At 38.7% G+C, this 60,948-nt stretch overlaps 2 protein-coding genes across 2 annotated transcripts; one reads left to right on the forward strand and one right to left on the reverse strand.

Moving 5' to 3' along the window:
• Positions 1-14,411: 14,411 nt before the first annotated feature.
• On the reverse strand, positions 14,412-41,028 carry LOC124146144 (lysine-specific demethylase 9-like). The gene is made up of 5 exons (XM_046516281.2): positions 40,394-41,028; positions 23,202-24,510; positions 18,997-19,164; positions 17,345-17,450; positions 14,412-16,264 (listed from the first exon to the last, which is right to left on the reverse strand). Exons 1-5 carry the CDS (start codon positions 41,022-41,024, stop codon positions 15,869-15,871), a joined length of 2,610 nt encoding a protein of 869 aa, XP_046372237.2. The 5' UTR covers positions 41,025-41,028; the 3' UTR covers positions 14,412-15,868.
• A 143-nt stretch (positions 41,029-41,171) lies between these two features.
• Positions 41,172-60,383, forward strand: LOC124146146 (protein SET-like). Its single transcript, XM_046516282.2, has 8 exons — positions 41,172-41,546; positions 46,497-46,568; positions 47,646-47,763; positions 48,503-48,672; positions 50,329-50,408; positions 52,048-52,100; positions 52,365-52,436; positions 53,267-60,383. The coding sequence occupies exons 1-8, from the start codon at positions 41,178-41,180 to the stop codon at positions 53,347-53,349; spliced, it is 1,017 nt and encodes a 338-aa protein (XP_046372238.1). The 5' UTR covers positions 41,172-41,177; the 3' UTR covers positions 53,350-60,383.
• Positions 60,384-60,948: the final 565 nt, after the last annotated feature.

A 60,948-nucleotide genomic window follows, 5' to 3' on the forward strand; every position in this document is an offset into this window, starting at 1 on the left:
CTCTCTCTGTATCTCACTGTGTATCTCTGTGTGTGTCTCTCTCTCCCTCTTTTGCTCTCTGTCTCTCTGTGTGTATCTCACTGTATATCTGTGTCTCTCTCCTTCTTTCGCTCTCTGCTCCCTCTCTCTCTCTCTCTCTCTCTTGCCACATGCACGCACAATTCAATTTGTTTCTTTGATCTATATGTGATTGTTTTCAAGGGAATCGATCTCGCGTTTATACTACATTGTGTCTATACCTAATAACTGACACGCTGTAGTATATGGAGCGAGCTGAATGTTGCGTGTTGCACGAGAGTAACTTTCTCCAGTCAACAATGGTAACTGAGTCACCATGCCAGTAATCACTCATTTATCTTTCAGACGGATACAGTTGCTATTGCGTGCTGTTACTGACTTAAAGCGTTATTTACAAGGTCACGCCCCGGACATCATTCGTGACCAACTCGTGTCATTCCGGGACAAGCCGAAAGGGGCGAGTGGTGATGAATGCAACTCGTCCAATTCCGGGACGGGCCGAAAGTCCTTGTTTTAGGTTACGGAAACATGCGATTGGGGACGAATGATCCGTACACTTGTACATGGGCCTCGCATCACACAATCTTGTGTTTCTGGTGTCCGACCAGTTCATTCTCTGCTCCGTGCATCCCGTCATTCCCACTGTTTTCACACCCTGCACAAGAAAACAACACGTCGCGTCATCGCATATTGCCCAAACCGAAGGACGGAAATATACCACTATGTGTTGGCCTGAAATATCCCGGCGTGTCAGCTTAATGTGGGAGGAAAGCCCGAAGTGATGCAGGTCTCAGACGTTTACCACTTCGGTGAAACCCACGAGCACGGGTATGGTGCTGACAAACCTAGAAACATAATCAGGGCGAACCAGGATTCGAGCCCACGGTAGGAAGTGAAAATTTACCATTACGCTGCCAAATAAAGTACAGATAAATATCAATAGAGCCACACAAAAAATACCTATAGAAAGCATAATCTCTTTCTCGTCTCTTTCTTTCTCTTTATCTCTCTCCTCTCTATATATCCCTCTCTCCATCTTTTTCTCTCCTCTTTCTTTCTCCTCTCTATCTTCCCTCTTTCTCTCTCCCTCTTTCTCTCTCGCTCCCCCCCCCCCCCCCCCCCCCTCTCACTTTCTCTCTGTTAATGCTTTGAAATTTCCAGATTCCTTTTTAAAGCCGTGCATGATTCTATTCAGTTGACTGAAAGATTTAAATAACTTATGCTTTCTGTCTCCAATTATGTTTGTTGTAAATAATACCATTGATTGCATGTGCAAGTGGGACTGTAATTTTGAAAAGGAAGGGACCTGATTGTCTTCAGTCAGTGGAATATGTTTGAACTAATGAAAGTGTGAGGGTGGTTGTGTTGTGACCTCATAAACTCGTTGAAAGGTATTTCAATGTTTCTCTTCCACATCGTCAAAACGAGCTCTTGTGTCTCTTCCCCACGCTCTTATGTAGCACAGGTCACACATTTAGGTTGGTTGGTTGGTTTGTTGTTTAACGCCGCACTCAGCAATATTCCAGCTATATGACGGCGGTCTGTAAATAATCGAGTCTGGACCAGACAATCCAGTGATTGATATCATGTGCATCGATCCACGCAATTGGGATCGACGACATGCATCAACCAAGTCAGCGGGCCTGACCACCCGATCCCGTTAGTCGCCTTTTACGACAAGCATAGTCGCCTTTTACGGCAAGCATGGGTTGCTGAAGACCTATTCTACCCCGGATCTTCACGGGTAACGCATTTAGGTGAAAATTGATATGCAACGTTGCTCGCGGAGAGTGGTTGGATGGGTGACCGTGAACGGCGGTTTGACTCCTCAGAGTTTCTAGGACTTCGGGTGAATGGGTACCCGGTAGGATACAATGGTGGTGTAACTGTTAACCTTCTTGCTCCTTACAGGCAGCTTGGGATGTATACTTCCCAGGAAGCTGAGAATGTAAATCAAGGTTAAGGGGTCAAATAGTCACACCAGCCAAACCATGTATATACACTCGCGCAAAGGAGAACGGCTGTGCAGAGTTGCGTCCCTTGGGTATGCCGCACTGGTCACAAATGATCAGGTGGTCAGGCTCGCTGACTTGGTTGATCGATGCTCATGATGTCAATCATTGTTATGTCTGGTCCAGACTCGATTACTTACAGACTGCCGTCATATAGCTGGAATATTACTGAGTGCGGCACACACACACACACGCACGTCGCAATATTAGCACAATTAAACCTCGTATCATATAGTTCGTCTTAACCACACATTCAAATCGCTCTGTGATCAGCAAGCCTGTAAGGTAATTACCGATCTTCAATGTCCCACAGAGATATCCGATATACCTAGATGATTGAAAACTATTCCACACGCGAGAGAATTGTGTACAGAATTACGTGTACACCACTGCCTAGAAGTTCATTCCCCTTATTACTCGCATGGGCAACGCGTGACGCAACCCGTGTGCAACCCGTCCGCCGCGGGGGGTGTATGTAGTTCTAGGAAGAGTTGAGTGAGTTGGGTTTAACGCCGCTTTTAACAGTATTAGTTATATCACGGTGTGTCAGCTTAATGTGGGAGGAAAGCCAGAAGTGATGCAGGTATCGGACGTTTACCACTTTGGTGAAACCCACGAGCACGGGTATGGTGCTGACAAACCTAGAAACATAATCGGGGCGAAACGGGATTCGAACCCACAATCATAGGTTTCTGGCGTGCCCAAGGGACGCAACTCTGCACAGCGAATCGCGGCGCCTTAGACGACTGGGCCACCCGTGCCCCCAGTTATAGGAAGACGTCACTGTCGTGGCTGTATGTTGGTTACAGATAAACAGAAAAGGACAGATCATGCATTTGGATATCTGAATGAAAAACCTTTTGTTTATTATTTAACGCGGCACTCATCAATATTTTAGCTATATGATTGAGGTTTGTAAATAATCGAGTCTGGACCAGACAATCCAGTGATTGACATCATGAGCATCGATCGACGCATTTGACATGCATCAACCAAATCTGGCGACATGACATTTATTTGGTATTTATTAGTCATGTAAATTTAGCACCCACTATGTTCTCTGTTAATAATCTTTTCCAAGTTTCCATAGGGCTTGGTGCTCTGACTAGTCTAGCTTCACTTAAGAGCTTTGAATATTGTTTTTAAGGGATTGTCATGGGTTTGTTTTTAGACAGAATATTCTTTCAATTGGTACCTCAAATTCAACGCCCGGTGTTGACTAGTCTAGCTTCACTTAAGAGCTTTGAATATTGTTTTTAAGGGATTGTCATGGGTTTGTTTTTAGACAGAATATCCTTCAGTTGGTACCTCAAATTCAACGCCCGGTGCTCTGACTAGTCTAGCTTTACTTAAGAGCTTTGAATATTGTTTTTAAGGGATTGACATGGGTTTGTTTTTAGACAGAATATCCTTCAGTTGGTACCTCAAATTCAACGCCCGGTGCTCTGACTAGTCTAGCTTCACTTAAGAGCTTTGTATATTGTTTTTAAGGGATTGTCATGGGTTTGTTTTTAGACAGAACAGTCTTTTAGTTGGTACCTCAATTTCAACGCCCGATGTTCTGACTAGTCTAGCTTCACTTAAGAGCTTTGTATGTTGTTTTTAAGGGATTGTCATGGGTTTGTTTTTAGGCAGAATATTCTTTTAGTTGGTACATCAATTTCGATCCCGATTGGAGGAGCCTAAGACAAAATGTAAGAAACTACTCCCAATTTGAACTTGTGCGTCAGCGCTGTCTGCTACCTGTGATTTGATCCGCGGGCACTGGCAGGGTAGACGGAATGGTGACTTAAAGCAAACAACCACAGGCAATATTCAGGCTATAATACACTCCTGGCTGATAGGAAATCGGTGCCTTTCCATTAATTTACTTGTTATTTATTACGTGTCAGATAAACATCACGTGTTAACTCCGGCATCAACTGTTGACTGTCCCAGGATAAGATATGGGACATGCAGGTCATAGAGTCCACATGCTCAGTATATCCATTGCTTAAGTCAAAGCTAAACATTAAAACCAGGGATTTCGGGAAAGGGACAAAAGAACAAAAGAACACTTGGCATAGATCTGCATGTGTTCTGGGCAGACAAACCTGTGGTTCAAAGCATGAGTAGTGACCTATGTCGTAAAGGTAAAATTGTTTGTTTGTTGTTTAACCCCGCTCGGCAATATTCCAGCTATATGAGGACGGTCTGTAAGTAATCGGATCTGGATCAGATAATCCAGAGATTGATATCATGAGCATCGATCCACGTCTGATTCAACTGGTAGTATGTTACCAGTAGCTATCCATGCTCCGCAATATTCCAGCCACATGACGGTGGCCTCTGAATAATAGTCTGGACCAGACAAAACTGTGATAGATATAATAAGCAACGATACATTCCGTCGGGGTGCAATGACACACACTCAAGCAAGACCCGAGCCGCATCATCTGATACATACCGTACTTCCTCTATTAGACACCCAGGCCCTATTTGTTTCGCGCAAGGAGTTGACCCATCGTCTATTCTGTAGCACCTGACTACCTTACCGAATGCCAAATTCTAAAGTCATACCAAGGGACTATTTGCAGGAAACGGCCTTTTTTAATCACCAACATATCACAGGAGCAGAGGCCCGGCTTCCATTTGCAGAACAGAGGGTACAACCGGATGCCAATTAAGAGGCCACCGTCAAGGAGAGGAAATACGGTAAATCGCCTCTTTTGACAGCAGATTCGGTCCTGGAGACATTGTAACCTGCAATCCACACTGAGTCGCTCACAAGGGCTGATTTCAGGACAGTCAACTCCCTGAGGTTCATGAATAGGAGTGAGTGAGTGAGTGAGTGAGCTAGCTAGCAATATTCCAGCAATATTAGGGGGACACCAGAAATGGGCTTCACACATTGTACCTATGTACCCATGGATCTTCACCCTTATGAGCGAACACTTTAGCCAGTAGGCTACCCCAATGCCGCTCATGAATTGGGAGAACTGGTCACATTGGTGTATTGGTATAAGAAATTTCAGTACGGGAATGTCTGCCTCCTAATTTCCAACCAACAAAACAACACAGTATCAGATAAGGATAGTTTAATATAGGCGAAATGTACATGCAGTAGTTGTGTTGATCACTATCTGTCAATGAACACAAACGCATCAAGTGTCTACACCTAGACGTATATATATGTACATACCATGTATTCACAGTGATTGATGCATGTCAGCTGCCTTCAGAATAGTCTTGCTTGTCACATGTACATGCAGGTGCACACAGACACAGTACATGGTGCAAGGTGTGGTATGATTGTGTGGAACACACCTAACGGCCACACATCACCCTGTATTACATGTCAATATATCCAGGAGCTGTGCTGCATGTCTACTAAAGTGAATACCAGGACAAGATCAGGGGAGATGTCAATATATTGAAAATATACTTTTGCTCCATAAAGGAAGGATAGAATTTCATAAAATCTTATGCTTAAACCTACTTTCTCCTCAGGTCGATGGTGTCTACAAATCTGGGTGCTTGTGTGCCAGATAAGGCCAGACATATTTTGGTTTTTGTGCCCCCAGATATAGGTACCCCGTAAACAAATAAGTGAGCGAGTGAGTGTGGTTTTACGCCGCTCTTAGCAATATCACGGCGGAGGACACCAAAAATGGGCTTCACATATTGTACCCATGTCGGGAAACGAACCCGGGTCTTCGGCGTGACGAGTGAACGCTTTAACCAAGAGGCTACCCAACCGCCCAGTAAACAAATAAGTAAACCCTTCTTTTTTCATAGACACCATCTATCAATCTGTTACATCCTCAAGATTCATTGTATGGAAGTTCTCAAGATACATTTTCAACAGTTATAAATATAACTTAAACAATAGATAGTGACAGTAAAAGAGTTTGTTTTTAACATTTATCTATTTCTTGTGGGTGGAATAAAAAAAAACGGAGCAGCTTCTAAACTGGGGAATGAGACATTTGATCCTTGCAAGATAAAAAAAATCGAAAAGAATTGTGGACTGAAGCATTTTCATGAGAAATCCATACAAGACCTGCTATTATCTTCAAACACCTAAACCCAGGCAGCAAACCCTTTAATGTTAATTGTAGTGATATAAGTTGAATAAGATATGTTACACAGCTGCAAAAGGAAACATATAAAATGTGTCATCTGAAATAAAATCAGGTTTTGACTGGAAACAAATCTGTCTTGTTATATTGTAATCTGGCCAGCAAGCCTACTACTGGTGGTACAACACGAACAAGCATCTACAAACCCATGCCTATGTAGCAGAAACCAGGGGTATTTCCCTCCTCCTGTCATTGTCTAAGTGCTGTACATATGGTGATGAGATTACAAGCTTCATCTGTGGCAGGAAGCTGGTGGAGACGGTGCAATGTAACTGAACACAATTCTAGACACCTATATGAACATGTGCCAGTCGATTCACAACATGAATATAAGGGATTCAAATTGTTTCACTGAATATCATGTACAAAATAACGTCTTGTCTGGCTCACACTGACCATTAACTCAGAGAAATATCCATACACTTTTAGTGACATATTTAAAAGTTAAATGATACTTTAATACTTCACATTCATAAAATGAAACTAAATTGGAAAGGAAGGCTGGTGAATCAAGTCACGTTCAGCTGCAAACATAAAAAAATATACGATTTATCAAGCTCCTATGTGCTTGTAAATAATTAAAAAATGTCCAGACTTCAAAGGCAAGTGCAGATAATGCACACATATTAAAAAAAAAGATCTCAAATCTGTTAGTCTTCTTAATCAGTACTGAAATAATATCAAGTGCTAAATTCTTCTTAATATGTGGCAATGACACAAAATGTCTGCTACAAACTAGTGAGAGAGTATGGTTTAACGCCGCTTTTAGCAATATTCCAGCAATATCACGGGGGAATCGAACCCGGGTCTTCGGCGTGACAAGCGAACACGTTAACCGCTAGGCTACCCGACCGCCCCGCAACAAGCACTGAAATATGTCTGGCAGTGAAACACAACATATGACCCATATTGTAATTAAAAAAACATCTTTGTTTGAGACGATCTGTGAATACAAAAGGAAAATTGTGAAGCTTTATGCGGAAGAAGTACATATCTTGTAGCACTGGTAAAGTAACATATTTGTCCATAAATTCAGAACTGAATTGTAACATAACTGTGTGTGGACTTCTCACTGATGACATCAACCTTGTCAGGTTTGTCTTTAAGTGGTGGAGTATCAGTACCATATATCTCCCACCCCAAATACAGTTAACAAACTTGCTAAATACAAACACATGTATTTGCGTTTATGACAAACAAAATTTCATTTTCTGAAACAATTTCAAGAAAAAGCAAACTTGAACGTTTGACAAATACAAGAAGTATATACAAATGGAAGAGTTTGTAAATTACAAAGCTGGGGGAAAGGAACATTGCCCTTTTCTTAAATGTTTGATATATACTACTCAAAAGAAGTCAAGGATCACCCACAATTGGAGTGAGTGAGTGAGTTGGGTTTTATGTCACTCTTAGCAATATTCCAGCAATATGCTGATAGGGGGGGTGGGGTGGGGGGGGGGGGGGGGGGGTGGGGGGCATGAGACTTCACACATTCTACCCATGTGGAGAATCAAACCAGGGCCTTTGGCGTGGCGAGCGGACGCTTAAACCACCAGACTGCACCCTAAGAATTGGAAGGCTGTGTGTTGGAAGATCCACAAGCCATGACAGATTATACTTATATAGTCATATGAAAACTTTGGGTGTTTTTAACTTCTTTTGAGTAGTATATTATGACCAAAGACAAAAACATATCACATGCATTTTTCTAGTTCAGTATAAGCTAACGGAACCAATCTCAGAATGGGTCTTCAATTGCAACTTTAATTTGTGTTGCAAAATAGTAGTTCATGGATGTAGTCGAATAGTGAAGACAGCTGTATGAAGATATTTGTTTCTTATGAGTTTAATGGTATGAAAGAAGCATATATCTTGCCTAATAATTTGTTTTGAGAATTTACAAAATGAATTTAGTGGCAAAATATAACAATGCAGGAATGTGACAATTGTTTGGGATTTCAGACTCCTAAGAGCAAATCAGAAAACGAGTGAGGCATGACTGACATTATGTACATATGTTAAGCTAATAAATACGGCAAGTACTTTTAATCAACTCGCACAAAAATTTAACAGACAAATTACATTATGGAGTTGCTTCACACAGGAACATAGGACGTTTGCACAAAATATCCAAAAAAATGTGCAAATGATAAAACAAGTTCATGTTTGCACAGCAAATCTTTGAGTAGAAAAATATATCAACAACAAACACAGACTATAATACAAACTATAAAGTTCTATTGTGTTACCATGGATACAGGTGCCAATGACAGCAAACAAACAACAAACTGCAAGTATTCTATTAATCCAATCTAAATTGATCAATTTTCAATTTTTCTTATAATGCAAGAATTACTCACTGTACGAAAGACTAAATATGATGTCTAGAATACTTCAGCAGGAATAGAAAGGATCTTGGTTTATGATGTTTGCCTTGTTTCTCATCACTTCCTACTCCCCAAAAATATACAACTCATCTTCAATGAGGCTAATCTGATATGTCAATCTTTTTAAATATACCGTATTTGACGTAATAAGCGCCCACGGCGATATTTGCTAATATATTGGCTATTGAACAATCACAATTAGCACCCCTCCCGACTGATCAATGTGCATAAGACTTATTGATTTGTGTATAATACGCACTCATGTGTTAGATGCACCCTTAATTGTTGGCAATTAAATTCTGAAAAATATATCTGTCGTGTATGATACGCACATACTTTTCTTTTGTATCATTTCAGGCTGTCAGCATAAACCATGAAATTTACAATTTTTTAACTCTGTCTTTGTTCTCACCAAAGTTATATTTTAATAAGAGCCCAGTATTTCCAATTTTGAGAGCGCCCCGGGTGCTTTTTACGTCGAAAACGGTACTTGATTTATGATATTGTGAGAATTAGTTTTGTGCTTCATGGAAAAATAAAGATGTCCTTATCAAAAGTGGAGTAGCATACTTGGTCCTGATTGTCAATATTTAGTACCATGTACGTCCACAGTCTCTTGACTTCATGTTGCAACTAAAATCTTACTTCGGTTCAAAATGTTTCAGAAATAAATGTATTTACTGTAAGCTCTAGAAGCCCTCTTTTTGTCCACTTAATGTAAATTAATATGTAATATTTTCAGAGAGGGTGTCTACAGTTGTACAAGATATTTTCAATATTAGTATGCATGTTTAAACAAAATAAGCATAAACATACAAATATTTCAGGTTTTTTTCAGTTTAGACATGAGCAATGAAATTAGAACACCCTTGTACGATCATACAGAGGATTGTGCAAACAAAATAACAGATCAACTGTATCCATGTTTAATGCTGTACAATTAGATTCAATATTATCCAAAGGGAGATAACAAAGGTTTCAATTGACTAGCAATTGTATCAACAGAATACAAGCAGGATCTACCCCATGAAGGAACATACACTTTCTTCCCCACTTTAAGTACTGATTGTCATCTTCTCTATGGGAATGAATAGAAAAACAGAGATATGCCATTTTCAGTCAACTATGAGCTAAGGTTACTACCATATTCAACATAATAAACATCCTGAATTTTGTAAGAAAATTGACAAAAGGGTCGCTTATTAACACTATGCATCAGATTAATTTAAGACCAAATGGTAGAGAACAAACATGTTCCAATGTCGATGAAACTAGAACTTTTGTGATAATATTTACTTGACAAGGGGATTAGTAATTCTAATTCCTGTATTTTTCTAATACTAATCAATATTTTTGCGTGTGCTTTTCTTGAATGATAACCTGGAAATAGCAATCACTATGACAACGTTTAACCTCTCTTGCACTAAGGGTGGTTCAGTAAACAATGCTTTGAATCATAACTTTGATGAATTTTCCTGCAGCCATTACTGAACCACGAATAAAGCTCTTAAAACTGTAGTTACCCCACGTCTTTTTTGCAATATGTATCTAAACTTAAACAGAACATTCCCAAACTTGACATACCGTATTCGATGTAATAAGCGCCCCGCTCTAATAAGCGCCCACGGCGATATTTGCTAATATATTGGCTAGTTAACAATCCCAATTAGCACCCCTTCCAATTGATCAATGTACACAAGACGTATTTATTCACGTATAATACACACTCATGTGTTATATGCACCCTTAATTATGGGCAATTAAATTCTAGAAAAATACATCTGTCGTAAATAAACATTTCAGGCTGTCAGCATAAATCACGAAATTTATCTTTCAACTGTTTTTTTTTCAACAAAATAATATTTTAATAAGGGCCCCCTATTTCTAATTTGAAAGCGTCCTGGGCGCTTATTACGTCGAATACGGTAGTAGAATGTGGAAAATAAACAGCTGCATTTTTTCGAACAAAATCACGAGAAATAGGGACTGTCGTGTACATTTTCGGGCTTAGTAAGGGGCAGTCATACAGTGAGGGGGTGAGTGAGAATGGTTTTACACCGCTTTTAGCAATATTCTAGCAATGTCTAGTAGTCGACACCAAAAATGATTACCGGTACTTACATATTGGTCAAAAGTTGGTCAAGGGCGCAAATTTGAGCAGGGTGCGTAATACAGCGAATATGGTAGAACACTTTTTTAAAGAAAGAAGAAGACTATGTAATGCTATCATATTTGTGTAATATTGAAGATACACAGGGGGACTTTCTGGTATCTATTCTGTGCCAAACCAAACAAGCATCTAGCTTCATCCAATGTCCCACTTAATTTACTGGTACTAATAACAAATTAACTGTTTTAACACTGTGAAAAAAATAGTTAGAAATTTTCAACTGCATAGAGAGAGAAAACATTCAGTTTATATAAAAGGCACAAACATCATATCCGTTTGCTTATAATATCAATGAAATACTACAATTAACTACCGGTAGCTAAAGTGTAAAACAGCACACAATATCAACAACATCCTTCTTGAACAGTTAACAAAGTCAAAATGAATTGTAAAATATATGTAAACTATCACACTGTTCAGATAAAACAAGTCCTTTGCAATCAACTAAAACACTCATTTGAGAAATCTAGGTCCGAATAGTAGAGACAAATGGTAGACAGGGCTGAAATGATGGTAGAGCGTAGTTGTGGCTGAAATTCTTTATGGAAATGACATGACCAAAGTAACATGCATTTCTTGTCCACATCTATATTTCCACTCAAATAATGTTGTTCAGTATCAAAATCTTAGGACTATGTACACGTCACATTCCTTTACACGCCTTAAATGTTTGATAGCCATATGCCATGTAAAATATGTCCTGATGTGTGAGAGATGGGTTTAACACCGTTTTATATAGTTATTAAACTGTTTCAGTCATATCACAGCGTGTCAGCTTAATGTGTAGGGAAAGCCGGAAGTGATGCAGGTCTCAGACGTTTACCACTTTGGTGAAACCCACGAGCACGTGTATGGTGCTCTTAGCACATATTCTGGTTCAAGGTGAATCTGAGATTCAAACCCAAGATCATATTATCCTGGCATGCCTAAGGGAAGTAAATCTGATCAGCATGGATTACTGTGATGACCGAGACACTTGTTTCTTATTTCATGTACGCAGACAGAACAAGCATACATCAGAAAGGTTTGATAAATGTAGAATTTCAGAAGCATGACCTCTGTCTGACTCAGATTTACAGACCAACATGATAATGCAGAGATACAGCTAACAGAGTGAGTGAGTGAGTTTGACACCGCTTTTAGCAATATTCCAGCAATATCACGGCAAGGGACACCAGAAATGGGCTTCACACATTGTACCCATGTCGGGAATCAAACCCAGGTCTTCGGCGTGACAAGCGAATGCTTTAACCACTAGGCTACCCGACCGTCCTACAGCTAACTGATGTAAAACAACAAGACATCAGCGCCTACTTGCACAAAGCGATCTAAGCCTATGTTAAAGTATGGGAGTAACAATCATCTTAGCGCTAAGATCGCTTTGTGCAAGTGGGCCCAGAACCATGAGTCTTTCAACAAACCCCAAAAAGAGCCAGTGTTGATTCTTTTTCGTTCATCACATCCGAGAATGGGATTCAAAACTAAAACACAGCACTAGCATATCCTGTTTGAGCAGCACATACACTACTCAAAAGAGTTAGATACACCAGATTCTTTCACATGGCATGACAGATTAACTTCAGTAATATGAAAAAATTGTGTGTTCTATAATTTCTTTTGAGTAGTTAATTTTAAACTTATGAACAAAATATTCAGAATAAAACTTGGAATTCTTGTTATTTTCAGAATATATTCTCCATCTATGTCATGTGTACACCAAACCTTTTCCTCTGTCGCTGCTTCAAACGTAAGCTATAACATGAATAGTGGAGTTGGATGAGGTAGTGACAATTGTTTGCTTGGTATGATTGATCCATTTAACTAACATGTGAACCACATTTACACAGCAAATGGCTTCAAAACATTAAAAGGTATATTAAGATCTGACATTATTATAGTACTTTGAAGAATTGAGAATAATCAATTTCCAGGGCCCTGGTCGATAAAGCGATCTTAGCGCTAAGGTAATCGTAACTCTCATACGTAGGCTTATGAATGGCGTAGTTCTAAGGTAATCGTAAGTCCAATATTTAAATTTATGAATGGCGTAGCGCTAAGGCAATCGTAACTCCCATACATAGGCTTATGGATGGCGTATCTCTAAGGTAATCTTAACTCCCATACATAGGCTTATGAAAGGCGTAGCTCTAAGGTAATTGCAAGTCCCATACATAGGCTTATGGATGGCGTATCTCTAAGGTAATCTTAACTCCCATACATAGGCTTATGAAAGGCATAGCTCTAAGGTAATTGCAAGTCCCATACATAGGCTTATGAAAGGCGTAGCTCTAAGGCAATCGTAACTCCCATACATAGGCTTATGAATGGCGTAGCTCTAAGGTAATTGCAAGTCCCATACATAGGCTTATGAAAGGCGAAGCTCTAAGGCAATCGTAACTCCCATACATAGGCTTATGAATGGCGTAGTTCTAAGGCAATCGTAACTCCCATACATAGGCTTATGAAAGGCGTAGCTCTAAGGTAATCTTAACTCCCATACATAGGCTTATGAATGGCGTAGCTCTAAGGAAATCGTAACTCCCATACATAGGCTTTTGAATGGCGTGGCTCTAAGGCAATCGTAACTCCCATACATAGGCTTATGAATGGCGTAGCTCTAAGGTAATTGCAAGTCCCATACAAAGGCTTATGAATGTCGTGGCGCTAAGGTGATTGTAACACCCATAAATAGGTTTGCGAATGTCGTAGCGCTAAGGTCGCTTTGTGGAACGAGGCTCTGGTCGCTTGTCATTTGGATGGTCAACCAGTTTGGCTGACCAAAACAATTAGGTCAATTTTATCAAACACATTTGACTTTATGCAAATGATTCGCCTCAATGTCAATCTAAAGGAATGGTCCATAAAAGAAGAAAATCCATAAATTTAACCATTACTGTCATTATTTTAGCCCTGATATATTATCAACTACAAATACGTATTTGAAATGTTGTATCTGTTTTACCGCTATTGTACAAAAACATTACTTGATCAGAGTGCATGATACATATATCAAGGTAGGTCATTTCAGGTTTTATTGCTTTTAACATGGCATGAAGTCTACATTACAACTCTACTCTACAACTTCAAACAGGGTGATAAAATATAAAATTCAACACGTTTTCACAACATCAATAATGTTTAAAACTAGACGGCACCTGAGGTTGTAAACACATATTCACTTCAGTGTACACTACAGTCTATGAACTGCTCAGGGGGGACATTTCATACTAAGAACAACTTATTCACAAAACCTGTGAAAGAAAAGTTTCCATTTTTTCATCCAATAGAAAACAAGAGAGGTAACTTATAGAGGACTTTGGATGGTTTTGTAGCAGAATATTTATCTTTTCTTCCTTCTCAATATCTGATCTAATGAATTGTTATATTCAAAACATCCCTAATTGTGTTGACTTTACACAACTCTGATAGATGATTGTGAGTTGTGCATTTTATGATGTTGAGGGCAAAATGTCTTGTAAAAGTCTCCCAAAACAAAACTGAGCAGTTTGTACAGAAAAAGGTTTCAATTTTTCACAAGAGCATACATGACAAAATGACACCTATTTGGCAAGGTGCTATGCATAAAATCATATATCAATTTTTTTTACATCTAATTGACCTTATGCAAAACAACCATACCACTAACATATTTCAGAGACAACGAAAAACCGAAACGTCCACTTTCTGCTATTCAGTCATTGTGAATGGCATGTCGAGGAAAAACAAAATTCACCATGTTGTTATCGAGATTCGATCTACTGGCAAAGGGGAGACAATATAAGCAAGGGTTACGTCCCTTAGATCACTATTCAATGAATTACTTCCCTTGAATAGGTCCAGGTAGGTGTCAATTCATTAAATCTCTCTTTGAAAACAACCACAAACATACAATAATATTTGTACAACAATAACTTAGCGTGTGAAATGAATAACTTAATGGATTTGACCTGTTATAATGGTGAAAACCATGAATTCTGGATGAGTTATTGATGATTGAAGCTTTGTTTATAATAGGCTGATTCAAGGAAATATATAATTACATATGCATATGTGTTCACAGGCATAACATTAGTTCATTGTTTCCATACAAAAATTAATTGTGAAATTATTTCTATGGGTGAAAGATGACTCTGGATAATCATCTATTTCATCTGTTTCATAATGATGTGGATTCATGAAGCTAGTATTCCGTCAAACAACAGTGTCTGCTTAATGTCAGAGGAAATGCCACACTGACATGGTCAAAATGTAAACCACTTTGGTGAAAGCCACAAGCAAGCATATGGTGCTGACACCAAGGATTGGGATGGAGATGAATTTTAGAGTCAAATCCATCATCAGCATTTCCAGACAGCAAAGGGACACAACTCTGCATAGTGTATTCCTAAACCCACTAGAGCTCACTTGCACAACTGATCTTAGAGCAATGATTATTGTAAGTCGAAGTATTGGAGTTACGATCAGCGTAGCTGTAAGATCACGTTGTGCAAGATGATCCTGGGCGATGGAGATGAATTTTAGAGTCAAATCCATCATCATCACATCCAGACAGCAAAGGGACACAACTCTGCATAGTGTATCCCTAAACCCACCAGGGCCCAGTAGCACAAAGTGTTCTCAGCGCAATGATTATTGTAAGTCAAAGTATTGGAGTTACGATCAGCGTAGCTCTAAGATCACTTTGTGCAAGTGCATCCTGGGCTTCCCAAATGCTTGTCTGTCTACATCGTAAGGTTGACAAATAGTGAACAAAAACAACAGAAGCGTTTGGACGGATCTATTCGACGAAGATCATGTGATAGTGTTGAAACAATGTGTGACCCAGACACAGGTACGAGACATTATTCATCAAGGGCATGTTCGGGGAAATCAAGATACGACACAGCGGGATAAAACTGGCATGTACAAAGCCACCACCATAGATTCAGTATTGACCATGGCACTTGTGTTTCAAGTCACAGGAAACACTGTATCAACAAACCTCTGTTTGGTAGCACTTTTCTCAATGATGCACTTCACAAAAATAATGCCAAATCTACAAGAAACGTGGGCAAAATATCTGTAATATCATCCTGTCCCTTCTAAAACGTGTGAACATGTACAAAATAACCACTGTATGAGTTTGTCCTTACAATGTGATGATGGACACTGCAATCTTGATCATGAGGTCTCGGGGCTCAGGGTCTCCACCTTGACTGGGGTCACCGGGGTCACGGGGGGCGTGACCTCTGAGGGCGGTAGAACCTTCTCTGGCTCGGGCACATGGCTGACTATTCCTGATTTCAACTCGGACTCACTAAAGGATCTTTCTTCAGTGACACTGCTCTCTGACAACACATTTTCCTCAGAGTCTGTTGCAGAGTTTTGTGAATCAGGATGGTACTGTTTTAGTCGGACATGCCAAGCGATGCTGGTGACTGAAGACACTGTCTTGAACTGGTGGATGACATTGCGCGGGATGAAGTAGATGTCGTCGTCACAAAGCTGAATGCGAGCGTAGCGAATACCTTCCCTGTGGAGCTGATTCAACTTGGCGTCTTCAACCCAGGTGACACACTGGTGATTAGAAACAAGATTGCGACAATTACTCATTGGATGATATTTTCCGTTGCATTCTTGGTAAGTCAGCTTTTTATAGCCATGTTACCTTCAACACCAGCATGAGTAGTCCATTCCTTCACCTTGGGTGCTAACTACCTATCAGCGCTAACTTCCTATCATTGCTATTACCCCAAGCCTCCCGTTTGCCCAGCGCCCTTTACTTATCCATATTACTTATCTATTGACTTAAGCACTGGCTTCCATACCATCAGCGCTAACTGAGTGAGTTGGGTTTAACGCCGCTTTTAACAGTATTCCAGTTATATCGCTGCGTGTCAGCTTAATGTGGGAGGAAAGCCCCAAGTGATGCAGGTCTCAGACTTTACCACTTCGGTGAAACCCACAAGCATGGGTATGGTGTTGACAAACCTAGAAACATAATTGTGGCGTCAGCGCTAATTACTGTGAAGTGTTGGCTTCCATTGCTAATCACCAGTCAGCACCAATCATCTGTTGGCTCCCCTTGTTAGTTTCTACCCTTTGTTATTTTCCACCTATTGTTATCTTATTAATTGTGTTGTTCTTACATGTACATATATTATGCTCTCTGCCTCATGGCATTCATGCACCTGATGAAGGTGAGGTGAAATTGGGTTTTACTTATATAGCGATGTGCATGCAAGTGTGTGTGTTTTTGGCTGCTTGTACTAGTCCGGACTGATGCCGATTTATAGTACTAGCTCACTGAGATACCATGCCGCAGTTTAACATGAATACCCCACTCAGACATCATAGTATACATTCTCTGAGCCGACCAGTCCTTGTTTTAGCCCCTTTGTGCCGAGCACCAGATAGGGTAACAACAAGTACCATCTTTTATCGTCTTTTGGTATGACGTGGCCGGGGATCGAACCTGGACCTCCGCTCTCCGGGCGGACTCTCTACCACAATATATTAAACTGCATAAAATAAGAGAGAAGTACCCCTCTTGATCCAAGAAATATAACCCATGAAATTGATTGTTCTGGATTCTGTGCAATGTTTACACATTTTCTCATGACATATGGACTGCCAATGCACTGTGTGTGAACTCACCTGCGACACAGGGGGCTCGTGCAAATCTAGGTGCAACTTGGTCGTCAAATCAAAGAAGTCTTTTGCATCAAAACAGATTACATCTTTGACAACCCTTGACTGATCTCTAAAATAAAAGGCATCATATTTAGCAGGTTTAGTATTTAGATTCAACCAACCAGAGCATAAATAAGAAAATGAAAACACATAATAAAAGTTTTGGCCTTAACAAATTAATTGCTAGATTTGACCTCGGGCCACATTTCATCACATTATTATTGAGTTCCCATAGACGTTGCGTTTTTAATTTTGACAATTTCAGAGATTTATCTTTGAATATTTCTAAAACACCTAGTATAAGATAAATGCAAACTACTTATATTATATAAAAGATTGAAGTTTTGGCTCCAGTCAGTCAATCCATAAACAGAAAGACCAAGCTCACTGGACTAGTATGATTACTAATATTTAAAATTGCTAATACATGATTACACTACCAGCATCATGAAAAGAAACAATGTTGACACCAATTACATGTCTACAATAAGTGAGTGAGTGAGTGAGGTTTTATGCCGCTTTTAGCAATATTCCGGCAATATAACAGCAGGGAACACCAGAAATGGGCTTCACACATTGTACCCATGTCGGAAATCAAACCCGGGTCTTTGGCGTAACAATCAAACGCTTTAACCACTAGGCTACCCGAATGCCCCCGTCTACAAAAAGGATAATGTTTGTAATGTGCAAAAATTCATAGAAGCATAACACTCTTTTCACCTGTCGTCAAATAAAATGAGCATACACATTCAGGTTATCATGATGAGCCAATGTATTGTAGAGCATACATTCAGCAGTAGTGTCATGACACCTCTACCTTATCTCCAAGTGTCTCTTGGACTTTGATTGGATGGCTATTTTTAACATCACACCACAGGGAGTATGCTCAAAAGAAAACATTGGTGACAAAAGGGCCATTATCACAACAAAATTGACATATACACAATACACTGATTAAAAGAGGATAGATTTGTGTATGGATTGGTTGGTTTGTTGTTTAATGCCACACTCAGCAATATTCCAGCTACCGTATTCGACGTAATAAGCGACCCGCTCTTATAAGCACCCACGGCAATAATTGCTTATATATTGGCTGGTGAACTATCCCAATTAGCACCCCTTCCGATTGATCAATGTACAAAAGACTTATTTATTCGTGTATAATACGCACTCCTGTGTTATATACACCCTTAATTATGGGCAATTAAATTCTGGAAAAATATATCTGTTGCATATAAACATTTCAGGCTGTCAGCATAAACCACGTAATTTATCCTTCAACTCTCTTTTTTCCCCCAAAATTATATTCTAATCAGAGCCCCCTATTTCTAACTTTGAGGGCCCCTGGGCGCTTATTACGTCGAATACAGTATATGACGGCGGTCTGTTAAATAATCGAGTCTGGACCAGACAATCCAGTGATTGATATCATGAGCATCGATCCACACAATTGGGATCAATGACATGTTTCAACCAAGTCAGCGAGCCTGACCACCCGATCCCATTAGTCGCCTCTTACGACAAGCCCAGTTGCCTTTTTGTATGGGGATATTTATACGACTAATCCACAGTTTCCATCTTTCTTTTCTGACAGAAATATGCGACTCCTAGCTTACTTTACTCCACCGTTGACAGCCTTGAGGACACCAACTGCTGCTGTGGTCAGGCGGTCAAACCCCTGCCCGATATGGTCAGCGTGACAACGGGTACGGTCTTCCACCAGGACTTCTCTTGGCTCCGTGGCTCGGGGAAGGTAATGTAGATTCTTCAGCTCATTCAAACCTCTGTGTAAACAAACAAACAAAAATCAGCTTCCATGTCTTCAATGTTTCATCAGAAAAGAAAAATCAACTCATCCTGCAAAACATTTGATGCGCCAACCTTCTGAACAATTTTCATATTGACAATTAACCCTCCTTCACCTTCGTAATTGTAATGACTTGTGCCGAAAGTATTTCTTTTGGACGATACTAACATCGTATAGGCTAGACAGAACCCACTCAAATCTCCCCCCATCTGAGTTTGTTCATTCGTTTGTTGTTTAACATGTTTAACGCCGCACACAGCAATATTATGATGGCGGTTTGTAAATAATCAAGTCTTGACCAGATAATCCAGTGATTGACATCATGAGCATCAACCTACGCAATTGGGATACAATGACATGCATCAACCAAGTCAGAGAGCCTGACAACCCGATCCTGTTAGTCGCCTCTTACGACAAGCATAGTCGTGAAACCTAATGTTTGCAAACAAGGCCTGGCTAATACTCAAATAATGAACGTGTCCAGCAGGGATCGCATGTTTTTTTAGGTGTGCTCAAAAAAGTGTTTTGGCATGCTCTTTGGAAATGTAGTGTGCCAACAGACAGAATACTATTGATCCATCGACGATCTCTGTGAATGTCATGTCACAGTAAGCATTAGTGGCAAGATCATAAGCAGTTGTACATTAGGTTTGCCCAGAGCTCCAGATAAGCTTTTGGTGTTGTGGGTATTTTACCCATGCATTTTAAAATCATTGGGTATCAGTAATTCTATCTGGGTATTCAAATTTCTGTTACCCACTAGTTTTTACACATGTGGGTATTTAAGTTAAATATTTAAAAACACTATTCATCTAGTCCTTGCAAACTTGTGTCGTGTGGGTTCGAGAGCTTTATAGGACTAAAAAATACCATGATACTTCCACAAGAAAGTGTGATGGCAAATGATCATGATGTAACTGTCATCGTGGAGTTTGGCAAGGTTGACGGAATGCCTGTTTATAATTTTAAATACGCGAATACGCAGGGTTACTTCACAATATTTTGATGATACGCACAAGTTTTATTTTTGTAGCGTATCTGTAATGTTCGTTGCGTATTTGATACTCTTGGATTTTATCTTATTGCGTATTTCTGCATTTCTGATGCGTATTTTACGCAGATACGCAGCTTATCTGGAGCTCTGTTTGCCCCTTCATTTTCTTGAGATGGGTAATCCTAAGGTTTATTTTCGGGAAATGATCCTGTTCCTATGGTCATCAATGTGTTTGTCTAGTAACTTGCGCAAAATTACGCCGAGCACTGGCTTCATGTAATAAGCAATGTTACTTGGTATTTATGTAAGAAATAAGATTTCTTAGTGTTGGCAACTCATGTACAGGGAATATGAATCCTGAAAAGTGAAAACACTGTCATTTAAACAAAATATTGAAATGCTGGTTTGCACTTGCCACTGTCTTGTTTATGGATAATAATTTGTTTATCCTGTCAAAATAAGGATTGTCTTGTCAGGGTAAGAAAGTGCCGATGGCATGGTTAGAATTGTAACACACTGTTAAAATAATTTTTTGGTGCCTGAAACCCTTTTTTACCAAAAAAAAATGAGGTGATGAAGTCGAAAATCACAGTGTTAGAAATTATATTTTTTAAACAAAAATATTTATTATATGAAGCCAGGGACACGTGAATTTCAGCACAATTAACCTGGAGAAACACATGCATATTTATATATGTACATGCTTAATGAACAGAATTATTCACAGAATCATTCACAAAATTAATAAAACTTTTAAAATTACAATGGCGTATTATCAAGCTCATGGTGAAATGACATTCAAGATTGATCAAAAGTGTTCTTCATGTTTGTTGGTTGGTTGGTTGGTTGGTTTGGTTGTTTAACACCACACTCAGCAATATTCCAGCTATATGACAGCGGTCTGTAAGTAATCCAGTCTGGACCAGACAATCCAGTGATTAATTTCATAAGCATCGATCGAAGCAACTGGGATATGATGGTGTGCATCAACAAAGTCAGCGACCCTGACCACCCGATCCCGTTCATCGCCTCTAACGACAAGCAGAGTCACCTTTTACAACAAGCATGGGTTGTTCTTCATGGGGACACACTTCAATACCAAAGAGGGGCATGGGTGGCCCAGGCTATCTGGTCTATGGGAAACTGTTTACAAAAAGTCTAGAAATAAGGAAACAATGCGGTTATCCACAGTGCTAGCAGAGATATGTCAAAAAACTAATAATGAGGAAGTCTACACAGATGACAATTCACCAGGAAAACATTAGACATAAACATGATAAATCCATAGATAAAAAAAGAATTTATGTAAATTTTCAGTAGGTCATGAATTTAAATGTCATCATCAGGTCAGATCATGTCACACTGATATGAACATTTTTCTTATATTCACAACCCCCATTACTACAAGGGGTGGCTGAAAAGATCTGAGCCGAAATACGAAGGGTGTATTGTACACCCTTAACAGTTTCCATGTATCAAGTAGAATACTTCACATGCTTACAGACTGCATTTGAATCAAATACACAGCCAGGTAGAACTTTTCTGCAGGCTTGAAAGTAACTAGGTAATCTCTGTTGCAATCTCATTAAAATCAGACCTTAGTTCTGGCTACCGCTAAACAAAGATCTGAGGACATCCCATTAGGGGTCACGTTAGAACCACCTTTCATCCGACCAAACAGAGCGTCGCTTACCAGATCATGAAAGTGACAGTCGAATGTGATTTATAATCTTGCAGCCCCGGGTATTCTGAGAAAGCTGCCTTCTGATTGGCTAATGTCAACTTCTTGTCAGTCATTCCATTGGTCGGTCAAAGTTTGTGCAAGGTCGGTCTGACGTGATCCTTAATGGGATGTCCTCAGATCTTTGTTTAGCGGTAGCAAGAACTAAGATCTGATTTTAATGAGATTGTCTGTTGATAAAATTGGACACAATTGGCCACCATGGTACAGTCATCCATGCGGACATGGGGTCAACTTTATGGGATGATACTCCTTCTTTTGCCACTGTTATGAACTGGGCAGGCAGTGGATTTCACGAAGAGACGATACAGCCTTGAAGATGATTCAACATCAGGAAGACCCCCAACTGACACCACTAAGGAAAATGTTTAAAAAATATGTGATATGCTTATGGATGATTGACGACTCATAACACATCACATAGCCGATAATGTAGGCATCCATCGTGACAGAGTTTAGGCCATTATGAGCAATGAACTGGGCATGACAAAGGTTTCAGCATACTGGGCTCCAAGGCTCCAAGGCTCGTAGGCTTCTGATTCCTGATCAGGTTCATCATGTCTCGTGAGAATTTAGGCAGATTTGAAGGAGCCCCAGCTGATTTCGTTGAGAGATTTGTAACCATGGGTGAGTCTTGAGAGTTGGGTTCGCCACTATCAGCCAGAGACCAAACAACAGTCCAGGCAGTTGAAACATCTCATGTCTCCTCCAGATAAGAAGGCAAAGTCTGTTTCCTCAGCGGGCAAGGTGATGGCTTCGGTTTCAGAGATTACAAAGGAAACAGACCATTAATGGCCAATATTTTGCAAATCTTGTGGCTAAATGTGGAAAACTTACTAAAGGTGTGTGGTTCCACTAGGTCAATGCACCTGTGCAAAAAGGTCTGTTGTCGCCATGGCTGCAATGCCTGACTGACTTTGAACCCGTTGAACATCGTCATGATTGATGGATGATAACAGACACCCACAACTGCTCCTAATATGCTGAAGGTAAAGTTAATATTATTGTGCGTCCGTCGAAATGCAGTGTATTCTTTCTCTGTGTCCAATCTTAACATTTGAGCGTACTGGACGGACATTTGTCTGTCACATAAAACCATGATTTACAGATATTAGCCGTTTACCACTTTGGTGAAACCAGCAAGCACAGGTAGGGCACTGACGAACCTAGAAACACAATCAGGGCCTTACAAATTTGGGCCACATGTGCCCCCCCCCCCCCATTACACATGGGAGACAGATCACAAACAACAATAGTTTATCAACAAATGCGAACTCACCTTTTTCTTTTAAAAGGAGATTTTGGCATGTCAGCTGTTGGTACCAGTTGTTCACCAGGTCGGGCCCATAATATAGGACCATCATTGCTTTCAGTCCGGGAATTCAGTTTGATAGCTGCCAGTTTCCCCCAAGGCATCACAACATTAAGGAAAGGATTTTCTTCCAATAAATCGAGGAACTCTGGGAAATAATCTCCCACTTCTTCGTGAACTGTTCCAACGAGACTGATCTGCAAGAGTGGACCTGACCTGTACGTTCCATTTTGATACGTTTTTATAACCTGTTCCCTGTACTTAGCTATTGTCATAGTTTCAATGTCTGACTTTCCCAGAACACCTGCTTTAACGGTGAGATTGGGATACAAGTCACCAAAATAGTCAATAAAGTCGGGCAAGTTTTCAGCCGCCCGATGGACAATACCCATCACGAAATTGGCAGAACCATTCGTTTCTCCATACACAAGGTCAAAATACTCGGACACAAACTCTTTCATTTCTTCCTTGCTGAGTTCTGACAATTCATCTTGGTACGTGTGCACGACATGCGCCCCTCCGTTGGCATACTTTTCAACATGGATGTACTTGCTAAATTTTGACTGAATGAGACCAGGTACCTGAGTCTGGGTTTTGTTCATATGGACTTTAGCATCAAAGCTTGCAGTAGGAGCTACATAGTTCGATGAAGGAGGTAAAGTGGTAACTGGAGGAGGTGCAACTGCTTCATAAGTCTGAGTTCCTTGTGAGATCTTGATTCTTTGCTTTTGGTGACCGACAAGATGTTCTTTAGGAGCATGATGTCTGTCTCCATTAGTGACCCGATGAACTGAACCACTTGGATTGCCAAGTGACACCTGAACTGACTTTGTATCAGTTCGCCGTCTCAGGTTAACCTGGACACCACAATTGCTAACAATTCGTTTCTTTGTTGGCGTTCTCGGCTGATTGTTGGTAGGTTTGGATTGGCCAACAGTTCGATTCAAAGAAGCTGTGTGTTCGACCTTGGCAATTACTTCTGTTTTGACGGCGTCAACTTTAAAAGAACGTTTGTTGATGGTGTCAGAACCATAACGATCATTTGACACGGATCCATTTACATTTTTTTGTTTATCGTTGTGACGGTCCAGGGCATGGTCTTTGTAAGCTGACTTGTGTGAGTGTGAGTGGTGATGGTGGTGCCGACTATGATGGTGGGATGTGTCGGGATGCTGACTAGAATCCTTCTTATCTTGACTGTGTGAATAATGGCCCCTGTGCCTGTCCTTGTGTGGGGATCTACTTTCATGACTGTCTGTCTTTATTTTGCCATCACCTAAAAACACAAAGTTAAAGACTTTTGAAAACATTTATCACTTGATCTAAAAAAAAGAATTATAGTAAGGCATTAATCTGTCTCATTGGTATAAACAACTTTGCAGAATTGAATAGATCGTAATATCGTTAATGCAAATATAATATTCAAAACATTGAAAGCATCACGTAAACAAGGTTTACTAGCAATCTAGTCCTGTCTATTTATTTCAAAGGCTGAAAGTAAAATACAGCGGAGGAGGCTCCATATATGGCCAAGTTGGGGGTGATTTCCTCCAAAATTACATGCTTGATCGCACAACTAGCCCGCCCCTCTGTTGGCACCAAATCAAGCAAGCCTCTGTTTCCTGCAATGATTGGCAGCACACGTTCTTGGCAAAGTAAACCTTTTCTTCACACTTTGAAACCTTTGGATATTCTCCCATCCACAATTAAACAATGACCATTTGTGCACAGCACTATCCTTGTATGAGTGAGATAAAAGGATTAAAATATACTACTGTTTCTTTCAACAACGGAAATGTGACAAAGGCCATTTATGTCACAAAATGAGTACACGATTTGGTGAGAAAACCATGTGCGAAACATGCTGTTTCAATGACGTTTATTGTTCGCGTTTCGGTACTTTCATATATTTTGTTGCGAGATTTTTCTTTGTTTAAAATATTTGCTGATCTGTGCATTAAGTGATGAAGCATCGATCGTAGAACTTTACTTCATTCCTTTTTGCAGTATCGTGAGCTCAAATCTATCATAACTTGCCAACTCTGACAGTGACAATAGTTTCGAGTTATCATCATGATCATGGAACGTGATTCTTTCTCGGAAGATAAATTGGTGATTTCTAGGGAAGAAGCACAAGTGAACCCTACATGTTTTGAACCTGTGACCGACAATAGGGACGAAGATAAGCAGGATGATCATCATCTTGAAAGAATGGACCACAAAAGGTTGCTAAACACAGATTGGTTAAGTTTGTTTTGAAATAGCACTGAAAAGATGAATCGACACTTCAAAGACTCCATGTCACTTGTGTTACACTACACTATACACATAGCTGAGTGTTTTATGATACCTGGACTGGGACAAACACTCACCAGCTCACTGTTCTGGTTAATTGGCTCTAATTGGGCACAAAGATCAAATGATGTTTAACTTTAAAATCATTAATTCAAGGGTACATAAAACTAGGGCTACAACGAATACACTATGAGGTGAATATGATACGTATCATGAATATAGGGTAACAAATATGAATAATTATTTCCTAAAGTAATAACAAGTCATAAGTTGCTGTATTAGTAATTATATAAATTATTTGACACAGTTTGACCATGTTTATTTATTATCATTATGTTGGTTTGTTGGTTGTTTTGTTGTTTAACGCCGCACTCAGCAATATTCCAGCTATATGACGGCGGTCTGTAAATAATCGAGTCTGGACCAGACAATCCAGTGTTTGAGCTCTTTATGTTTTGTTCTGGTTCTATTGATATTTTATCTTATTTTGTTTGGCTTTGTAATAGTAAATGTTCACTTCCTACCTAGATTTAGTGCAGGTACAAAGACATCTAAGCACTACATTTATCTCCGTGGGTTGTATGGACCTTGGTCAGTTGTAGATTCATATACATGCACTTTCATACAGTTGTCCTCCATCACATCTGCCAGGCAACTGGCTCCATGTAGTTGAACGTGTATTGCCATGTGTCTTTCATTCACCCAGAATCAAGTGGGACATGTGGCACGCTTTGATCTGTACAAAGCGCTACAGAATATTACCTCAGTATCTTTGTATTGCACACCGTGATATCTCATATTTGCTGATTTGTGGAGCGTCATTAAAAAACAGTTTGACCCCACAGCACTGAACAGTGATTCCATACCTCCCAGCGGGGCAACACGTGTTCAGACTGTCAGATTGAAGAGACGGGGTTAGTTTGTCTCGTCGACTTTACCAAGGATTGAAGTCAAATTGTGTTATTAACAGTTGATTAAGTTCAGATTTTTTACTGGTACTTCCAGTGTTCTGTGCTCACGGTAATCAGCTTGTGATGTCTTTTCATTGGGAGAAAAAAAGTATAATAAGGTGCCTTAGCAAAGACACTTTGCATATCTCGCTTTGATAAATAACAGACAGGTTCAAATAAAAAATACTCCTTTTTTTGTTAATATTCGAACCTAGTGCCACGAAGATAAATTAATATGGTTCAATTTACCAAATTTGCGAGTGAATCGTAACAGCCCTACTTGACACTCCCCCATAAGCTATACCGGTACTCTTGACATGAAATCCATACTGGTATTAAATATTTCAACACAGGTCTCCCCACAACTAAAGAGTGAGTGAGTGAGTATGGTTTTACGCCGCTTTTAGCAATATTCCAGCAATATCACGGCGGGGGACACCAGAAATGGGCTTCACACATTGTACCCATGTCGGGAATCGAACCCGGGTCTTCAGCGTGACGAGCGAACGCTTTAACCACTAGGCTACCCGACCGCCCCCCACAACTAAAGAAATGATCGCGAATCTTTTCTACCCAATTCGTGGTATTACCCAATCAGCTTGCAGGCCTAGCAGGCCGTGCTTATCAAGCAACACCTCCTCATTAGCACTTTTAACATTCGTTGTTACCAATACAAAATCAAAACACATACTTTGAATAAACTGAGCACAACAGCGCTAAATTTACATTTTCACACTGTCTTACTCGGCCATCGCATTGTACATCATACCGGCTACATAATAATGTATTAAACCCCATGAAGATCCGGGATAGAATAGGTCTTCAGCAACCCATGATTGCTGTAGAAAGTGACTATGCTTGTCGTAAGAGGTGACTAACGGGATTGGGTGGTCAGGGTCGCTGACTTGGTTCATGCATGTCATCATATTCCAATTGCGTGGACTGTCTGGTGCAGACTCGATTTTTTACAGACCGCCGTCATATAGCTGGAATATTGCTGAGTGTGGCGTTAAACAACAAAGAAAACAAACAAAACTTTTCTTTTCAAGATACTTGCGCTAAAAAAAGAATATACGATGCTCCACACTTTCGAGCCATTTCCAGTAGGGTTGGGTCAACCAATGCATCACTTTCTTTATGATATATCAAATTAGCTCAGATAGTGGCATACTATCAAAAAAATATATGAAAATTCATCTGTTTGACACAGAAACTTTCCATAGTATTTAATATCAGGGTTAGAAATTAACACTTGCCTGTGACTAGTATCAATTTTTGTGGGCTAGTACAAATTTCTAAACTTTCCCATTGTGTTAATACTACAAGAGCATTTTATCTTTACCCAGGTTATTTAAGCTTTTGAGTTTAGTTCTAACCCTGTTTGTATACAACAAATAAAAGCTTGATTTACTATACAGTCGAACCTCACTTATCGTGCTTATCAGGACACTAGCGTTTTATCAAATATTGTAAGATATCAGAATCCCTTGTAAAGTGACTAGAGTTACCTCCCCTACCCTAATTCTCACGAGGCATAAAAGCTATTATTACTTGCCCGTGAAGAGATCACCCGTTTAATAAACATACAGCTTTATTACACATTGTGTAATACCAAAACGCGTGCTTATGTACTCTCGGAACACGTTTCTAGAACAAATATTGAAAGCTCTCAACATCCCTTGGCTTATTCAACGACTTTGCGTGTGGAGATGATAGATCACTGAGAGGAGCTTATGCACACTCGATGACCCCAGCAACCTTGTTGCTAGGCTGACGTCACATGGCATTGTTTCGGAAGGATCTTGCAACAAAATTCAACAATTTACGTCATCAGGTATTGTGACCTGATAGTAAACTTTGAGGTGCAAGGCCCCATTCCACGAGGCGATCGTACGGTAGCACAACGACAGTCGTTGGTCTAAGTTAAAGTATGTGAGTTGCGATAACCTTAACGCTACGATAATTTTGTGGAACTGACGCCTGAACTCTAAAGGTGGACCGTTGTATGGTATTAAATTCATAAGTTTCAACCTTTGACGTGTTTGAAGTATTAATCTGTTAAACTCAATTGGATTATGCCGTGGATCGTGTAGGTGTAGCCTATTCACACTCAACAGTATAATTCTAAAAATGTTATAAATGGCCAGTAATAAATAAAATACTAAGCTCACTCCCGTGTAAAACCAATTTTATGAAACTCGTGAATAGTTGTGGTATCTGACAAGCTTTCGCTCGTCAGATACCAGAACTTTTCACTCGTTTCATAAAATTGGTATTACACCGGAGCTTGTTTAGTATTCTATATTTATGTACAATACATAATTATTTTCAAAATATTATCTATCCCCAGACTGCTTCAGGATTAGAATTCTTATACTGACAGATTTCCTTTTACCTAGCTGTTTCTGTTTCCGCTTAAACATGTTAGAAGGTTGGTTCGCCCTGTTGACTGTGATACAATGTCCTGTGAAACCACACTCTGTCACCTTTCTTACAGCATGTTAATTGATGGGATTATCTCAAACCTCACCTCAGTGTCAAATGACAAGGACTGCCCATCTAACCCTCAAGACATGTCACTTATCCACACAATGACCATGTGATACCCGTCCCTTTGATGTTGGATGTCAAGTGATAAATTGTAAAACTAACATCAACAAGCTTGTGCAGTTTGTAATTGAAATTCACAGTCTGGATCTGGACCCTGATTTTGGTCAAAAAGAAACATTTTATGTAGTATGTATTTAATCCCACATACTGTTGTAAATCCAGTATATTTCAATATTATATTTAAGAAACGTGCAAGGTATAGTTTAAATATTGGACTTTAATATGAAAACTTTTCTTGCACCAAAGAAATATCTCAAGGCTATTGTTGCCTTCAAATTTTGAAAAATATTAGATAAATTCAGAGCAGGGCTACTATGTTTAAAAATAAACAAAGCTAGGTGGCAAAGAATCTATGCATCACTGAGAATATGTCTATTATGTAAAATGAATTTCACTTCATGTTAATGTCCAGCTTATGGTGAAATTAGCATGAAATATTATTACCTAAATATTATTTTTTTACCTACCTACCCTATTTTCAAATTAAATAATAAGTGCAATTGGAACCACAACATTATTATCAGTAGAAGAAACTAACATGTTTAGCATGTTTAGTCCACTAGTCCTTATAATGATAACATATAGCATACCCTTAAAAATGGCAAATTTCTACTAGTCCTTATGATACCTTAACTATTGGACAGTTTGGCTAGGACTCCAGGACCAGTGCTGATTATTGGGCGTTTGGAACTTTCACCACTGCAACTAGGCACATCTGCATGATCTGCAAAGCCCAAATCAACATCCCTAGCAATCTATGTTGGTCGTAAGAGGCAACAAAATGGATCAGGCGGTCAGGCTCGGGGACTTGGTTGACTGCAAGTCAACATATCCCAATTGCATGGATCGATGCTCATGACATCAATCACTGGATTGCCGGGACCAGATTCAGTTATTTAAAAAATGCTGTAAAATGGCTGGGACATTGTTGAGTGTGGGGTTACAGAACCAACAAACAAAAAACACACATGAACTTGAGTGGGGGTATAGCCTTTGATGGCAATTGTAATGTAATTGTAATGCATTACTACATGCAGAATCAGAAGCAGACCTATCAAACAATTTCCTCTCCCACCACAAACATGAACAAATTCAACTTGACTACATCAGGTGAAGCTAACAATAGCAGACAGTTTGAATCTTCAATACCTCATGTTGCCTCTAGCAATACAACTTAACCAACCCTATGCCACCAACTTCCTTAAGACAAGCAGAGCTACCGATAAGCATATTTGCGTAAAATACACCCCAAAAATATTCAAAACCCAATTACTTTTAATAATCTTGCGTACAGAAACGCATGCATTAAATGAAAAACTTAAATGTATAAAACCAGCACGCGTAAATACCCATTGAAGCTTTTTCAGCATGTGTACAAAGGAGCTAATATCCGACACACATTTACTTTCTGAGCCAAGCCTATATATCATGTATATTAAGACCAGTTATATACATCTAAAACATTATTTCATTTTTATTTTAAATCTTACAATGTTCACTAATTTTGGGATAAAAAACATTAGAATGACGAATAGATGATAGAAATTTTGGTTACCCACTAAAAAATGTAATAACCCAATAAAAATAGAAACCCTAGTGTAAAAACTCAATTGCACAAAAAGTTATCTGGAGCTCTTGGCAAGTCAAAAAGCACTTGACGTTTAATTACATCACTGGACAAGAAAGTCGTCTTCTAGCTACTCTAATCACAAAGTTACAACCACTTGTGGTATAATGATATCACTAACAGTTTGGAAAAACATATGCCCAGTGCAGTACAACTTTGAAACAACATGCCATATGCCTCTAGCTACCCTAATAACACAGTAATAAGCACTCCCAGTATAATCACTTCAGGTTGGTAGGGGGAAAACATATGCCCAGTGCAATACAACTTTGAAACAACATGCCATATGTTGCTACCTAAATAACACAGTAAAAAGCACTCCCAGTATAATCACTTCTGGTTTGGTAGGGGAAAACATACGCCCAGTGCAGTACAGCGTTAGAAATTGGCACTAGTCCCACAGTCCTTACCAAACTGCCCCATAGTACAGGTATCCTAAGGACCAGTAGAAATTTGCCAGTTTTAGGGGTTTTGCTATACGTTATCATTATAATGACTAGTGGACTGAAACTGTTAGTTTCTAACGCTGCAGTACAACTTTGAAACAACATGCCATATGCCTCTAGCTACCCTAATAACACAGTAATAAGCACTCCTAGTATAATCACTTCAGGTTGGTAGGGGGAAAACATACGCCCAGTGCAGTACAACTTTGAAACAACATGCCATATGCCTCTAGCTACCCTAAAAACACAGTAATAAGCACTCCCAGTATAATCACTTCAGGTTTGGTTGGGGAAAAACATACGCCCAGTGCAGTACAACATTAAATCGACATGCCATATGCCTCTAGCTACCCTAATAACACAGTAAAAAGCACTCCCAGTACAACCACCTCAGTTTCAGTTGGGGGAAAACATATGCCTAATCATGCGAATGCAAAACAGCCTTAATCCAGAAGTGCTGTGCCTACAGCTGCCTTAATATGGAAGTCCTTCATGCACTTCCAGTTGGGGAAAACACATGTCATTAGCAGTGTGGCTTTAAACATTTGTCAAAACAGAAGTTCTGCTGAGCCATTAAACATTAATAGTACAGCTATCCTCACATCCAGTGAATGATTTATCTTCTGAGAAAACACATGTTTCATGTTAGATAGCTTGCCTCAAGTTTCCTTAATAAAATGGTATATGCACGTAGTTTCAGTTTAATTACCTTGATCCTCTATTCAGCATACGTACCAAATATAATGTACCATTCAAGAAAACAGTGTTATCAATATCTCCTGCCATGGGCACATTAGAACATTTGCTCCTTTCATAAAGGGATCTTGATTTCCTGAACAGGATGCACAAAATCTAAAGCATGGAGAAAGGGAGGGCAACTACGGAACAGAAAAAAACACTACAACGTCAAGTTTTGAACTCAGTCTTGATCAGTATCTTTTAGATAAGCATGTAACTTCAGTAGTTTCTGAGAAAACTTGTCCTCCTTGCAGACACCATGCAGTGAACTAGGTAAAATAATAGGGGTAACTATTGGTCTGGAAATCACTATTGCGATAACTATTCATATTGAAAGAAACTATTGCGATAACTATTGATATTGCACGCAACTATTGCGATAAATATCGATAGTTTTCAGTGTATCATTTTAGATGGAGAGCTTTAGAGTTGAATTAAACCTTGGAACTGAAGTTTCCTTTGAATATGATATTAACAATAACAACAAATAAAAAGTAAGGTTTGAGATATGACTGATTTGTTTTTACCCTAATAATTTAAGAAAAAGAAACTTTAACATTACAATGTGTAAATTACTACCAGTCATGATCAAAAGAAAAACAAATTTGAACAGCATTGCATGTATTTTATTGAAACTGTAAAACAATCGAAACTATCGATATTCCTAATTGAAATTGATACTATTGATCGGAAACTGATTTAACTTTCGATTTATTGACTTTAAGTTCTTACCAATAGCAATATATCGATATTTCGATTTATCGTGACATCCCTATAAAATAACATGGATCAAGGGCTGTAGCTGTGTAAAAAATAATTTATGGCACTAATTTTTTAAGTCAGTCTGGAAATGTATATCTTAGATAAGCATGCAAATTTTCATTCATGTTCACGTAACTTCAGTCATTTCACACAGTATGCACTAAATAGAAATTCAAGGGCCTTAATGCTATAAAAATGCTGATAAAGAATGAATTTATGACACAAAGTTTCAAACACATTTCAGATCATGAGCAGTAACATCAGTGTGTAAAATTTCTCTGAGCAAGGATAAGATTTATGGATGAACAACTTGTTTATTACAATTAAGAGTGACGTTTCAGTGTAGGTTCTAACACCGTTATCAAGCAAGTGATATACAGAGTATGGTTGACAAGTATATATACAGGTAGGAGGCAATGTTTATGCAGTAGAGTAGATATCAGATATAGTTTTATTGGAGTGGAGAAGCCTGTTATGTACACAAACTGGTAGTAACGATAATTATCGTTGCCTCCTACCTGTATATATACTTGTCAACCATACTTTGTATGTCACTTGCTTGATAACGGTGTTAGAACCTTCACCGAAACGTTGCTCTTAATTATAATAAAGGTGTTGTTCATCCATTAATCTTATCCTTACTGAGTACTCCAACTTCTAAATGCCTATCAAAGAAGTTCTCTAACTGTGGTAGATTTTTAAAAAAATGGATATCCCCATTCCCCACTTTATGCTGATGCTAATACATGTATATCAAGATCGTCATCACTTGTGATTGAGTGAGTGATTGAGTCAGTGAGAGTTGGGGTTAGAATAGAGAGCAAAGACGATGTTGGGGGTAGAATAGGTTACTTCTGTACCAACCTCAGCAAATTATGACAGTGGTTACCCACCACACCCTGAGGGCGTTAGCTCTCTTGATGTGTCGGTCGGAAATTTGCAATAAACACATTCTTCATAGAGAGGAGGAGGATTTCTTTTGGCAGTGTAACGGTAAATTTTCACTTCCTACAGTGATTATTTAGTGTAGGTACAAAGAGTGAGTATGGATTTACGCCGCTTTTAGCAATATTCCAGTAATATCACGGCGGGGGACACCAGAAATGGGCTTCACACATTGTACCCATGTCAGGATTCGAACCCGGGTCTTCGGCGTGACGAGCGAACACTTTAACCACGAGGCTACCCGACCGCCCATTAGGTACAAAGACATCTAAGAACTACAATTATCTTAATTATCTTTGTTAATTGTTGAAGCAGATTCTATTGTAGGGACCTTGATCAACTGCAGATTCATATACTTTCATCCAGTCGTCCTCCATCACATCTGCATGCAGCGAGCTACATTTAAGAACTTGAACATGGGTTCTCTTTCTTTCATTCACCCAGAATCAAGTGGGGAGAGAGTGTAGAGAAAAGAGGTGTGAAGTTTGGCTGTGTACTGGAACTGGACCACTGAGTCTTTGGCCAAGTAAACATAACCTTCAGCACAGACACTAAGTGACTTGCTGTGGAAATTTGTTTTTTTAACAAGTAGGAAAACACCACATCAATGAGCAGAGCTTAGTATTAGCAGTTCCTGCTAGATAACCTCATTTACGTATCTACTGTATCACGATACCAAGTTTCTCGTATTGATAACACTAATCATTATATTATAGAGATCCTTTACACAAAACAGCAGGGGTTTATAGCAGCCTAGTTCTGATTATTTAAAACTTTTAGTTTCAAAGACATTTGAACTAAGTTTCTTCTCTATCGCTCAATCTCTACAGTGTCCAACCCAGGCCGCGCGACTGTGCGATTCATGCTTTAAAAAATCAAATCGCCCCTCATAAAAAAATCAAAGCGAGATCTAGTAATCTAGAGATAGTAATTTCTTGTACAGTCGCTTACTTTATCAGCTGTTTATCCCTACCTTTAGATTCAATACTCACTAAATCTTTAATCAATTAACGAAGAAAGACAGTTCACAGCAAACACTGTAAACAACTGTCGAAGACCGATCGATAACAACCGGAAGTTGGAACACGAGTGACGTCCCTTGGGTTGGCAACTTGCTGAATAAATTATCGATAGGATTGGCATAGGAAACGAAATTTGATTTACTTTAGTAGAAAATGTATCAAAACTTTGATCTAAATTATGTTGTATTTTGTTGTTTAGTAATCAAAAACCTTTCACAAGATGTTTAAAAACAATAAATATTCTATCTTGAATAGTTCTGAAAATATTTTTGAGCATTTTAGTTCGTTTTAGTTTCGTTTCTGAAATCACACAATATGAATCGCTGACTCTCATAGCAGATGATCTTTTGAATAGTGAATGACCATGTCGCGCAAAAAACAAAAGAATTACATACCTTTTTAATCAAAATAGAAAAAAGCACAAAGCATTGTTATTCATTTCAGTTCTTTATATTGATCTGTTACACTTTTATATGATGATGTTCAAGTACATAATACAAAATAAGACATTTTTGAAGAAAAATACCTCCTATTTTCTACATGATGGGGGGACAAGTCCCTCCTTGATTTTCAATTCTGGGTTGGACACTGTCTCTAACCATGCTAACAACAAAATTAACTTGTGTAGGTTTAAATAAGCGTCCCTTTGTCATTTTTCTAAGTGCCTAGGGCACTTATTGCAGCTCTTATAAACAAATATGATTTTTAAGGTGTGCTCTGTTGACACCGGAAACTCTTAGTTAAACCTTACCAGTACGATTTTGAGTATAGGAATGAATATTGAACCCTTTTGAAACATTTACTAGCCTCAAGAGTGTAAACACATAGGGACACCCCTTTAAACGTTTAAAATTGTACTTAGTCATGGTACTTTTTAATCAGAGAAACTGACAGTGTAGTGAGGTTATGACAATCTGCATCCCTGGGGCACCCCTGGATTTCAATGCCATAGTAGAAAATCTCAGGAACCCCTAAACTTAGAACACTGAATAACATCACAGTGTGATCACACCAACTTTGTGAAAGCTTACAAATGCAAATGTGTGTGTATATAATATAGATATATGCAAATAAACATAAATAGTACTGATATGAGCCTACCTGGAATGTATTGATCGATAATTAACACTGTCCATAGATTCACAAAATATCAACAGAGAACATAGAACATCTCTTGGTTAAGTTTTACCTAAGGAGCCATCTGGCTCCTGCATGAAAAAAACACAAGAGCCAAAATGGTTTTCGTAGGAGCCAAAGCAACTGTTTAAAAATAAATATTTCAGGCTAAGATTAGTTACATATTACATATTTGGAAATTTCGGTCTCTGGTCCAGTTTACTAGCTTAGCGACACTAGTGTTCATCGCACTGAGATGGGCAAGGTCCACTGACCATACATTACTGTGGTTGCCAGCTTCTCTCTTATCTTGAAATAAATTACATGTTTTAAAAGCATTTTCTAAATCTTTTGAAATGTCTTGACAAATATCTCTGAAAATAAAAAGCAAGTGTTTCATACTTATATAATGTACAGCCAGATTTTCCTCTTTCAAATTTGAACTATCAACAACGAAGTCTGTCTTGTCGGAACATGCAGGTTGTGCACAACAACATGAACAATATGTGCAAATCATAGTATCAGACTCGGAATTGTATTTTAGTATCGCATACTTTATTCATCATGTTAGCCATTCCTTTTTTCCTTTCCACAATGACAGATTTTGATTTAACTTCGATTTTTGCTGCCATTGACGATTTCTCTGAGTCTTCATTTGTGCCCATCGGCTCAGAATCGAGTCCACCATCACTTACTTGTTTCAAAGTTACTGCTACTACTGTTTTCAACCCACTTGGTAGTACGGTCATTTTTTGGCTGAGCAAAGATGGAAAAGCACTTTGGAATGATGTCGTCAAGTATGGCGGAACGATCTACGCATGTCAGAAGTTTGTAAACTTGACATGCATGATGCAATGCACACAGCATAATAATTTCACATAACTGAATCCTCGCACTGCTACAAGCAGCTATCAGATGTACATTGACACAGATGAAAAGTGCAGTTATCATGGTTATATAAGTTTCATTTTAATCGGGAAACTGCGGAGCAAATGTCAATCAGGTTTACTAATAGTGAAAAAACATTACAACTGGAAGCATTTTATAGGGTCGGTCGCATAATCAGAACCACAGATCCTTTTTCATTAGGGCCTATCATCCCTCACATTATCCCCAGATGATGATTTGATACGTTCCCTCCCGCTCTCATCATTTTCACTTCTTGGAAGTTTTTGACGAAATATAGAAAACATCGTGAGATGTCACTGTCAAACAGCAAAGTCAATACTCTTAACACCACCACTATATAAAAACAATGCAATAGCACATTCTATGCAGTATGTACCAAGCCTACTCCACCAACACTTTTCATTGGATGCAAAACTGGACGAAACTGGACTTTATTTGAAAAACTGCAAGCAATACTACGACAAATATTTGAAAAAATAATAACAACAGCATAGTTTGTCATATTGCAGACATTGTTTTCTCAAGGTCTTGAGAATAACATCCAGCTACACATCAGTTAATTCTACAGTAAAGATAACAATAATTAGGGAGCCAAATCGGCGACCAAAATAAGGGCGCCAATGTTGAAATTCAGTCGCTAATGAAAGGGCTGAATGCAGCAAATGTTCATCGTACATTGGTAAATATAAACATTAAGGCACATACTGACTATTATTATACTGTCAATTACCAATTGACCAAGCAGTGAAATAACTTTTCTTATAATCCAAAAAATAGTGACATGACACTTTACTCTGAGAACATGGAGAAGTGCGCATTTTATCTCAATGTACCAACCACACTCAAATCACTGCACATGTAATTGCAAGGTGAAGGGAGATAACTGATCATGTTGTATAAGCATAAATAAGGCAACTACAGTAAATATATCATAAATAAATAACTATAGAACATATTTTCTTTCTAATTCAATAAATTTTAAAAAGTACAAATAGGTGTTTTACAATTCACATTTACCATGTTCATACCATTCAGTGTTCCTGTTGGGTTTTGAAACTGACAGCCCTAGTGGACTGGCAACTCTAAAAATTACCAGTCCCCTCTAATTTTTGTAAGTCCCAACTTTCAACAAATAAATGCAATGAAGTCATCTCTGAAGTACCTAGTTTAACTTAGTTAGATCTACACATCATTCACACAAAGTTCAGTCACAAATTTCAGCTGTCATATTTCGAGACTAAGTCACTACAAATATATATTTAACCTCAAAGCAAAGCGAAATGTAATTTCCTTGCACAAAAAATAGACAACAGGAAATCCTGATGGTAACAGACATGCTGACTTTGTTCGAAAAATATACATATCCGAATATCACCAATGTTTTGTTCAACAACAAGGATGTATAAGGTACTTTATTTGCCGGTCCACAGGGACTGGCAGTCACATGAATTACCGGTTCAAGCCTAATTTTACCAGTAAAAAACTGGTAATTACCGGTAAATGGGAACACTGACCATTTCATGCCATTTTACCTCTCATTTAATAAATATATCTCCATCACCATGATCACTGGGTTAGTTTAACACAACCTTTAACCAGATTCACCAGTTAACATGGTTAAGGATTGATCATTAACGTCTTTTCATTTGCTTAGTGTGGTTTATAAGTATTACATATTTATGATGTTATGTGTTTGCAATATCAATATTAAAGATAGATCAGGCTTTTATTATCATGATTATGTGCTTGTCGCTCTGACTGAAACTACTTAAATTACTGGTATTATCAAAACTAGGAAAGAAGTGAACTTTCAATACATTATTCTGACAACAGACAGGAATGATAAATCTCCATATCATGTCATATTCAGGGCTTGATTTAAGGAACTTGATTTAACTTGCACCAGGTGCAATGTTCATCATGTTCATATGAAAAGCTACTTGCAGTAACCAGAGGTGAGGTGAAATGGGGTTTAACGTCGCGTCCAAGATTATTGCAGTTATATAGCGACGTGTATGTACGTGTGTGTGTTTGTGTGGCTGCTTGTACTAGTTAGGACTGATGCCGATTTATAGTGCTAGATCACTGAGATACCATGCCGCAATTTAACATGAATACCCCACTCAGACACAGTATACTGACTCCGTGTTTTAGCCCCTTAATGCCAAGCGCCAGACAGGGTAACAACAAGTACCATCATTTAACGTCTTTTGGTGTGACGCGGCCGGGGATCAAACCCTGGACCTTCTGCTCTGAGGCGGGAGCTCTACCACTAGACCACGGTGGGGTTCTGCAGTAACCAGAGATAACCAGGCTGCACCCTGTACCCATAAATTTATCAAACTTGAAACACACATGCATAAACTGGACTAAATAAGTAAAATCTCAGAGCATAAGTCATGAATTACACACAAGAAAGCAATTAGTGATATGGTAAATAAAGCCTAGTTGTATTGTGTGATTGTTGTTGTGTGAAATTGAAATTTTTCTTTACATGCTGATGATGCACTCGCTGCACGTAGACAAAAATATTTGGTTGCATTTTTTAGTAATAGGTTGCACTGGTGTATGTTTGATATTGCTAAATCAAGCTGTGACAATACTTTTAAATACTCTCTTTTAGTGTTACGGAAAGGAAATATATTCCTAAAGAGTTGTTTGCCAGAAAATGGGTCAAAATGGACAAGATTAATCTCATTTCCATATTTAAACATAACACATAGTAACATTGTAGTAGCCATGGTGGGCGAGGCAAGGAAAACTTAATGTTTTCTCCTTTATTTCTTCTACAAAACATCTTTTCATTTTGAACTATTTCAGTGTACTTAAAATAGGGTGCAGGCTAAAACGGCACCTCAGCAAAACATCACCAATTTCTTGGGCGAAAACGGCATCACATTTGGCACCTCTATTTTTAACAACGATAAGAACGATCATGTAGTAGTAATTATGGTCTATTTACATGTTATTTGATGTATTTACATGTTATTGAATGTATTTGATTTATTTACATGTTATTGGATGTATTTGATGTATTTACGTGTTATTTAATGAATTTGATGTATTCACATGGTATTTCCTGTTATTTGTGTTTGTATGAGAGCTTTTTATTTCATACTTCAAAACATGTAATGTTTTCACCATAAGTTGAGTAGTGTACAGGCGAAGTTAAATATTGTTGGGGTCGAGGCTAATTTCTAACGAAACTTGTTTCAACATTTCACAATTATTGGCGTTTGCAAATTACCATGTAAGTTAAATTTCATTTATTTTACCAAGGTAAAAAAAAATATAAGGTGCCGTTTTCGCCAGACACTAGTAGCCTTCGCTTGAGGCGAGGTGACGTTTTTGCCAATCGGTGACGTTTTGCTGAAGTGCCGTTTTAGTTATAACCCCTTAAAATATACATGGTCTGGGAATTGGAGCAAAATATATTTTCCATCTTTCAAAATGCACTTTACCAATGTCTGTGTACTTGTGAACAGTGGTATAGGCAGGTGTAAAAATCAGCATTTGTCTCAAGAATAATTGTATACAGATGTGTAGTCATGTAATAAATTCATGTTGGATACATAGCTGTGTTGGCCACCATTTCTCACTCTCTGCTACTCATTTAAACCTCTTTATTTGTCATAAACTGTCGTGAATCACAAGTGAATAATTATGCCAAATATTATAAACGTCAGCTTAGAACATTCCATTTTATACATAACATCGGATAACAATAAAATTGTCTTACCTCTACAGCCATCCACCTCAGAATTATTCTGAACATTCATTTTTACTCCAGTATCCTGTGCAGCAGAGTTAGGAAACTTTACAGTGCCAAACGATATTGGGGATCTTGTCTTCGGTGAAGATGTGTTGCTTTTAGATCTTGGGGATGTTGCAGTTGTCCCCGGGACCAACTCTGTTTCGTTCCCAACCGCGAAACGTTGATCTTTACCTGCTTCATAATCATCAACATAACCTGAGCTTGATAGGCGTCGATAATCGTGCTGAATGCGCCTTCTCTTTCCCGATTCTGGACTGACACATGAATCAGATACTCCTTGGGGTGCCGAAGGCATTGACAGTTTTAGTCTCTTTGTTTCGGGAGAGGAATTTACCTCTGAATTATCCAATTCTTCTTTTGCAGTGTTCGTCTGAACAGGTGGGCATTGCAAACCTGGCAAATTCCTAAATCCATGAATGGCATGATGATCTCTCTTTAAATCCGAGAGAGCGTGGTGCATGTCAACGCCAGCATTGTATTTGGTATCCCCTCCTACGACATTTTCTGCAGATAATTTTGCTTCCTTTTGTAATATTTCGAAAATATTGTCCTTACTGTCATCAGGCCGTGTTTCTGACGATTCTTCCTCCGCCATTTTGTTTCTTCTTTCGACCTCGAGTTTCAGGCAGCCGTAAATTTCTGTGAGAAGCATTTTCATTTGCTGACATTTTCATTACGTCATGAAAATTGCGGAATCTAGCCAATGAAATCTGGCCTTTTTTCAGCTAGTTAGGGAATTTTGCCACGCATGCGCACTGACTCTATTAAACCATCGCAGACTTTTCAAACGTGCAGTTTTGCATTCACGCTTGTGTACATTGATCATCTGAGTGCACTAGAAATGTCAACAGAATCAGCGACAGCGACGAAAGTTCAGAAGCTTTCTACGCCGGAAGGTGAGGCGAATGGAGCTGATAGCGGCGATTTAGATGCAGAATCACAGATGCAAAAGACACTGGAAGACATCGACTCGTGTCAGAATGAAATTGATGCGCTAAATGAAAAAGCAAGCGAGGAAATTTTGCAGGTGGAACAAAAGTACAACAAATTAAGAAAACCACACTTTGATCGACGAAATGGATTAATTGAGAAAATCCCAAATTTCTGGGTGACTGCTGTATCCTTTTGTTGTGAAAGCGTAAAGGGTCAACTTTGAAGATTACACAAAACTTTTAGTGTCTCCTATTTTCGCGGTAGGGAAAAATCGTGGGGACAGTAGCGAGGTGGACAAGGATGGTTTGTTTGTAGAAAATTCCCAGCCAATTGTACAACTGATCTTTTCTTAAAGGTTGGATGTTATTAATGTCTCTGATCGTAACTGAATTCTGGAAAGTTTAGTTTTTACAAGCATGAGCTTGGTTCCCAGTTTCCTGTCAGGGGAGACAACTATTGTGTCCTTTGTTGTGACTATTGTTTGTTGTTGATCACGGTGCATTTTAAGATAACATTTTGGTGCCTTTAAAGTTTTTCAAAAGGAATATTCGAATTGTTATATTTGCAAGCTACTGTACAACATGTTTATCATGTTTATGTTTGACTTCTATTCTACCAGTGAACATAACAGTTTCTTTTGTGTTGCGGGATCAGTTTAGTACTTGAAGTGGTCATCCTTAATGATTATTTTTGTTTCCATAAACACAATCCTCCCTGAAATCAAAGTGCTGTTCGACAAAATCATCAAGGTTTGGACATTGATGAGCCCAAATTTGAGCAATTTGTATACTGTCTATGTGCCAAACTTACCGAAATGGATATTTCTATTATAAATGGGTCATTATACAACATTCATATTTATCCCTTGAAATTAAATATCACACTTCGAAGTGAATAAAAATCTTTGAAAAAAATAAGTAATGTCACACTTCAAATGAATATCACACTTCAAATGACACATATAGGAGATCCAACCCTCAAAATAAAACATCAAAATTGGGGTCAAAATAGTGCTTTATTGCTTGCATGGAAATGTATTTGGGTCAAATCCTGTACATTGCTAATAGAACTAAAATATGGACCAACATGCCCAAAATATGGCACTTGATGTCACAGCGACATTCCTGTCCTTTTGATTTTACTGAAGAGGTAGCATGACTTTTCTCGCACGTTATCTACCCTGTCTGTATCCATGTCTGCAAAAAGGCGGTGGCTGATCATGCTGACTTTGACATTGTAATATTTACCTTAGTATGTAGAAAATATCATCTGCATGTGCAATCAGTGGCAATCACTGTCCAACACTTTAGCTCCCACTATATTGTAATATGTATCGCAATACAGATGCCTATATCGCAATATATTGCAATTAAATATTTTGCCTATACGCTTATTTCATTCTCAGCTCTGTGGCAAGTATATAACACCCAAGCTGCCATATGAAATGCTACGTTATTTTGTGTAATGGCTGAGTATAGAAACAATGATTTAACAATAAAATAGACTTTGGCTGAGGCAAAATGACTTTGGCTTATGAGTAACATCTCAATCAATTTTCTTCCCTTCATTTAAAATAAAATCTGTAACACTGTCATTACTTTGTTTTATAAATAGTTCTGAGTTGTTTGCTCCAAATTTACTAATCAGAAGATTCTTGTCTGGTTTTAGTTCTTTCAACTTCATGTTCAGTGCAAAGATGTCATTTCTGAAGTAACTTCGTTAGCCCTATACGTCATTCACACAAACTCAGTCACAACTTTCTCTTCATATTTTAATATTTTGAGACAAAGTCGCTACAACTGGATATTTAACCTAGAAATAGACAAGGGGAAACCCTGATGGTAACAGACATGCTGACTTTGTTCGAAAAATGTTCTTATTTCTGAATATATGAATATCACCATTTTTTTTTTCATTTTTTTTTTTAAATAACAAAGACTTATAAGTTCTTTATTTGTCGGCAGTCACATGAATTACCGGTCCAAGCCTAATTTTACCGGTAAAAAACTGGCAATTACCGGTAAACGGGAACACTGACAAGTGAAATACTGTTTAGTTTCAACACTATATAATACAACATATATATTTTAACAGCAGTTTTAACTTAGTTGCGTGTTATGTTAAGGCGGAGTATGTGTATTCTAACAGGACTGGCATGAAACAAGTACTTTATCACACACTGACAGGATGTTGTGTTACACATGAGTAACAGTAGAAGTCAAAGCATGATAATTGGACAAGTACATGATCCCACTTTATCTGACCTCATTTTAGCTTCTATTCAGACAGTGAAAATGGGATCTTTTTAATAATTTAAGAGAATTTCACAGTGTTAGTTATAGACTTTGTAGTCGTGGCCTGTGAAGATCCTGGGTAGAATAGGTCTTCAGCAATCCTTGCTTGCTGTAAAAGGCGGCTATGTTTGTCGTGAAAGGCGACTAACGGGATCGTGTGGTCAGGCTCGCTGACTTGGTTGATGCATGTCATCGATCCCAATTGCGTGGACTGATGTTCATGATATCACTGTCATATAGCTGGAATATTGCTGAGTGCGACATAAAACAACAAACCAAACCAAATGTGATTATCTGAAAATATCAAAAGATTGATAGTAAACCACCCAAGTTTCTAGGATTGAACACAAACAATTTTGCCCCTTCTCTCAAGCATGTGATACTTTTGTTCCCTGACAAGGTTTGTTTACTACTAATTACTTGGAATAAGAATGAGTAGCCGGTGTCTTTTCTGAAACAAAGTGTAAGAATTGTTTTTTGTTGGTTTTGATCAAGTTTTACTGAACAAAACATTGAAAAACAGAAACATGGTGCCAACCAGACAATTTGGATGATTTTACAACCAATTCCCAACACTACAACCAGGAGTAACTGATTGTCTGTTCCTTCTGAAATAATGTTGAAAGTCCCTGGCCATTTCTCAGGACTTACAAAATTAATTGGGGCGGTTGGGTAGCCCAGTGGTTAAAGCGTTTGCTCGTCACGCCGAAAACCCAGGTTCGATTCCCGACATGGGTACAATGTGTGAAGTCCATTTCTGGTGTTCCCCGCCGTGATGTTGCTGGAATATTGCTAAAAGCAGCGTAAAACCATACTCACTACAAAATTAATTCATCTTTTGACAGAGAATTCGTAACTGGTAGCATCTAAGTTATTCTCTAAAGACGTGCTAAGAAATGTGCCCTAAACATTTTTGTCTCCTAGCCCAAACTTGTCTTTTGGTATCGTTTTCAGGTTATTTTTGTGTTAAAATACCAGCTATTATTACCATGATTACCTGAGCTTGTTACTGATGTTATTATTAAGTTGTAAGTTATTACTGACTGTTTGATTGGTATTCTAGAAGTTGGTCCTGGTTTATTGAACATAGCAGTGTTTTGATGTAGATTCTTACACCGTTATCAAGCTGGAGGTACATGTTGTGATAAGCAGCAGATTAACATTGACAACAACAGGTAACAGATAACAAGTAGCATACAGATAACTGGATGAAGCCAAATGTTCACTATAAGAATAACAAATAGCACACAGGTAATGAAGCACTCTGGTAATGCCAGATGTACAGTAAGGATAAGGATTAAAAGGATTAACAGTTGTGACAAGGTGATTGGATCCTGATTTAGATAGTCTATTGCTTGATTAGATATCATATAGGCAGACGAGATGTAATACCCTTGATCTCTGTTGGTCAAGGGTTTGTGGAGGCGGATTTCTATCATCTTCCCGAGGCAAGAAAGTTAACTGGCTACAAAAGTCCAGTTTCCACCCTTACCGAATTAGGCTGGTGTTATGGAGTTACGTTTTAGCTGGACTAATGAGTCTATGCATAGTCCAATCAAAATCGCACGGCGATATCAAAATCCAGTTTTCGTAAAATGTCGATTGCAGAATTTGCAAAGCACGTGCACCGCCAACTCATTGTCAACAGATATTTTCCAGATCTGTTCATGTTTTTAATCAAGGTGATTTGATACACTTCGCGATGTGAGACCCGTTTCATTGCAATATAGATCTTGATTATCGATCAGATCATCTTGACCATTTTGTTTGAAAAAATGCAAGTGATACAAGAGGTGGAATCTGACTGGTCCATAGGAGAGGCTTAGAAGGGATATAACTCGTATTAGCCACTGGTGGCGCTACGATCGAGCCAAGGAATTCCACCCTTGTTCGGCAAGGGTGGAAACTGGACTCTTAAAGTCAGTTAACTCTCTTGCCTAAGGAAAATGGATTTCTATAGATTCTGAGTTGACTTTTGGTGAAGTCCTTATGTTTCGTTGAGAGGATCTGGACTTTGTCAAACTGAATTTGATGGCAAGGGAATATTTGCTGGTGGTCTGAGAGGGCTGATTTTTGCTGTCTGCGTTGGCTGTTGAAGTCTTGTGTTCTTTGATGCGGGTATCTACTGCGTGGGAGGTTTCACCAATGTACGAGTCTCCACAGTCAGAATTACCTTTCGTCTGTGTATGAAGATCTAATCAAGCAATTGACTATTTTAATTAGGATCCAATCAGCTTGTCACAACCTTTTAATCCTTGTCCTTCCTGTACATCAGACTTCATTACGCGTATGCTTCATTACCCGTGTGCTATTTGCTTTTCTTACTGTACATTTGGCTTCATCCTCTGAACTCTAGGCTACTTGTTACTTGTTGTCAATGTTAATCTGTTGCTTATCACAACATGTCATGCATATATACCTCTCATCACTTGGTTGTCACTCCAGCTTGGTATAAGAATCTACATCAAAATGTCCTTTATATGCAGCGTTAGAACTTGGCACTAGTCCTATCATGCCTATAGTCCTTACCAAACTGCCCAATAGTTAGGTATCACAAGGACTAGTAGAAATTGGTCCATTTTAAGGGTTTTGTTATATGTTATCATTATAAGGACTAGTGGACTGAAACTGTTAGTTTCTAACCATGATATGCAATAGACCAGGGCCCACTTGCACAAAGCGATCTTAGCGCTAAGATGATCGTAACTCCCATACTTTAACATAGGCTTACAATAGTCGTAGTGCTAAGATCGCTTTGTGCAAGTGGGCCCAGAAGTTGTTGTCTGTATGTTTTCTTAAGTTATGACTTGTCTTGATTGATTTCTTTCCTTAATGAGAAGTTTGTGAATCACCCACAAATCTCAGCCGTCCTTGATCAGGAGGAGGAAGAATGCCTACACTATCTGAAAATGGTATGTTGATTCATTCATCACTGTCAGTATGGGTATTTGGTAGATTCACTAAATTGCATTGATTTTGCAAGAGACAAATGGCATTAGGACTGTTACATGATTTTTGTCTTTTCAACTTTTGACAACACACTCTTCTATATTATTGCCTAACTTGAAAAAAATGTTCAATGGTCATTTTGGAATATATGTGTCACAGAAATTTAACTGATCCGAGACTCTGCACCAGTCAATCGTGTGATCATTTGTATGCTGTCACTCTTAATATATGTATGCATGTTGTCACTCTTACACAGATCAGTATATCTTCTGTCTTCTATACTGATTAGTACAAGTCTTAAATATCATGGTAACGAAACATTCTCTATTTATTTATGAAAATGTGAGGGGGGGCACTGGTGGCCAAGTCGTCTATGGCGTTGCAATTTGCTGTCCAGAGTTGCATCCCTTTGGCACACAAGAAACCTATGATTGGGTTCAAATCCTGGTTCACAATGATTGTTCCTAGGTTTGTCAGCACAATACCTATCCTTTTGGGTTTCATCGAGGTGGTAAACGGCTAAGACCTGCATCACTTCGGGCTTATCTCCCACATCAAGCTGATATACCATGATATAACTGGAATACTGTTCAAGTTCGCGTAAAACCCAACTAACTCATTCACTATGAAAATTTACATACAGAGCTTACAATGGAAACATACTTAAAACATACTTTAAACATGATCATGAACTTTGGAGAGCTTGTCAGCAGTCTGTCAGTTCATTTTGATTACCGTTATCAGTTATAGGTCAGTTACCAACACAAGTAAATTGACCAAATAAAATGAAACAATTGGGTAATGTTATGTAAACATCATCCAGACTATTTTGTTGTGTTTGTAGAATGATAGGCAATAATGATTTTGATACAGATGTTGCACCAAGTTCAGACTATTAATTGCAAATTGAAAGTAGCTTTTGGGATGCCTGTCATTAGGCATGAATAACTGGTGTTTTCTTCTGTTGATTCTCTTAATCATTTTAATGCTAATAGTAAGGACTCCTTGTGCAAATATCATGGTTGTGTATTTATTTTAAGGTTGAAGTAGAAGAGTTTGAGGACATCAAATCTGGGTACAAGATCAAGTTCAGTTTCTCACAGAATCCATACTTTACAAATGATGTGCTGTGCAAAGAATTTCATCTGGCGACTTCAGGTGAGAATTTATGGCTGATGGATCAGTGTGTTATTGTATGCACAGCCAGTATCATGATCAAGATCCCCATCAAGACCAACGTTACAATCTGTACCCAGCATTGCTAGGTGTAAGTGGTTTATGAATTTGATCCGTGACTTCGATCAGTGCTCATGTCTTCAATGACTGGTTTGTTTTGTCCAGATGTGATTATTTACGTGCAACAGTAATGTTGCTGAAATGCTTCTTACTGTGGCGTAGAACAACGTTCACTTGCATAACCTAGATCATGTATATGCATGTAGACGTCCCCAGTCGAAGAGACTGATAGATATCTGGTGGTACCAATGCCTGACTTTGTCATTGCTCAAACTGTTACTGCTTTGTCAAGTCATGTTTCCCTAAGGGGCGGTCGGGTAGCCTAGTGGTTAAAGCGTTTGCTCGTCACGCCGAAGACCCGGGTTCGATTCCCGACATGGGTACAATGTGTGAAGCCCATTTCTGGTGTCCCCCGCCGTGATATTGCTGGAATATTGCTTAAAGCGGCGTAAAACCATACTCACTCACTCACTCACTTATTCATGTTTCCCTAAAGCTGTTATGATGTGACTGATGAGTTCAAACCCTTCTTGTTAGTACTTTCATGAACTTCATGCTGACTCTCCTATAGTCAGGACATTTTATTACCCATTTATAGAAACATTTGTCCCTTAATTGTTTATCATGTTAATATTGATTTTATCACGTTTGTGTTGCTCAGGTGATCCTGCATCCAAATCCACAAATATCGAGTGGAAGGAAGGGATGGATTTGACGAAGAAACTCCAGCAGGCCGAACAGAATGGTCGCAAGAGGAAGCTGGGCATGGCAAGAAACTTCTTCTCCTGGTTCCTTGACAACACCGACCCCTCAGCGGATGACATTGCAGAGGTAGGTCACTTGAATACTGCCACTTGTAGCAGCTGCTGCTAACTTATCACAAGCAGGGGCAGGAAAGGAATTATTCGGTGTAAGGCTTATGCTTCAAGACAAAGCATTTGCTTTGTTGATCCAGGCTGTCTAGTTTTTTATAGATGAAAACTTTGCTGATGCATGAAGGCCTGAGAATCAAGAACAATATTTGTGTGTGTCGGGTAGATGTTTTCCTTCATACTGATAGTCTTGATGAAGAGACTCACTCACTGTTGCCATCTTCCCGAGGCAAGGGAGTTAACTGACTATAAAAAGTCCAGTTTCAACCCTTGCCAAACTAGGCTGGTATTATGGAGTTAGATTTTGGCTGGACTAACAAGTCTATGCATAGTCCGATCAAAATCCCGCAATGAAATCAAAATCTGGTTCATAAACTGTCATGCAGATTTCGGTCGATTGCAGGATTTGCAAAGCATGTGCACCATCAACTCTTTTTAAACAGATATTTTCCAAATCTTTTCATGTCTTTAATCAAGGTGCTCACGTGATTTGATGTACTTCGCGGTGTAAGACCCGCTTTATTACTATAAAGATCTTGATTATCGATCAGATCATCTTGACTGGGCGCCGCCATTTTGTTGGAAGCAAATGCAAGTGATACAAGAGGTGGAATCTGATTGTTCTATAGGAGAGGCATGGATGGGATATAACTCGTAATAGCCATTGCTTACGCTACGATCGAGCTAGTCCGGCAAAGGTGGAAACTGGACTTATAAAGTCAGTTAACTCTCTTGCCTCAGGAAGATGCACTATACCTGACGTCATCATTAACATAATCCTTCTCATCATTTACCCTCTCTTATTTTGCTGAAGACAAATGGCATTGTGACACTTTCATGATATTATCAGCATTTGTTAGGACATTCCTCTCTGTCTGTACCAAAAGTGAAAAAATATATTCAGGACATATGACACTCATGTATGACACTCACTCCAAGAAGATGAACCAATCTGCGACTCTGGCCCTGTAGTGATACACACATCTTCCCAAGGCAGGGGGGTTAGCTGACTTTAAAAGTTCAGTTACCACCCTTGCCTAACTAAGCTGGAATTCTAGGCTTGATTGTAGCGTTACCAGTGGTTATTACGAGTTATGTCCCCTCTACTCACAATCAGGTTCCAGTTTTCATATCTCTTGCACTTGCTTCAAACAAAATGGCGGTGTCCAGTCACGATGATTTCATCGATCATAAAGAACTTGACTGTAATAAAACCTTGCGAGGTTCATTAAATAACTTGAGCACTTTGATTAAAACATTTGGAAAATAATCTGTCGACGCCCAGTTGACAGTACATATACTCTGCAAATCGTGTAATCAAACAAATTTGGCAAGGCAGTTGCCATGTTGTTTATGAACCAGATTTCAGTTTCGTTAAGGGATTCATTGGACTATGCGTAGACCTTTAAGTCAAGCCAAAATATAACTCCATAATTCCAGACTAGTTCGGCAAGGGTGGAAACTGGATTTTTAACGTCAGTTAACTCCTTTGCCTCAGGAAGATGGGATACACAATGTGACACACTTTGAGTTGTGACTGTAGTAAATTGTTGTAGTTTTTGTAACTCAGACACATTTTTTGGCTTCAACATAATATTTTGTTGTAACATTTCAGGTGATTAAAGATGACATGTGGCCAAACCCCCTCCAGTATTACTTGGCACCAGACATAGAGGTTGAAGAAAATGGCATCAGGTTCGTTGTCTGTCTTTCTGTTCCACTGGAAGCCCTTTTACAATGAGCTAATCAGCTTGATGGATGTGCCCAATCTTGGGATAATGTCCCAAGAATCGGTTGTTGACTCACAACACTGATTTGCCTAGGTAGACACACATGTGTAGGAGGTGAAAAGTGAATGTTCACAGGTAATACACACATGTCATGTGCATGTCACAGGTGACGGGGGGCAAAGGTTGCCCAGTCGTCAAAGGCGCTGCTATTCGCTGTGCAGAGATGCGTCCCTTGGGCACGCCAGAAACCTATGATGACCTAAAAGCAGTGTAAAACCATACTCACCCACTTACTGATGAGATTAATTTGATGGAGTTCTGCTTCAACAGGACTATTGTGGCAAATGGTCCCAAAGTGTTTATCATTGAATGGAGATACATTGTTTGGAAATTAATCATGAAAGTCAGGGGTTCCTCGAGGTAACCTCAAAGTTAAACAAATGGAGGGTTAAAGTAAATACTATAGTTGCTAACCTCCAAGACCCGAGTACTGCCGTTATTTGTGAACACGGGAGGTACAATAAGTTAGACCTAGGTAATGGAGGGTACACATTCATATTCGTTAGGATCACAATGCAGGTCTTGTCATTTGGGCTGGGTGAGTCCAAATTTACTCCCCAGGTACCCATCCCCCTATTACCCAACCCTACCCGGGTACCCCTATAGCTCTCAAGAGATGGGTACAAATTGTCCGATTGGGAATTGTTTGACTGTTGCCCTGGCAAAATGTATTTAGATACACATATAAAACGATCTGGTGATGCATACACTTATGTTGACTGAAGTTTTATCTTTACTCAAACATGAAAGTCAGAAGGAATGCGTGCATAGTCAGAAAGAAATGTGAACATTAGTGACTTGTAGTGTAACCATAGAGTTCTAGATAAGTTTTGCCATTAAACAATCTATCACGTGACTAACCTCGGCTCCGGGTAGTCCTGTGGGTACCCAGGTCCTACTCAGTACCCACCCGACCCGGGTACCCAAGTTGCCCATCCCAGCCTTACTTGTCATCATATTCTGCACAAGAAAACACAGTGTTGAAAACTGTTTGTAGATAATCAGTACACACACAGGCTTCCATTAGGTTTCAGATCCGTGAAGATCCGGGGTAGAGTAGGTCTTCAGCAACCCATGCTTGCCATAAAAGGAGACTATGCTTGTCGTAAAAGGCGACTAAAGGGATCGGGTGGTCAGGCTCGCTGACTCGGTTGATGCATGTCATCAATCCCACATTGCGAGGATCGATGCTCATGATATCAATCACTGGATTGTCTGGTCTAGACCTGATTATTTACAGACCACCGTCATATGGCTGGAATATTGCTGAGTGCGGCGATAAACAACAAACCAACCAACCAACCATTAGGTTTCATATACAAATAATAGACATTTGTGATGTTAAAAGGAGAATTAGTGGTAGATACTAACATTTTTAGACCACTAGTCCTTATAATGGTAACATACAGCAGAACCTTTAAAAATGACAAATTTCTACTAGTCCTAAGGATACCTTAACTATTGGGCAGTTTGACTACAGGACTAGTGCCAATGTCTAATGCTGGTATATATGTCTATTTGAAATTGTATGTACTTGATTTCAGTGATGATGAAGATCCTGACGAGTCTGTGTATGTTGTTGATGATGAAGATGATGGTAAGTATACCCTATCCATGCAATAAGTTTCCTATAGTTCATCTCTTGCATTTAACTTTGTAAGTACAACCCCTTGGAGGGGTTGAGATCTGAAGAGAGGTAGTATGTCAGTGAAAGATCTGATTTTAATGAGATTGCTTCTTAAGTCTAAATCTATTGACAGACCTGGAAGTAAATATCAAAAAAGCTTCACAACGTGAGAACGGTCTCAATAATAATTCACTCCTGATTTAAAAAAAATAAAAAAAATTGTTGATGTTCCAGATGATGAAGATGATGAAGTGTATTCAGTAGAAGATGGTGACATTGAAGAAGGCGACACATTAGATGATTCAGGTAAGTTACTTTGACGTTTTGAGAACAGTAAAATATGGTTATAATGAACTCAAAAGGACCACCAATGTTAGTTCATTATAACCGTGGTTTGTTATGTAAAGCATAAGTACAGCAAATGGCCGGGACCAAAACATAAGTTTGTTATATCCGTTGGTGTGTTCGTTATAAACATAGGTTACTGTAGTTGTATGGTTGTCATCAAAGAAAAGAATTCCATCTGAAGTGAAACTGGACAACAGAGCTCCAGATAAGCTTTTGGTGTTGTGGGTATTTTACCCATGCATTTTAAAATCATTGGGTATCAGTAATTCTGTCTGTGTATTCAAATTTCTGTTATCAACTAGTTTTTACACATGTGGGTATTTAAGTTAAATATTTAAAAGCACTATTCATCTAGTCCTTGCAAACTGGTGTCGTGTGGGTTCGAGAACTTTATAGGACTCAAAAATACCACGATACTTCCACAAAAAAGTGTGATGGCAAAACTTTTAATGATCGTGATGTAACTATCATCGTGGAGTTTGGCAAGGTTGGCGGAATGCCCGTTTATAATTTCAAAATAAGTTACTGATTTGCTAATCGAATACGCAGGGTTACTTCACAGTATTTTGATGATACGCACAAGTTTTATTTTTGTAGCTTATCTGTAATGTTTGTTGCGTATTTGATACACTTGGATTTTATTTTACTGCGTATTTCTGCATTTCTGATGTGTGTTTTACGCAGATACGCAGCTTATCTGGAGCTCTGGGACAATTGTGATGCTATTGAAGTTACGTGAGGACAAATTATTAATTTGTTTTGGCCTTATGTATTATTTCTCATTTCAGCTGATGTTGAAGTGATAGATGCTGAGGACGATGATGAGAACGTGAATGACGACGAGGTGGAGGCAGGGGAGGAAGGGGAGTGATGTCACAGCCATCTGCAACCACATGTACATACTGTGTAGATCACTTTCAAGTGTATAGAGAAGTGAGGGAAGACTACTGGAGAAGATCACACGAAAATGGCGTTTTTTGGAGTGCAATATTACTTGCAGCGAGACATAATGTCAGATTAGCCTAAGTTGCTACCCAACCAGGGATGCAATATGCCACTACGCGCTAGCCCAAATCAGTTTGTCAAATGCTTTTCAGGGGGGTCTTAAGTTATCACTTTACCGGCTATTTGTGTTTCAAGCTAAGCTGCATCCCTGCCTACTCAAGTGCCTACTCAAGACCTACTAGGAATAAGTAATAGACAAATACGGGCTCATATCCTTATCTGGTTCCTTATGGCTATAATCAATATGAAACTGAACCATTATCTATAGCGTTGGGCTCTGTTCTATAATGTGATCTATCACTAGGTCTTTCTCAACACTTCATTGAAATCAAGTGTTGAGACATCCTTAGAGCTAACATCACTGTGTTGAACAGGATACACATTTTTTATCAAATGTTTCGTGTATCTTAATTGTAATTTACTGGAGATTCTTCCTTTTTTTACGGTTTTCCTTTTTGTTGTATAACAGTTTGGTTGTGTAACAGTGGATATCAGATATTGTATATCAATGGCTGGTCATGTGGAGTGTCAGTTATGTATTTTGCCATAGCTGCTCCCAGATACCCAAAGGCAGCCATGGCTGAGTTCATGATTTGTCATGAGGTGATTTTTAGTCTTAATTTTATTTCAGATCAGTAAGAAATTGTCTGACATGGTTAAACGATAAGGGTATTGATTTACCTTAGCCTATAGATGACAGCCAAAGACTATTTCCTCCTGTGTGAGGTACTTAAGCAATGACTTGCTTTCGCCAGCGTGTGCAGTATTATCTTCAGAAATTGTTTACTTAAAGGGAGTTTAAAAATTTATTTAGGATTATTTCAATGTCAGCAAAAGAGGACTTGAATATATGACTGTTTAATGGTTGAACATATATTAATTCATTCCACCAAAATATTATTTTTTCTCAAATCTCCAATTCTCTGTATGAAGGCTTGTGTCAAAGTCTTCAACATTTCTGATAGGTCGTTTAATGGGGCTTTTTGTGTCTGGCTTTCTGGTGTTGACGTTGTAAAATCAAAATCAGTTATATGTTCTACATGTTGCATTTTCAAGAAGGACTTGGTCAGCTTGCAGTAGTCTTCTCTCCAGTTACGCCATGTAACCATGGTAACATTGTGTGAGCATTTATATCACGACATGTCATCCTTGTGGGTCATTACATCTTGTCATAACAATTGTTATTTTTGTATCATGTTCTTCGGTTCATGTAACATGCATGGCATGTTACATAGTTGTATATTTCATGTACAGTTACCTGGTGATATATATTTGCCATCATGAGGAAGATCACTGTGAATAAGTGCTTACACATCATTGAATCATAAGATAAGGGTGTTCAGTTCTCACCTGGCTAAGGCGAAGCAGGGAAAAGTAACATTTGCTTTGGGGTTTTCTTTAGCTCGTCTTAGGATTTTATGATGCATCAATTCAATTTGATAGTGCTATAAGTCAGCTGTTTTACTTTCAAGACTGTTACGATGTTTCAGGTGAAACAATTTTATACCGTGGATGGAGTTGAAGTTGCGGACTTTTGAGGTGGTGTAACCATACAGTATTGTATTGCGATACGAGCCCTACGTTACAAAACATCGATTTACAACCACTGTATCGTGGTACGTACGATACATTTCATTACAAGTTATATTTGTGTTAATCATCGGAAGAGTAACAGATACTGTTCATATCCAGCTTTCACAGATTCTCTATTAGGTTTTGGTTTGACATAAATAGCATAACATTCACAGTGCCCTCTAACCTATATGTTTCTGCCCTACAATATCCCATCTTTAATCTCTCAAATTTAATAACAAATTATTCAGGGTTGTGATTCCCCTGCAAAATGAAGAATGTCAACTTGTGAAATAAAAGAACTGTATTGGGATACGTATCATATCGCTCCCACAGTATGGGATATGTATCCTATTGCTACCCCGCCGTATCGTTACACCTCGGGAAATTTGAAGGAATTTCGTAATGGCAAGCATAAATGATGGCAAATAAATATCACCAGTTTTAACCTCCTTATATTGACGTTGTCACTAGATCTGTCCGTGGTTAGTGCTTCTGTTGAGTCGAGTTTTGCTGTCAACAAGATTTCTTACATTTTCTCTACACCAGTTTGTTTTTGTTTGACTATTATGAGGCAGTTTCAATATTTCTTGCTCGATTTGCTTACATAGCTCCACACACTAGGGTTTACTTGTACCAGTCTTTGCAAGCTTCCGATGTATGCATCGTAATTACATCAGAATATTACCGGCCATGTGGTACTGCAAAGGTGTGGGTTCAAGTGGCTCTGGTCTGCATTTACCATAATTGATGTATAAAACTAACATGGGTGTTTAAACCAATGTGTCCGAAATAAAAGATTATTTCATAAGTACTTCGTGGTATGTACTTGTTTTATGAAAGCGGATCTTCCTTGTTGTCATCTCCTGTCATTCCTAGCCGTCGAGGAAAACATTTTTGTTTGCTTTTCTAAAATACGTGCCAGTGGTAGGTCTGCTTACTCATAACAATATGGCCTGGATCTGACACACGTGTATTTTTTGTGGGGCTCTTAAAACCAAATTTACACCTTATTGTTTAACAAGGCAGTGAAACAGTAACAGTAACTATCTCAAGCTATTCCCAAGTATTTTTGTGATAATGTGAACAATATCATAATTTAAAGGTAGGACTATTGGGGCAGTTTTCAATTGCGATTGTTTGATTTATCATATACCACAGGGGGTGTAATAACCCTACCAGTATTACACCCTTTGCCGGGCTGATATGTATTGTCAATGCAATTTGTATGGACGATCGATATCAGCCCGGTTGGTAAGAAATTAAAGTTACGTCCCTTATAGTGTTGCCTGCTCAGCTACCTTTCCCATGACAATGACTTCCAAACAAGGTGAAAATGTTTTTCATTCACTTGCAAATAGATACATTTTATGGTGTTATGTTATTGTATCTGATAAAAAGATTAATACGTGACAGTTTTCATATGATACCCCATATCAACCCTCAGTCCCATATCAACCCTCTGGCCTTGGTCTTCGGGCTGGTATTGGGGTCTAGGGTTGATATGGGGTAAGATATGAAAACTGTTATATAAGAACTTCGAAATATTGTGACACACCTATTTACAGCGTGTAGGCAAGATCACAATCTAAGGCCCAAAAGATCCGGGGTAGAATAGGTCTTCAGCAACCTATGCTTGCCGTAAAAGGTGACTATGCTTGTCGGAAGAGGCGACTAACGGGCTCAGGTGGTCAGACTCGTTGACTTGGTTGATGATGCATGTCAGTGTATCCCAGTTCTGTGAATCGATGCTCATGATGTCAATCACTGGATTGTCTTGTCCAGACTTGATTATTTACAGACTGCCGTCGTATAGCTTGAATATTGCTGAGTGCGACGTCAAACAACCAATAATCAAACAAGGCCCAAGAAGGGGAATTTGGCCAATACCCCAAAACAAGGTTCTTAGAAAATATTTTGCAGGGTGACACGTCTACAGCATGTAAGAATAGAAACTATTTTCTTACATATTAACTATATGTAATTTTGAGTTCTGAATTTAGTATATGACATTAAAAATACATCAATTATGGTAAGTGTTTATGAATCATGCAGCTGTGGTAGTTTTTGCAATGGGTTTGTTTCCTAGTATGATCAAGTCATTATCATGCATCATTCAAACCTGTATATAGTGAACACCTCTGTAGCTCTGTCATGGTGTGGTCTAGGAGACCGTAATAACTGACAAGTACATTTTGGTATCTTGATCCGTCCTCAGTCATCAAGACCCATTGCTGGCTTCTGAAATATACCGTGTGGATACAGAAAGATGACATTTTTTCCCTGGATTATGGTGAAATCATAAGTCAGTTGATTATGGTCTTGTAAGACACACATCATTACAAAGTACATCCATTGTTTTTGAAAGATAATCATGACAGGTGAAATTCAATATTGTGAAAATCCTTATTGTATACATCATTTCTTGAATTTCTGTTATTACATACATATTAAAGCATTACATGTGAAAGACTACTATTTGTACACAGTTACCCATGAATTAAGCCATGTAGATCATTCATTAATGGGCATGTGTGTAGCCCCTACAGTTGACTTGGAAGGGTTGTGTCCCTTCTTTGTGCTAGGATCTGTTTGTCAATGGATTGAATCCCAGATTCACCCCGAACTTGACTCTTCGTGTCAGTCAGCAATCCCATGCTCATGGATTTCCCCACAGTTCTGATATCCATGACCTGCATGTCTCTGGTATGTCTACCCCATTAAAGGGGCGGTTGGGTAGCCTAGTGGTTAAAGCGTTCGCTCGAAACGCCGAAGACCTCGGTTCGATTCCCGACATGGGTACAATGTGTGAAGCCTTTTTCTGGTGTCCCCCGCCATGATAATGCTGGAATATTGCTAAAAGCGGCATAAAACCATACTCACTAACTCACTACCCTGTTAAACAGACACACTGTCATACAACTGAAATACTGTTCAAACTGGCGTTAACAACAAACTCCCTCTCATAGTCATTGCCTTTTCTAACATATTTGAATCAAGGGCAAAAGAAAGGGATATGATGATACCCAGGGTTGTTTTGTTGTTTGTGGTTTAATGCAGCACTCGGCAATATTCCAGCTAAATGCGACTGTAAGTAATTGAGTCTTGACCAGACAATCCAGTGATTGTCATCATGAGCATCCATCTACGCAAATCAGATACAATGACATCCATCAAACAAGTCAGTAAGCCTCCCATTAGTCGCCTCTTACGTCAGGCATGGGTTGCTGAAGATCCATTCTAACCTGGAATCTACACAGGATGCCAGGGCATTGGAAAGATAGCTTATTATAAAGATAAGTCACGATGTTTCTTGCAAAAGGAGAAGGCAAAATGCCCATCCAATGATAGACTTGAATAGGATTACTATAGACCAAGTTACTTCCTCTAGGAATGTTACAGGTATTTTTCATGATTTGTAAACAGCATTGTAATATGGTCACTAGGATGGAATTCATAACATGAATTATTTGGTGCTGGTTCTTAGCTCATAGTACTATAACTGGTACGGTATGTTTACTATATAGTTTATTACTGGTATGAATTTCTGTCATTTATTCATGTATACATTTAAAGTTATACTACTCAGTGGGACCTGAATGTGTGATTGGCTGCTTGGAGATGGTGTCATACAAATAGTATCTCATGTTGCCAGGCAACTGACGCATTATTCGCTTCATCTAAAGTTAATAAAAGTTCAAGTAAACCAGTTGCTGTCCTCTCAGAATAGTATGAAATAGCACAGTATCCATCTCACATGTTGAATAGTATACATCCCCCATAGATCATTTGCATATATATACTGTGTTGTATGAACTGTGCGATTAATACTTGTTTGCCATATACAATCATTTAGATGTTGGCTTTTGTTGGTGCATTGTCATTCTGAAAGTTTGCTTGAATTTCACTTAATCATTTGTTGTCTACATCAGTACAGATCATTAACCCATCATTTTTCTGATCATATCTGCATCAAATCGATCTGATTGATCTTCACAGTTATTTCCTCGAAAACTGATCCATCACATTATCCAACAGGTATTTTGAAATAGTGAATAGGTGTTAAAGATGCTGTGTATTTGGAGATATTCTCTCGTTCTTAAGCTCCATAAGAGCATGTACTCTACTTCCTGTGGCAGCTAGCGTTTACCTTGACAGGGTCCTCTGTTTCTGTCTCAACAGGCTTGGTGTATAGTGGTAAAGCACCGCTATAATATAACCTTTTGATTCTTTAGGCTATAAAATGTGAAAAAATGTTTCTCCTCACTGCAGGTCATTAAACAAATATTTTCTATCAATGTGAACAATTTTGGGTTTTGCTTTGTAAAATAATCTGGTTTCGATATTGGTTTGTGTACATTTTAAGGGAAGAGTTATGCTTCCTTGTCCTATGCAACTGTAGTTGCTGCAGAGAAAGAAAGGATTTATAAATCTGGTCATTTTGGAAATTACCATCTGATGAGAAACATTTTTTCTTCAAGTAATCTGAGCATTGTTGTTTTACATATCTTCTCCGCCATTTGTTTAATACCATAGAATTTGAGAGAAGCATATTTCGGGGCACATATCAGATCATGAAAATCCAAGTGACTGGATTTTTGTAAGAAATGCGTTTGATTGTGAATTCTTGTATCTCAATTATTGATTTTGTAGGGCAACACTTGCTATGTATTTTCACAGATTTCCATTTTGATTCAAGTTTTGAAAGTGTAAGACTGGGATCATGTATAGCTGTTTTGCCACAATCTAGGTTAACATTAATATCCACACCCACTAGTTGTTAGAATGACAGAATGGTAGATGTGACAAAAGACGTTAATGTTATGAAATGCATTGTTTTTATAATTGAACATGTAACATTTTTAACACTCATTTCGTTAAAAGCCTATACCAAAGGAAAAGACTTACATCCGGTGTCAAAGATTATTTTTTGCCAATGTGATTTTAGCCTCACAAATTATAGAAATGTTCTGCTTCATAACGTTTTATTGTCTTAGAATCCATTTGCTTTGTGCTCAAATGAATTCAGTGGTATCTCTGCCTTTATTTGAATTTAAAAGTTTCCATGTTATGGCTTTTCTGAACTCAAAATGTTGGGATTGCTGCATTTTACTGTGTAATTTGAAAGTTGCAGAGAATGTATATGGCACTGATATTCTCGGTTGAGAGCATTTTTTAAATAGCATGGATTAATTTGTATGCTTCCCACAATGAAATGACTTACTTTGTTGATTACTTGTAATATAACACCAAACCTGTACACATCTCATATTCATCATTAGTTTGTCATTGTCATGTCTTCAGAAGTAAAATATTGGAAAAGTCAAAGTTTTATTCTTCGTTTGTGATCCGTGAAAATCTGGGTTAGAATTGGTTTACAGCAACCCATGCTTGTTGTACGATCAACAGGATCGGGTGGTCAGGCTTGCTGACTTGGTTGATGCATGTCATTGTATACCCCAATTCCACAGATCAGTGCTCAAGATGTCAATCCCTGTATTGTCTGGTCCAGACTCTACGTCATATAGCTTGAATATTTCTGAGTGTGACAAGGGGCAGTCGGGTAGCCTGGTGGTTAAAGCGGTCGCTTGTCACACCGAAGACCCGGGTTCAATTCCCGACATGGGTCCAATGTGTGATGCCCATTTCTAGTGTCCCCTGCTGGTTCTGAAACTGATCTTGATCTAGATTTTCGAAACGAGTTTAGTTACGATTAATCTTAACAACTTACGTTCAAAGATAAGACATCTTAATTTTAAGATAAAATACATTTTTGAAACTATCTTAAACTCTGATAGAGAACTCATTTGTGTTGGAGATAGAAAAGGGGGGTGTTTTCCCAATGACGTCATGGGGATTCCCCAGCCGCTGACATAACAACATGGAGAAGTGA

This window comes from Haliotis rufescens, unplaced genomic scaffold (assembly GCF_023055435.1).
Source record: "Haliotis rufescens isolate VD_foot unplaced genomic scaffold, xgHalRufe1.0.p SCAF_16, whole genome shotgun sequence".
In the NCBI taxonomy this organism is placed as follows: domain Eukaryota; kingdom Metazoa; phylum Mollusca; class Gastropoda; order Lepetellida; family Haliotidae; genus Haliotis; species Haliotis rufescens.

What these genes read in the sequence shown, in the direction of transcription:
- LOC124146144 (XM_046516281.2), bottom strand. Translation starts at nt 41,024, where the DNA reads ATGGCGGAGGAAGAATCGTCAGAAACACGGCCTGATGACAGTAAGGAC. An exon ending in TCTCCTTTTAAAAGAAAAAG is followed by an intron (nt 19,165 to 23,201) that starts GTGAGTTCGCAT and finishes TTGTTTACACAG; the next exon opens with AGGTTTGAATGAGCTGAAGA. An exon ending in GCTGTCAACGGTGGAGTAAA is followed by an intron (nt 17,451 to 18,996) that starts GTAAGCTAGGAG and finishes CTTTTATTTTAG; the next exon opens with AGATCAGTCAAGGGTTGTCA.
- LOC124146146 (XM_046516282.2), top strand. Translation starts at nt 41,178, where the DNA reads ATGCGCACTGACTCTATTAAACCATCGCAGACTTTTCAAACGTGCAGT. An exon ending in CAAATTTCTGGGTGACTGCT is followed by an intron (nt 41,547 to 46,496) that starts GTATCCTTTTGT and finishes CTTAATGAGAAG; the next exon opens with TTTGTGAATCACCCACAAAT. An exon ending in GTTGAAGAAAATGGCATCAG is followed by an intron (nt 50,409 to 52,047) that starts GTTCGTTGTCTG and finishes ACTTGATTTCAG; the next exon opens with TGATGATGAAGATCCTGACG.